The sequence below is a fragment of the Neoarius graeffei genome, chromosome 20 (genome assembly GCF_027579695.1).
Source record: "Neoarius graeffei isolate fNeoGra1 chromosome 20, fNeoGra1.pri, whole genome shotgun sequence".
Classification (NCBI taxonomy): domain Eukaryota; kingdom Metazoa; phylum Chordata; class Actinopteri; order Siluriformes; family Ariidae; genus Neoarius; species Neoarius graeffei.
This window is the reverse complement of record NC_083588.1, coordinates 46,649,783-46,721,871: the sequence shown is the minus strand read 5'-3', so window position 1 is coordinate 46,721,871 and position 72,089 is coordinate 46,649,783. Positions and strand designations below refer to the sequence as shown.

The 72,089-nt window shown below is 41.5% G+C and overlaps 1 protein-coding gene and 1 pseudogene across 1 annotated transcript; both read left to right on the top strand.

Moving 5' to 3' along the window:
- Positions 1 to 18,728: 18,728 nt before the first annotated feature.
- selenow2a (selenoprotein W, 2a) lies at positions 18,729 to 58,985 on the top strand. Its single transcript, XM_060902649.1, has 4 exons — positions 18,729 to 18,847; positions 49,407 to 49,504; positions 49,579 to 49,655; positions 58,461 to 58,985. Exons 1-4 carry the CDS (start codon positions 18,819 to 18,821, stop codon positions 58,542 to 58,544), a joined length of 288 nt encoding a protein of 95 aa, XP_060758632.1. The 5' UTR covers positions 18,729 to 18,818; the 3' UTR covers positions 58,545 to 58,985.
- A 12,918-nt stretch (positions 58,986 to 71,903) lies between these two features.
- LOC132868722 (migration and invasion enhancer 1-like) overlaps positions 71,904 to 72,089 on the top strand; it is a 6,948-nt pseudogene continuing 6,762 nt past the window's right edge.

The window sequence follows — 72,089 nt, the reverse complement described above, 5'->3', positions numbered from 1 at the left end:
GGCAAAACATTTATGCATAGAATACATGGTGTATGCAGCAGTCCAACTCCTCAACTTCAACTCAAATCAACTTCAAATCAACTTTAAATCAACACAAAACATCTTGAAACTCCAACAGCAAAAGAAATAGAACATTTTTGCCCAGAATTCAGAACCTTTAACAGGGATGACCAAAACTTGGGCAAAAATGGGGTTCTATAAATTCTATACTGCTTATCCATTGTGGGTTGCAGGTGAGCTAGAGACAATCCCAGCTGACACTGAGCAAGAGGTGGGTACATCCTGGACAGGTTGCCAGTTTATCACAGGGCTAATACAGACAGAACTGTGAGTTGGCCTAGTGGGTAGCATGTCTGCCTCTTGACTGGGAGATGGTGAGTTCTACTCATGGTTGGGTCATACCAAAGACCATCATAAAAATGGTACCTACGGCTATCTGGCAAGACACACCGCAATGCAAATGTGAGTAGGGAGTCAAACTCTTGTGTTGACCAGAGGATTAGCCCCCCATAGTAACCCTATCTGCGTAATAGGCGAGAGGCTGAGGGCTACTGAAGCAGAGACTGGTGCCACTGGATGTGCCTTGTGGCATGGAAAGGACTTTGATTTGAATGAACACAGAGAGACAGACAGACATTCACACTCACACTTATGGGCAATTTAGAGTAGCTAATCTGCATGCCTTTGGACTGTGGGAGGAAACTGGAGGGTCCAGAGGAAACCCACACAGGCATAAGGAAAACATGCAATCTCCACACAGAAAGATTTCAGATGACTAGAACCTGCTTGCTGTGAGGCAACAGCACTAACTACTGCACCACCATTCTGCCTTCATCAAAGAGATAGCAGAAAAGAAGTGAATGGGTTCTTGATTCATTCTGCTACTTTGAGATACCCGAGACACTTCCATTCACTGCAGAGCTATACAATGACTATCCAACCCAGCTGAACTGAACAAGCTGAATTAAATAACTTAATTACGGCCTTGTGAAACATGAAGCCATAGTACTCTGTGAGCATTAACACTCTTGTTAATCTTCTAGTACTTTTAAACCATCATGCCAAATATTTTCACCTCTTGAAATCTTCCAACAGAGTTCAATGCTACTGGCCCAGAACAGGTTAGCAGGATTCGAGCAAGCTTTAGCAATAATCTGCCCTTGAGACCTGCTCTGAACAGATGCCAAACCTCAAAGCTGATCTAGAAATTTCCACCCTCCACTCTATTACTGCCCATAATTGCTTCCTGACCTTTACCTTTGGGGCTCCACTCTGACCTGTCACTTCCTGGGTTGGGGGCTTAGGGGTCGTCCTGGGGTTTGAGAAAAGGGGGTGAAGTAGGACCAAAAGCAAAGCCCCCATAAGCTCAGCTGGAGTAATGTGGCTGCCTATTAGATTGGTAGGAATGGTCAGCTAGGTTGTTGTGTGGCTATGGGCTGTAGGGTGAGCAGATGTGATGATGCAAATTGGAATTACATTGGAGGCCTGGTGCTTGTGGGAAAGTGTTGAAGAGAATGCATGCAGCTGCAGGGGGTCTGTCTACGCTCCTGGTTTAGAGACATTCAGATGGAAACATGTGCACACACATGCAGACTAAATACACCCACATGCAGACTGTAAATCGGAGACGGACAGAGAGCTGAGTCTCCCATGAGGGTCGTGACACTGCAGAGTGGACAGGAAGCTAAGGATGGATTGTTCTTTTTCAGCCGGGCCCCACTAATCTTTCTCTCTCTTTCTCTCTCCCTCCTTCGGCATACCCCCTACCTTCTCTCTCACCCACACTCTCTCTCTCCACCTGGAAAAATAACAGTGGGAGAAATGTGATCCAGGGAGAGGGGGTAAGGGGAGGGGAGGTATGGGGGGGTAGAGTTGTCTGAGCTGCTATACGCTATTACACTAATGGAGATGGATGTGGGTAGGAATCATCTTGCCCACCAGAGAGAAAGAGAAAGAGAGAGTAAGAGAGGAAGAGATATATTTCTCCAATGCTTCCTGCCAAGCTGCAGACTTATTCTAATGAGCAAGGCGGCCCAAAGTATGAGGAGCAGTGAGACAGCTTGGTGCAAGATGGAGTATGATTACTCTGATAAATAAGTAAGGGGGAGGGAGGGAGGTTGCTTGAACATTCACAGAAAGATATTGTTCTACAGGGTTGTATATATAATCAAGATATGAAAACAGCACCAGCACATACTGTATATTTACCTGGCGGCACACTAATTTGTGACTTGTGGTGCAGTGGACAGTGGTGCAGTATTATTACCTGAAACCATTAACACCATTAGATGTAACTGACTCCATCAGAGATGCACAAATCTTTCTTTCCTTCATACACACACTTAAAAAAATATACACATGCTTTGTACTTGTACACTAAAATTAGTGTAAGAGAGAAAAGAAAACAGGCCAGGTCATTTGTTTTCTTTCTTTCTTTCTTTCTTTCTTTCTTTCGACACGGTGGTGTAGTGGTTAGCACTGTTGTCTAACAGCAAGAAGGTTCTGGGTTCGAGCCCAGTGACCAAATGGGGCCTTTCTGTGTGGAGTTTGCATGTTCTCCCCGTGTCTGCATGGGTTTCCTCCGGGTACTCTGGTTTCCCCCACAGTTCAAAGATGTTAACATGGGGCAACCATGGCCTGAGGTTGGGCTGAAGTGCCCTTGAACAAGGACACCTAACCCACAACTGCTCCCCGGGTGCTGTAGCATAGCTGCCCACTGCTCTGGGTATGTGTGTGTGTGCTCATTGCTCACTTGTGTGTGCATGTGTTTACTGCGTCAGATGGATTAAATGCAGAGGTTAAATTTCACTGTGTGCTTAAGTCTGTGCTTGAGTGTACATGTGACAAATAAAGGCTTCTTGGCTTTTTCTTTCTTTCTTTCTTTCTTTCTTTCTTTCTTTCTTTCTTTCTTTCTTTCTTTCGCCCATGGACAAAGTTGTGGTCTAATCAATTCAGAGATCAGACTCTGGGCAGATTGATGACTGCCCAAAAGTAGTAAGGATCTGAGTGCATATCAACCAGTCAGCAGCTTACAGAGTTTCAGAGCTGTAGTACTTATAGTGTCTACAGCTCCCTTAGGAGGTTAGAGCCTTTGTCCTAGTAACAGCATAAAGTGAAAAACATAAACTTTACTGTTACTGCACTGCAGGGTTGTCAACTTTAAAGATGCTGGATGTATGATTTGGGAATTTTGGCCTCTGCTAAAAAATTGCTGCACACTGAGGAAAACTTTGTAACAAGGGTTGTGCTGTACATTTCTCCACCACACAGATCTATTTAGGGTGGCACAGTGGTGTAGTGGTTAGCACTGTCGTCTCACAGCAAGAAGGTTCTGGGTTCGAGCCCAGTGGCCAACAAAGGGCTTTCTATGTGGAGTTTTCATGTTCTCCCCGTGTCTGCATGGGTTTCCTCTGGGTGCTCTGGTTTCCCCCACAGTCCAAAGACATGCAGGTTAGGATAATTGGTGTCTCCAAATTGACCATAGGTGTGAATGTGAGTGTGAATGGTTGTGTGTCTCTGTGTCAGCCCTGCGATGACCTGCTGACTTGTCCAGGGTGTACCCCGCCTCTCGCCCATAGTCAGCTGGGATAGGCTTGCCTGAGACCCTGCACAGGATAAGTGGTTACAGGTAATGGATGGATGGACAGATATATTTGTGAGTGTCAAGTTTATAGACATACAAGCATATTTAAGGCTTTATCCCAAACTGCATACTACACACTAAAGCCTAAGCTCATCAGAGCTGCCTGAAATGGACTCCAGAAAGCCCTAAGTGTACATAATCTTTCAGCACACTAAGAGGCAGAAAGTAAACAACAAGGTGTGATGTGTAAAATGAGTGTATTACTGAAATTGTGTGTATTTTTTACAGAACCCCACAGATTTAATAGAAAACGTGTAACAGGTAGAGTTGCTGCCTTCCAGCTCCTGGGTCCCTGGTTTGATCCTGAGCTCGAATTACTGGTTGTGTGGAGTTTTGCATGTTGTCCTCATGTCATTGTGGGTTTCCTCCACATTCTTCGGTTTCTCCTGCCTCCCAAAACTATGCCACTGGTTGGTTTGGCTACTACAACTTGCCCTTAGGTGTGAATGAGTGAGTGCTATGGATAGGGTAGGGTTTCCCATCCAGGATGTTTCCTACCTTGCCCCCAGTGTTCCCATTATAGGCTCTGGATCCACAACACCTCTGAAGATGAATGAATGAACACACTTTTATCAGATTCAATTAACACAGAACTCTTGTATGAACCTTCATCGACGTTAAACATGACCGGGAAATATAAATGTTAGTACTCGAACTCTCTAAGCACTAATTCTGTTCACACTGACCTAAAAGAGAAATGCTCCATATGACCAAGTTTTAAACAATTTTAATGACTGTGTAGCAGAGCTAAACATTACATCATGCTATTTGTTATGTTTAACATCCATCTATGCAAAAACCTCCAGATCAAGTTAAGAAAATTGATTACCTTTGTGTTAACATCTTAAAATGATCACAGTATACAAGCTACATGATTGATCAGCTCGCCTTCCACCAGTGTTGTAGTCGAATCACTAAACCTCGAGTCTGAGTCCAGTCTTGAGTCCCCAGTGTTCAAGTCCGAGTCAAGTCCAAGTCTTTAAAAAACTTTTTGAGTCAAGTCCACTATTGATCCAAGTCAAGTCCGAGAACAAGACTCCAACCGCACCATTTGACGGTGGCTGTTTTAGCGCCATTAACATTAGTTTGTTCCTGATCATGACGTATGAACAGGTGAATGTACATTCTCTTTGTCAGGGAGTGTGAAGTATTCAGTCAGAGGTGGTTGGGAGATGGATGTAAGTGTAGAAGGTCTGTTTATTAATACAAGTGAAGATGGGTAAACAATCCAAAACGGCAGGCAAAATCGTAAAACAGTGAAACAGGCAATAGGTTGAGCGAGGCACAAACAGGCTATTGTAGACTCGGCAGAATCAAAGACAAGAAACAGGAAATCAAGGATCAGGAATCCAAACAAGGAAATAAGGCTCAGTAATGTGTCAGCAACACAACTTAATACTTCGCAAAGTAAGTGCGTTTTCACGGTTTTTATATAGGCGTGCTGATTGCGCCTTAATCCTGTGCAGGTGTGAGTCATTTACGGCACGTGCAAGAGAGTCCGCTTGACACGCATGCTGTCCGGAGCGCACCTGAGAGTCTATCTGATCTGGTGATACTCTTGCACGAAATTCATACAAAAATTAATGTAGATATAAATATCTTGGGGCGGCACGGTGGTGTAGTGGTTAGCACTGTTGCCTCACAGCAAGAAGGTATGGGTTCAAGCCCCGTGGCCGATGAGGGCCTTTCTGTGCGGAGTTTGCATGTTCTCCCCGTGTCCACGTGGGTTTCCTCCGGGTGCCCCGGTTTTCCCCACAGTCCAAAGACATGCAGGTTAGGTTAACTGGTGACTCTAAATTGACCGTAGGTGTGAATGTGAGTGTGAATGGTTGTCTGTGTCTATGTGTCAGCCCTGTGATGACCTGGCGACTTGTCCAGGGTGTACCCCGCCTTTCGCCCGTAGTCAGCTGGGATAGGCTCCAGCTCACCTGCGACCCTGTAGAACAGGATAAAGCGGCTAGAGATAATGAGATGAGATGAGATGAGATGAGATATAAATATCTTATGCCAAATTATTATGGCATGTTACAAAAAATAAAGAAAAAAATCAGAGTCCTCGTCTCCAATTTATAAGTTCGAATGCAGTTAATGCACGAGTTTGAGTCCAAGTCCGAGTCATCAGTGCTCAAGTCCAAGTCAAGTCAGGAGTCCTTAAAATTAGGGCACAAGTCTGACTCGAGTCCGAGTCCTGGACTTGAGTACTACAAGCCTGCCTTCCACCTCACTTGGGGAAATGCCATGACACTTACATTCACTATGACCCTCACAGTGATAAATGCTTTTGAGGAGTCTTTAATTGTGGTTTTGAGCACTCTTTATCATATATCATTAAGCATAATCTCATCTCATTATCTCTAGCCGCTTTATCCTTCTACAGGGTCGCAGGCAAGCTGGAGCCTATCCCAGCTGACTACGGGCGAAAGGCGGGGTACACCCTGGACAAGTCGCCAGGTCATCACAGGGCTGACACATAGACACAGACAACCATTCACACTCACACCTACGGTCAATTTAGAGTCACCAGTTAACCTAACCTGCATGTCTTTGGACTGTGGGGGAAACCGGAGCACCCGGAGGAAACCCACGCGGACAACATGCAAACTCCGCACAGAAAGGCCCTCGCCGGCCCCGGGGCTCGAACCCAGGACCTTCTTGCTGTGAGGCGACAGCGCTAACCACTACACCACCGTGCCGCCCTCATTAAGCATAATATGTTTTCTAAATAATGGTGTACCAACAAATTATTTGCTATTTGCAACTCTATTCTACTTAACTGTGACTGTTACTGTTGTTTCCACACTATAACAGAAGCATCGTGTTATTGTTTGACCAACATCAGTGAATCACAGTTACTAAGTACAGTACTAAGCTAAACAAACGTGTCTTTTAACAAGCTAGCTAGCATTAGCTGATCTTTCTTGGCACATTGTATTGTGCTCTTTTCAGCAGGCTGTTCCTGTATCTGATGGTAGTAAGCTCTGGTGTGTGTATTTTTATTCCTTGGTCTTAATCCGTTGTGTATTTTGTTATCTGATGTGTTACTGGACTTCTTTATAAGGTTGCGGAATTAGAGGCGGGAAAAAAATACCAAACCACAGCTCTGACTGTGACTTTCTATGATAAGACCATCATTTCTATGAGTACACCATCTTTCTGCCTGTTTAGCAACCTGTTTAACTTTTCTTTGTCTCTGTCTTTCTGGCACTCCGCTTCAAATGTTTAACTTCCTCACATCTGCATCACATCTGCCAAGAACATGGTAGTAAGCTGTCAATCCAACAATGAGTAAGAACCCATTATTGTGTCATATGTCAAGAATTCTGTATCACTGTCATCTCTGTTTCTCCATTTAACACACTTGACCCTTAATCAAAGACAACATGGGATTGGGTAAATTATTGAGCACCAGGCAGAACACGTGAATCCAGGATTAAGTTCCATAAAACTCACTATGAGGCTAATCTAACTCCAAAAACCAAAGTGCATATAAGTGGCTTAGCCCCTTATCCTAGTGAGTCTGAAAACAAACACGCTCTAGGCTGAACATGTTGGCACACACACAGATCTTTACCTGTTCACTTCCTCTAACTGTAGTACAGATGATATGAAGGTGATGGTTAAGACAAAGGAAAAGTCCTCACATATAGCTTCTAATAAAGAGTGGCAAACTGTGCATTTCAGGCCCGGGGCATACATTTCATACCACTAATTTGAATGATTTTGAAATTGAAATCATCGTAATGTAAAAAGAAGAAGGAAAAGAAGGAGAAGTAAAATGTTGTAACTGATGAATCAACGCTTACAGTGATTCTTATCAGAAATTCCTAATTCACAATTAGCTGTTTTTTTTTTTTTGTGCTATTAACACCAAATGCGCATGTTCTCGCTCTGCCATTTCCAGTACTATGACAGAGTTTATGTAAGGAATAAAACATGATAGGGCGTGTTGTTATCGGACATGACAGGGTGGTGTTAAGCAGTCAAATTGAATTACTGTCAAGAAGCAAATTAGCTCATATTATACCAAATAACCAACTTCCTGCTTTGTTCCTTGCTTCCAGTTTTATACAAAAGATGGTTGTCACATCATGGTATTTCCTTGAAGAAATGAAGTACGGCAACTCTGTAGATCAAGGTGCGTATACACTCACCGGCCAATTTAATATGAACTTGTTCTTGTTTCTAAGTAGGCGTATCAGACGCTCGCTGGCCATGCTGTGAAAATTGTGCATGCAGACACTCATCTAAGTTTCCAAATCTGTCACTGCTTAACTCTTGCATATTTTCTATCATGAACACTATCATTAAAAAGCTTATAATCTCTGCTTTCCAAAGAAATTCATCTGGTTAAGATCTGTTCAGTACTTTGGGAGTAACAGCAGGTTGAAGTTGGTACAACAGAGTAAAAACTCTGCTCGCGTGACGTCGGGAAACTGCCGGTGCTTTTTGAGTCATGGGAAAGCGCTCAGGCTGTCTCTCTTCTGATCAGTTTCCGACTGGATTACTTGTGAATATCAATCAGATAACTTTTATAGGGATGTTCTCTCGCTCTGACTGTTTCTGGTGAAGTATTCAGCAAAAATTTCCGTCAGCTAGTTTTGATGTTATGATTCACAGGAGACTTTGAAGTGAGGTTTCATAGCTTTACCTACTTATTTTTTTTTTTCAATTCAAACTGATTCATGTGAATAAATAACTATTTTAGAATATAATTGTGGTTGAAAAATATTGAGATCTTAGTGGTCGAAATGATATTTTAAAAAATCGGAAGTCAGACATGCGAGTGTCGATTTCAATTCAGTTAATTGGAATTGTTTATTGGCTGTGGCTCACACAGTTTTTTCAAGATTCACCTTGAAAACTGTGAATATTATAATTTATATTCTTTAATATAAGCACAAGTAGGCCCTACTTTTGAGAAATACAAAGGCCTACAGAGCACAAAGAGGGTATTAGAAATAATCTTTTATTACTTTTTTATTGAGTGTACCGATTTAACATTTTGACCGCATTAGCATAATTAATACTAATTATTAGTATTAGAGAGAAGTTTCAAGCAATTTGGATTGAATTTGAATTTTCACCTGATATGCCTCTTCTAAGATTCCTGTTCTTGGCTGGCAGGAGTGAAACCCAATGTGTTCTTCTGCTGTTGCATGCTGAGATGCTTTTCGGCTCACCATGGTTGTAAAGAGTTGCTACGAGTTCCTATGTCCTTCCTGGCAGCTCGAACCAATCTAGCCATTTTCCTCTGACCTCTCTTATCAACACGGCGTTTGTTTCCATTCACAGTACTGTCGCTCACTCAATGGTTTTTGTTTTTTGCACCATTCTGTCTAAACTCTAGAGACTGTTGTGTGTGAAAACCTCAGGAGATCAGCAATTTCTGAAATATTCAAACCAGTCCATCTGGCACCAACACCCATGCCATAGTGAAATGAAAATCACAGAGATCACAATTTTTTCCCATTCTGATGTTTGAACTGAATGTTAACTGAAGATCTTGATTTGTATCTGTATTTTATGCATTATGCTGCTGTCAAGGGATTGGCTGATTAGATAACTGCATAAAACAGCAGATGTATCTAATAAAGTGGCTAGCGAGTGTATATTATGTTGTAATATGTTTTGGGAGGGTGTTTTGGCTGCCGAATGCGGTTTGGAGAGACAAATGTGTTTATACTTCTTTAACATCTGGCTAAAATTCATCAGGAAGCGTGAAGTGCTTTGAGCAAGTTATGATTTAACTTTGGTTTGCATTTACACCTTCATGGTTGAATTGACATCCAAATACAATCATGATTTTCAAGTGACACAATTCGAAGCAAGCTCTCTGTCTTTCTTGGGTCTGTGTAAATAAACATTAGTCTATAATTACAGCGCTTTTCTTATTTCTTATAAATCATCGATAAATCACAAGAGTGCTGAATATATACCTTTCTGGCAATCAAACGTTTACAAAAAAAAGCCAATGTGGACCTGTTCTTAATTATAAGACTGTTGTGTTAATATTATAGGATTGTTAATATTTGAGCCAGTTCGGCTCCATGGCATAGCAATATATGACATGCTTGATATTATTTCCAAAACAGATCAAAGAGTCAGTAATGAAGAAATAAGTTCAATCAAACTCATTATCTTAATGCAGGAAAAATACCAAGGTTTAAACTTGAAAGTACACTTGAAGGTATGACAATCTTGAAAGCTAACTAAATGCACGCCTATAGGCTAAACTGTGCTGTTCGTTTACTGTGTGGTCAGTATTCTGGTAATATTTAAAAAAAAAAACCACATTAAACTGTATCCTGCAGGCTATCAGCTAAGGCTATATAATAAGGCGCCGCGCCATGTTCTGTCTTTTCCAGAAAATATGATCTTGGGTTACATTAAGATTAAAGCTAGACCTGAATCAGTTAATTCCCATAGTCTTCATTTATCCTGCAGAACAAAACCTGCTCAGCTTTGCAGTAAATGTTTTTAATTTCACCAGCATTCCAGTGCTGATGCAGATGATTAGGCCTGATACCAGATATATTCGTGATGAAAGTTAATTTCTCTGTGCTAAAGTAAACAATGGCCTAGTTAATAAGAAGCAAAGTGATATAATTTAGTTTTGAAAGTCTTGAGAACCTTGGAGGATATATTACAGTGCTGAATCAAAGAAAAAGCTGGATTTCTTTGGTGAAATCAACCACCAGCACGAGAGACTTTAAAGCGAGACGGCCTTTCGATTTCATAAAATTGATGAAATTTAGTTCCCTCTGAAATTTGGTCATTGTGATATATACTTATTTCTGTAATGTCTCAAAAAGGGTGGCACAGTGGTGTAGTGGTTAGCGCTGTCACCTCACAGCAAGAAGGTCCGGGTTCGAGCCCCGTGGCCGGCGAGGGCCTTTCTGTGCGGAGTTTGCATGTTCTCCACGTGGGTTTCCTCCGGGTGCTCCGGTTTCCCCCACAGTCCAAAGACATGCAGGTTAGGTTAACTGGTGACTCTAAATTGAGCGTAGGTGTGAATGTGAGTGTGAATGGTTGTCTGTGTCTATGTGTCAGCCCTGTGATGACCTGGCGACTTGTCCAGGGTGTACCCCGCCTTTCGCCCGTAGTCAGCTGGGATAGGCTCCAGTTTGCCTGCGACCCTGTAGAACAGGATAAAGCGGCTAGAGATAATGAGATGTCTCAAAAAAAAAAAAAAACAGGCCATTCTGTGGCTGGGAAGTTATTTAATTAGAGGGGATTCCTGAGCAAATAATGTGCATGAAATCACTCGCTTCGCGCAGTCAAGCAGACAGAGGAAGTCCATTTGTGCATGCACATGCACAGGTTTACCTTGACTGTGCACTGACCTGACAGTTACCACATTCTGTCACTAAACGAACAGCTGATCACGCCGAGGTGCTATATTTATTAGTTTGGTTCTGCATTTCCTTTCCTTCGCAACATGTCTTTTCTTCTCGCTTTTTCTGTTACTGTAGTCGTTCTTTCACGTTTCATTCGCACCCTCACATCCTCCATTTTTCTCTCCTGTTTCAAATTTGTATCCCACAGTGCCTTGCGCAAACCGGGAAAGGCCACCACGTGATGCATGATGTAGTATCTTGAATTGAGTCATGGCGAAGCAGGAAAAAATAGCAGAGAATTTAGGGCCATGTGGCCCTAAATTCATTAATTGTTCTATTTTTTAAAAACCTAATAAAATTGGAAGTCCATGATTCGAATTCAGTAGCTTTCGGTCCACTAAACAAAAATAATTGGGTGGCAGGGAAAATTCTTTTTATGACCTACACTTGAAAACTCTGAAAGGCAGTCTAGCTTTCATGGTTGGCTGCTGCCATCATGTGGCTCACTGTTTCTGTACATGTGTGTAAATGGGTTTGAGGCCTTTTCATTAAGCAATAAGCAACATATAAAATAGGCAACCATGTAGACAAGTTCAAATAATTGACATATCCTATACTTTAAATATATAAAATGCCTTTAAATGTTGAATAATTAGTTGTTGAATTGTTAAAAAAAAGTGTGTGTGTGTTTTAGATGAAATCTAAATGATTGTATATTCTAAATATACACTACCATTCAAAAGTTTGGGGTCACTTTGAAATGTCCTTATTTTTGATACACTACCATTCAAAAGTTTGGGGTCACTTTGAAATGTCCTTATTTTTGAAAGAAAAGCACTGTTCTTTTCAATGAAGATCACTTTAAACTAATCAGAAATCCACTCTATACATTGCTAATGTGGTAAATGACTATTCTAGCTGCAAATGTCTGGTTTTTGGTGCAATATCTCCATAGGTGTATAGAGGCCCATTTCCAGCAACTCTCACTCCAGTGTTCTAATGGTACAATGTGTTTGCTCATTGCCTCAGAAGGCTAATGGATGATTAGAAAACCCTTGTACAATCATGTTAGCACAGCTGAAAACAGTTGAGCTCTTTAGAGAAGCTATAAAACTGACCTTCCTTTGAGCAGATTGAGTTTCTGGAGCATCACATTTGTGGGGTCGATTAAATGCTCAAAATAGCCAGAAAAATGTCTTGACTATATTTTCTATTCATTTTACAACTTATGGTGGTAAATAAAAGTGTGACTTTTCATGGAAAACACAAAATTGTCTGGGTGACCCCAAACTTTTGAACGGTAGTGTATTTATACATGTTTTTACTATTTTAGTTAAATAACCTATTATTATACTACAACCCCAATTCCAGAAAAGTTGGGACGCTGTGTAAACTGTAAATAAAAACAGAATGTGAAGATTTGCAAATCATGGAAACCCTATATTTCATTGAAAATAGTACGAAGACAACATATCAAATGTTGAAACTGAGAAATTTTTATTGTTTTTTTTTAAATATATGCTCATTTTGAATTTGATGTCAGCAACACATTTCAGAAAAGTTGGGACAGCTCGGGGCAACAAAAGACTGAAAAAGTTGTGTAATGATTAAAAAAAACTAATTAGGTTAATTGGCAACAGGTCAGTAACATGATTGGGTATAAAAAGAGCATCCCAGAGAGGCAGAGTCTCTCAGAAGTAAAGATGGGGAGGGGTTCACCACTCTGTGAAAGACTGTGTGGGCAAACAGTGCAACAGTTTAAGAATAACGTTCCTCAGTGTAAAATTGCAAAGAATGTGGGGATCACATCATCTATATTATTAAAAGATTCAGAGAACCTGGAGAAATCTCTGTATGCAAGAGACAAGACTGAAAATTGACACAGGATGCCTGTGATCTTCAGGCCCTTAGGTGACACTGCATTAAAAGCAGACACATGTCTGTAGCGGAAATCACTGTATGGGCTCAAACACTTCAGAAAACCATCGTCTGTGAAAACAGTTCATTACTGCATCCACAAATGGAAGTTAAAACCCTATATAAACAATATCCAGAAACACCACCACCTTCTTGGGGACTGAGGCGAAGTGGAAAATTGTCCCGAGGTCTGACGAATCAAAAATAGAAATCCATAAATTTGGGACACTGAGTAAAACATAAATAAAACACGCAATATGAGGATTAGCAAATCTTGGAACCCCTATAGTTCATTGAAAATAGCACAAAAACAACATATACTGTAAAAGGTTGAAACTGAGAAAAATATACACTCGTTTTGAATTTGATATCAGCAACACATTTCAAAAAAGTTGGTACATGGGGCATGTTTATCACTGTATTGCATCACCTCTCGTTTTAACAACACTCTGTAAACGTTTGGGAACTGAGGAGGCCAACTGCTGTAGTTTTAAAAAAGAAACATTGTCCCTCATAGACACCACGTCCTCCAGGCTAAAGAGGAGAGGGACCATCCGGCTTATCAGTGCACAGTTCAAAAGCCAGCATCTGTGAGGGTATGAGGGTGCATTAGTGCACATGACATGGGTAGCTTGTACATCTGGGAAGACATCATTAATGCTGAATTATATACAGTATACACATTTCAGAGTAATATGCTGCCATCCAGACAAAATCTTTTTCAGGGAAGGCCTTCCTTCTTTCAGCAAGACAATGCCAAACCACTTTCTGCACATATTAATACTGCATGGCTCCATAGTAAAAGAGTCTGGGTGCTAAACTGGCCTGCCTGCAGTCCAGACCTGTCTCCTATTTAAAACATTTGGTGTATTATGAAGTGCAAAATACAACAAAGTTGACCCCGAATTGTTGAGAAACTGAAATTGTATATCAGGCAAGAATGGGACAACATTTCTCTTTCAAATCTACAGCAATTGGTTTCTACAGCTCCCAAACGTTTACAGAGTGTTTGTTAAAAGTAGAGGTGATGCAAAACAGTGGTAAACATGCTCCTGTACCAACTTTCTATGCCTCCGCCACCTTAAGGTGCAGGAGGCATTATGTTTTCGGGTTGTCCATCTGTCCGTCCGTCCGTGCGTGCATCCGTGCCGAAACCTTGTGAACACAATATCTCAAAGGCTAATGAAAAAAATTTCACCAAACTTTCACCATTTGTGCACTTTGGGACAAACATGAACTGATTAGATTTTGAGGTTAAAAGGTCACAGGTCAAGATTACTGTGAGGTCAAATGTCCATCCCCAAACTTTGTGAACACCATATCTCAAAGACTAATGAAAGGAATTTCACCAAACTTTCACCATTTGTGCACTTTGGGACAAAGATGAAATGATTAGATTTTGAGATCAAAAGGTCTAAGGTCAAGGTCACTGTGAGGTCAAATGTCTGTCCGAAAACCTTGTGAACACAATATCTCCAAGGCAAATGCAAGGAATTTCACCAAACTTTCACCATTTGTGCATTTGGGGACAAACATGAACTGATTAGGTTTTGAGGTTAAAAGGTCACAGGTTAAGATTACTGTGAAGTCAAATGTCCATCCCCAAATCACAACTTAATAAGGTGTGTAGTCTACCAGGCGGAGGCATCCCCATCGACGCTGTTGGCGTTGAGTTCTATCTAGTTTGAAATGTTTTGCTGACCTCAAATTCAATATGAGCATATAGTTTTCAAAAAACAATAAAAATTTCTCAGTTTCAACATTTGATATGTTGTCTTTGTACTATTTTCAGTGAAATACAGGGTTTCCATGATTTGCAAATTACCACATTCTGTTTTATTTACAGTTCACAAAGTGTCCCAACTTTTTTGGAATTGGGGTTGGAAATAAATGTAGCATTGCCATCTCATTGTTCCAGCTTCAAGCCTAAGCTCATGTTACTGCCTGTGTGAAGTTTCACATGTTTTCTCCCCTTGGTTATGTGGGTTTCCTCCCTGCAATACACTGGGTGTTCTCGGGATAGGCTCCAAATCTTGCATATAACTGGTATCGCATGTTGTGGTCAGATGAGACCAAAGTCAGTGTTTTGGTCATGCACATCATCAGCATGTTTGCCGACTGTACATAAAATTCAGCAGCTCTTGGCAGTATTTGATTGATGTTATCTTGTATTTTGCTAAGTACCTGGATATTTCAGCCAAAAAAAATAAGTGATTGGCCCTACCAGGAGGTTGAGAGGCTTGGCTAATGATGAGCTAAATATATTTCCAAATGAACACAGAAATGCCTCAAGAAATGCAAAGTGATTTGCAATGGCAAGGGAAAAAACTGATGAATATAAAGGAGCTGAAAATGTTTTGAACGCCTCATTAGGGCCTCCAACAGCAAGAGACTCTGTGTTGCTCTTATTCTCTCCATTGTGTGAACCTGCTAATTCGTGCAATTGTGGCATGTTTTGCTGTTGTTAAACTGCAGAATGGTGCCATGTAGACATGGCCTGTAATTGCTGTTGTAAAAACGCTGGGTGTAAAACTGTGGCTTTGTGGTTCTGCGGCTCTGCAGTCAGAAACAAATGGAAGAGATGTTTTTAGCATTAAGTTCAATTGGAAGATTTATGAAACTAACCTATGGCAAAATTGCCTTAATTTATGTTATTTGGTAAATATAGCAGTTTATTATTATTATTATTATTATTATTATTATTATTATGTTTTAATTAGGAATAGGATTTAGTACTTGAATGAGCAGATTTTATGTTGGGTTTATTAGAAAAGCGCTTTAATTTTTTTATTTTGGGCATAACTGATATTCTCATCTCATCTCATTATCTCTAGCCACTTTATCCTTCTACAGGGTCGCAGGCAAGCTGGAGCCTATCCCAGCTGACTACGGGCGAAAGGCGGGGTACACCCTGGACAAGTCGCCAGGTCATCACAGGGCCGACACATAGACACAGACAACCATTCACACTCACATTCACACCTACGGTCAATTTAGAGTCACCAGTTAACCTAACCTGCATGTCTTTGGACTGTGGGGGGAAACCGGAGCACCCGGAGGAAACCCACGCGGACACGGGGAGAACATGCAAACTCCACACAGAAAGGCCCTCGCCGGCCACAGGGCTCGAACCCGGACCTTCTTGCTGTGAGGCGACAGCGCTAACCACTACACCACCGTGGCGCCATAACTGATATTCTGATCCATTTAAATGTAATAGATTTTAGATGCAATAATAAATAGAGGATATTACACAGTTGCACGTGATATGGAGTTTATCTTCAAGTGGTAAATGTATATTTTATGACTGAGCAAAATGAACAAGTGATATATATTTTTCAACACAAGAAAATAAACTTCATATATTCGCAACACCTTGTAATATCCCCCATTTTATTTCTTTATATTTAGTTCATTATATTATATGGACACATCCACAAAAAAATACGCAAGTTAATCAAAAGAATTTTAATTTTGAACCGGTTCGCCATTTTGCCACCATGCATCTAGTCAGCAGGAAAACATTCCGAGTGACGTCATTGGAGTGAAATATCGGGAATTATTATACATACAGGTCACTTTTTCGATGGAACAAAAACATGTGTTCTATTCCCTTCTAGTGGGTTTCATTCATTTGGTTTGATAGCATGCAATATTTTTAGCATAAAAATTTTAGCACTAATCCTACGTGTATTACGTCATTCTACCCAATGGAGACTGGGCGTTGAATATGGTTTAGGATACTGCATGGTTGTCAAGACAACATGATGTCACACATTGGAGCTGATGCGAATATTCACTGAGAGAGTTTTCTGCTGCATGTGCGCGGAAGCATTTCTTTGTTCACTGGCGACGCCTGCAGTAAACTGTCATAGTGAATTGAAAATGCCGTAAGATACGTATTACACATAAAACTGCTGCACTAGCAAGCGACTGTGACAATTTGTAAACAAACATGGCTGCCAGATTTTGCTTCGTTAAATATGGAAGATTTTGAGAGAATTTTGAAAGAGAAAGACGCATTGAACAGCTGAATGGAATGTGTATGTCTCATCTCATTATCTCTAGCCGCTTTATCCTGTTCTACAGGGTCGCAGGCAAGCTGGAGCCTATCCCAGCTGACTACGGGCGAGAGGCGGGGTACACCCTGGACAAGTCGCCAGGTCATCACAGGGCTGACTGCTCCCCGGGCGCTCTGGTGTGGCTGCCCACTGCTCTGAGTGTGTGCGTGTGTTCACTGCTTCAGATGGGTTAAATGCAGAGGATGAATTTCACTGTGCTTGAAGTGTGCATGTGACAAATAAAGGTTTCTTCTTCTTCTGACACATAGACACAGACAACCATTCACATTCACACCTACGGTCAATTTAGAGTCACCAGTTAACCTAACCTGCATGTCTTTGGACAGTGGGGGAAACCGGAGCACCCGGAGGAAACCCACGCGGACACGGGGAGAACATGCAAACTCCGCACAGAAAGGCCCTCATCGGCCACGGGGCTCGAACCCGGACCTTCTTGTTGTGAGGCGACAGCGCTAACCACTACACCACCGTGCCGCCCTGAATGTGTATGTAATAATAATAATAATGAATGGCTTTTTTTCATGGTATATCAGATATATTCCATTCAGCTAGCATGATATTGAACTCGTCTTTGACTCAACGCCAGCCAACATTATTTAAATATGTCACGGCTGCCATTCTCGATGTCCCGGATGTAGTTTGTATGAAAAATATGAGTGGTATATTTCCCAGTAAAACACTCGTGTCCATATAATATGAAGTTACTCCCTACTTGAGTCACCATTTTTATAAGATTCTTTTTTACTTATACCCAAATCATTATTTTGATGAGTACTTTTATTTCTCATCTCATTATCTCTAGCTGCTTTATCCTGTTCTACAGGGTCACAGGCAAGCTGGAGCCTATCCCAGCTGACTACGGGCGAAAGGCGGGGTACACCCTGGACAAGTCGCCAGGTCATCACAGGGCTGACACATAGACACAGACAACCATTCACACTCACATTCACACCTACGGTCAATTTAGAGTCACCAGTTAACCTAACCTGCATGTCTTTGGACTGTGGAGGAAACCGGAGCACCCGGAGGAAACCCACGCGGACACGGGGAGAACATGCAAACTCCGCACAGAAAGGCCCTCGCCGGCCACGGGGCTCGAACCCGGACCTTCTTGCTTTGAGGCGACAGTGCTAACCACTACACCACCGTGCCGCCCCTACTTTTATTTCTACTTGAGTAATTATTATTATTATTATTATGAAGTAACAATACTTGAGGACAGTTTTTGCTCACTCTACCCACCTCTGCCTGTAAGTACAATTTATTGGTAAAAGTTACTGAAGTACATGTCACGGAGAAAATATAACGCTTTACTACACACCTCTGCATAATATACAAGTCATCAAATAAAAATCTATAACAAAGTTTATAATAAAAAATGGGGTGACTAAGTGTTTTGCACAGTAATCTATCTATCTATCTATCTATCTATCTATCTATCTATCTATCTATCATTAAATAATCTATTACTATAGAGCCTATGACCCTGACAAGGACAAAGCAGTAACTGAAGATGAATAAATCTGTTCATAGTAAATGTTTTTTTTTTCTTCTTTTCCCTCTTTATACTGTGTGTTCATTCCTTCATATCTCTGGTTGTTTGTTGAAGATTAAATGAGACGCCTGTAAATACTGCTCCAGGTCTACAGGGGGCGCTAGATGCTCTCTGTCGCTCATGCGCGCTGTTACGTCCCAAATCGCTCACTATTACCAATTAAAGTGCACTACATAGGGCATGAAATAATGCTTTTACACCGTCAGTAGTGCATTATTATTATACTTGCACGAGCCATTTGAAATTCTGCAAAAATCGCTGCGTTAATTCGTGGAGGTGTAGTGATGGGTGTACAAATCAGAGTGGAGTATTGGTAAGATTTGGGAATGCTTTTATTTTTCCCTGGTAAATAAAATAGAATGTTGTCGTAGCGGGATATTAATGAGTTCTGTTATGGAAGGTGCTAATCGGCTAGCCTTGTGCTGTGTTAGCATAATGGTGGCTAGATCCAGGAAGCAAGCTTGCTAGCTAAAAAAAATATATCGAATGACCAACTGGCTAAAAAATATCGAATGACCAGCTGGCTAAAAAAAAAAATATCGAATGACTAGCTGGCTTAAAAAAAATCGAATGACTAGCTGGTTAAAAAAAATATCGAATGACTAGCTGGCTTAAAAAAAATCGAATGACTAGCTGGCTTAAAAAAATCGAATGACTAGCTGGCTTTAAAAAAAAATCGAGTGACTAGCTGGCTAAAAAAAAATATCGAATGACCAGCTGGCTAAAAAAAAATATCGAATGACTAGCTGGCTTAAAAAAATCGAGTGACTAGCTGGCTTAAAAAAATCGAGTGACTAGCTGGCTTTAAAAAAAAATCGAGTGACTAGCTGGCTTTAAAAAAAAAATCGAGTGACTAGCTGGCTTTAAAAAAAAAATCGAGTGACTAGCTGGCTTAAAAAAATCGAGTGACTAGCTGGCTTAAAAAAATCGAGTGACTAGCTGGCTTAAAAAAAAAATCGAGTGACTAGCTGGCTTAAAAAAAAATCGAGTGACTAGCTGGCTTTAAAAAAAAAATCGAGTGACTAGCTGGCTTTAAAAAAAAAAAAATCGAGTGACTAGCTGGCTTTAAAAAAAATCGAGTGACTAGCTGGCTTTAAAAAAAAATCGAGTGACTTGCTGGCTTTAAAAAAAAATCGAGTGACTAGCTGGCTTTAAAAAAAAATCGAGTGACTAGCTGGCTTTAAAAAAAAATCGAGTGACTTGCTGGCTTTAAAAAAAAATCGAGTGACTAGCTGGCTTTAAAAAAAATCGAGTGACTAGCTGGCTTTAAAAAAAAATCGAGTGACTAGCTGGCTTTAAAAAAAATCGAGTGACTAGCTGGCTTTAAAAAAATCGAGTGACTAGCTGGCTTAAAAAAATCGAGTGACTAGCTGGCTTAAAAAAATCGAGTGACTAGCTGGCTTAAAAAAATCGAGTGACTAGCTGGCTTAAAAAAAAATCGAGTGACTAGCTGGCTTAAAAAAAAAATCGAGTGACTAGCTGGCTTAAAAAAAAATCGAGTGACTAGCTGACTTTAAAAAAAAATCAAGTGACTAGCTGACTTTAAAAAAAAATCGAGTGACTAGCTGACTTTAAAAAAAAATCGAGTGACTAGCTGGCTTTAAAAAAAAATCGAGTGACTAGCTGGCTTTAAAAAAAAAAATCGAGTGACTAGCTGGCTTTAAAAAAAAAATCGAGTGACTAGCTGGCTTTAAAAAAATCGAATGACTAGCTGGCTTTAAAAAAAAATCGAGTGACTAGCTGGCTTTAAAAAAAAATCGAGTGACTAGCTGGCTTTAAAAAAAATCGAGTGACTAGCTGGCTTTAAAAAAAAATCGAGTGACTAGCTGGCTTTAAAAAAATCGAGTGACTAGCTGGCTTTAAAAAAAATCGAGTGACTTGCTGGCTTTAAAAAAAAAATCGAGTGACTTGCTGGCTTTAAAAAAAAAATCGAGTGACTTGCTGGCTTTAAAAAAAAAATCGAGTGACTAGCTGGCTTTAAAAAAAAAATCGAGTGACTAGCTGGCTTTAAAAAAAAAATCGAGTGACTAGCTGGTTATTCGATATTTTTATTAAAATAAAAGGTGTTGAGGATATTTTTGGGGAGAGGCGGTTACTGTAAAAATACCAAAATGAAGTAGATGTCGTCACTTGTTTTTCATTTCTTGCTGCTAGTTCAGTTTCCATGTTTGTGTTTCCGTGTTAGCTACTCAAGTGGTTTTGCCCCCAGTGGATTAACCCCATCTTCAGGGATTTAGTTATTTTTAACTAAATTTCCTAGTGGTAGTATCTCCATCCTTGACTCTTGTATGCTGCATAAATGGGAATAAAAAAAATAGATATTTTTGAGAGTTAAAATTGACAGCGAAGTTGGGATTCGAGCTGAGCCAGCCAGCCCTGAGTGCGTGACGTCACAGCAGGAACCGGTTTTAAGGCCTTTGACAGCTATAGACTAAAGTCATATAAATAAACTTATGTTGAAAGTAAGAAATACCGTTACCGACTTGCTCAACTAAGACTGATTTGACTTCATTGATTGTGGGTTGACTCTCAGGATGGGTGTTATAACTTATGCAGCATACATGTACATGCATGCATTTTCACTGATAAAACATAAAAGGCTAATTAAATAATCAGATGAACTGAGACAATCACATTCTGAAGCAAATTAAATAATCTTATACCGGTAACTTAAACACAATACAAGTTACATGTATTAATCTAAATGTAGGTAAACGAGTGTTGTTTTGTATCCAAATGAGAGTCGGAGTTTACCCGTCTGTGTTCTCGCTTCTTGTGGCCGATTGTTTTGAAACAATCTGACTTTCAGTTGTTTGTTCAGTTCTCCGTTCATTCGCTTCTTCCACATAAGGGCGAGATGGCAGTAATATCCAGTTGGGAAATCAGGCAGCTGGCCCACTCATTCTCCATTCTCTCCATATTGAGTACTCTGCCATTACTGCTCGGCTCAGGCTATTACTAAAATCTAGGACAGGACGTCACCGGTTTTAGCAATGACCGCAGGGAGGTCACTGTCCGAGCGATACATCACGTCCTGGGTTTTACCAGCAACCCTCGGCTCACACTCTGGGAGAACTGGTGCAACTGAACTTGCTTTCCTTTTTAAAAAAATAAAATCCTTTTCTTGTAGTTTTCTTTTCCTTTAATTGTTGGTACTGCACCGTCTTTCAATACGGGCTTATAGCCAATGCTCCTCAACAGATCAGAGGTCTCGTACGAGTCTTCAGTAAAATGTGCAGTGCAGAGGAGAGACCACTTCATAGGCGCCCAATGTGCCCAAGAACAACTCACAAAATGCGTCCGAATCTTTTGCAGTTTGAACATTCTTGGGCCATGAATGCAACGTAAACCCACCTTCTGTTGTGTTGTTGCACCGGCCAGCAGCACATCTATGTGGCATGGCGATAAATTAGCTCAAAATGGAGGATCGGAGTTGCAGTCAGCTCTGTGTTTTAGTATAGTGGAAATGGCAATGAGGCCGATAGCCTTCCTGATGTGACATCAAGGTCATTCACTCAGACCGCTACCTATATGAATCACTTTAATTGTAAAAATTACTATATTAGATTTATTGTTGAAGCTTAAAACTATTCCTGTGCCATTCTTGCGGTCTCAAGGCATTTATAAACGAAAGTGAGGCCATGGTTCTGCAGATATGCTTTAAGTTTGTGGTAACGGCATTTCACGTCTGTATTCATAAAGGACAGAAGGGAATTGAATAGTCATATTTTGTGGACAAACTGCGCATGCGCTATCAAATGAAGTCAGCTGAACTTTTCCATGGTTATCAAGTTAGTAAACGCTCTTGGTCCACAGACATTCACAGACTCCTTATCTGGTCATAAATCCTGCCACTCTTGCAGTTTTTAATCTTCGTTTATCACAATTCTTGTTTTTAGCACTATTAATGCACCCAGCGCTCGAAACTAACGGTGTCCCGACGTCCCGGGGACCATAAAAAATGTCATCGGGACACAAAATTATCATATCTGGGACAATCCCGGGACAATGGGAAAAAATAGATCTAGAAAAAAAGTTCTACATTAATATTATTTACAAAGCCGTAACACATACGTAGACATTCACCTAATTTGTCAATTTTAATTTTAAAACGTTAACAGCGAAAAATACATAGTAGCTACACTTTCGATGCACCTGCATCAGTAGGCTACAGAGCAGCGCATTCTGTTCTAGAATCTTCGGCCGGAGTCCGCATTATATGGACTTGGAATGGAATTGCTACCGCACACGCTGCGCCGACTCTTGCCAGAACAAAAATGCTGAAGTGGTTGAAGCGGACCGACCGCGGGGAAGAAACTGAAAGCCCAGACATAACGTCTCCGGGACCTTCAGGATCCAAAGTGTCATCGCCTGGTCTGCAGGCAACGCGAGCAACTGAATGAACTGAATGAACACTGTTAGACACGTTATAAAATACAACAGGAATGATGTGGATGATATTGACGGAAGATACCGTTCAACAGAATAAGTGAGTTTTCTTGGTGTCTTTCTAGTTCAGAAAGTTTAGTCAGTCAGCAGCACAACTAGGCTCGGACCTGCCACTATGCTGATGTTGCTAACATTTGCACCCGGCAGCGAAAGTTCATAAAATGGATAACGGAAAGTTCTTAAAAATGGATAACGGTAATGGTGAAAATGATAAGTTGGCCTTATAAGTGCCAGCAGATATTCAAGGTATAAGTAGATGAAATGAACATAAAAGGGGTCTTATTTTCAACTAAAGTGTACTGCAGATGTAGGGAGTTGAAACATTTTCTGAATGAGCTAGTTGGCCCCTTTAAATAAACGGGTATCTATTCATACAGTGAGATCGCCAAAGTTTAATAAACTGAAAATGCAATAACTGTAATTTTGAAGTAGATGATGTATAGGACATGTGTCGCTTGTGTCTTGTGATTTATTGTAAAAATGATATAAAGGGTTCAAAATCGCATAGTTACAAATATAATAGTAACTTCATATGATAATATTAACCACTGGTTATTTCAGAGAGGAAAAAAATGGGGACACTATTGCTTCCATTCGGGACAATACAACACAGAATTCGGGACCACTGGGGGACACAAAGAAAAAAAAGTTAATTTCGAGCCCTGAATGCACCTGTACTAAGCACACAGGTTTTTGTTTTTTTTATTGTTGCATGATCTGTATATTGTATAGCTGGCTTGTTCTTGGGATATTTAAATTCTATTTTATGGGGTTTTTTTCTTTTCTCGTGTGATAACTTGCTGCTGCAACAAAACATCCCAGCTTGTGATCAGTGAAGTAAATCTATCTCCTTGCTTACTTGCAGGTATAACTTTGATAGCAGGTGGCGTCAAGTTTATTTGTATAGCGCTTTTAACAATAGACATTGTCGCAAAGCAGCTTTACAGAATTTGAATGACTTTTAAATATGAGCTAATTTTATCCCTAATCTATCCCCAATGAGCAAGCCTGTGGCAATGGTGGCATGGAAAAACTCCCTCAGATGACATGAGCAAGAAACTTTGAGAGGAACCAGACTCAAAAGGGAGCCCATTCTCATTTGGGTGACAACAGACAACATGACTATAACATTAACAGTCTTAACATGAAGTCAGTTTTGTTGATGTTATAACTCTTCATTGATGGAAACTTGAGTGCAAAACTGTTCATGACAACTGCAGTCCTAAAGTCAGCGAGGCAACTGTAGTCCTCAGCCATAAAAGCATTACTGTAAGAGTCCAGAGCGTCCTCCAGGTGTGACTTTCAATCGTCCATAATGGGGCCGTCCTCTACAGGAGCGATGTGCTGAGACTCCGACCAGACGCAGGGCATCAGGATGGATCAGGCAGGTCCGAGGAGCAAAAGAGGTCAGCATTTTGATCTCAGGATTGACATGTAACTCGGGAGGGAGAGGCAGAGAGAAAACGCAGGTTGTTGGGTATGCCCAGTGTCACCTGAATAAGTAGAAACTAGGGCTGTAACGATACACCTAACTCACGATTCGATTCGTATCGCGATTTTTGACCCACGATTCGATACACCCACGATTTTTTTAAAAATGTTTTTTTAAAGTAGTAAATTTGACTTATTAACATTTACTTACTTACATTAAGTATTTAATAACAAATAATTCAGACCACTGCAGAGAATGAGTAATATGTATGCAAAAATGAACAAATGTATATCCAAAGACTGTTTTATTTCTCAAAATAATACTGTTGAGCCGGAAGCTCTGTTTTTTTCGGTTCTGAAAAAGTCATTTTTCCAAATCGTGTAAATCCGTTAAGATTTTTTTTTTTGGAGGGGGGTGGCTCTCTCACTGTCTCACTCTCATAGGGCCAATGATTTTCTGTGATCGCGGAAAACAGATGGAAATTACGGAATTTTTATGGTGAAACATTGCTCGCGTGTCAAAATGCAACTGCCGCAGAAGGCTTCCGCCCAAGCAGACATGCCTTCAGTGTTGCCAGATATTGCTAACGTTTTCCACCCCAAAATATGTTCAAAACCAGCCAAAAAGCACCTAAACCTGCCCAATCTGGCGACACTGCATGCCTTTCCGGTCAAGTGATTGTGATTGGCTTGTGGCACCTAGCCAGCCAATGAGCTGCTTGTTTACAGATTCGCTCCCCGCGTCGCAACCAGAATGGTGACCGCTTAAAAGAAATGAATGCTCTGCCAGTGGCGAGTGTGGACGTTGCGTGACTCACAGAAGATTGTCGCAGGTCGGCGAAAAAACGACTTACTAATAGATATAAAAAAAAGTAATTTAAGTAAGTTTAAAATGTAATTTAAATAAAAAGTAAAGTATTCATAAATTGAAGTTTGGAAGCGCCTCTGTTTTTGGGCTGAGAAGTTTGAAAGGGTGTACCGTGATTCTGCCTTCTTGTATCGCGACACGGATCGTGGCTCTGCGTATCGCGATTTCGATTTCGATACGCATATTGTTACAGCCCTAGTAGAAACAGTATACATTTTGCGCTGAGTGCAAGCAGGGACTCTGGCAAAGCTACCTATGACAAGCATAACTAAAAGGGGAGAGCCAGAAGCTAACACAGGCATGAGGGAGCCCCGGGGCATAAAGCAGCAGCCACTACACCGTCAACAAACTCGAGGGCTACAACGATTCACCAAGACTTCAATTCGATTCTGCAAATAAATATAAAGGACAAACACACCTCAGATTTTAAAGGGCTGATGACACGAACATGACTCTATGCAATTTCTTAAATAAACTATACAACATGGCAAACATGTTAGATTTCTGTTATAATTACGTGAAAAGAAGCTGTTGTTACGCGAATATCCAACTTTTAATTGCACAGCGCAAGAAAACTGGGTCCGTGGCTCGCGGCCATGTTGTGACGTCAGCGGAAGAACACGCTGCGGTTCACTGGCTGTTCTACTCTGGTTCTACTCAATGGAAATGGCGCATGAAAACGCCGGTGAACTCTCTAGTGCTAGCTCTTCCTCTTCTGGGAGTCTAGAATTGTGTTGATCTCTTCCGAATAGAATCTATGATAGCCTACCCTCTTTACCCTTTGCCTCTCGTTGCTAGGCGGCAGTTACATGAACGCCGCACGCTTTCACAAGCAAATACATGACTGATATCACGCCGACTTTATGATTACATTTATGATTATCATGTAGAATCTATAGCTCTACGTACCTTTATCTTATGTCGTTTCACAACACATGTTCTGACAGGAGGACTGTCTTTGGATCCGGCATAGCTCCTAGTAGACCCCCTCCGGAATACTGGCAGTGTTGCCAGATTGGGAGGTTTCCTGCCCAGTTGGGCGGTTTCAAGTGCATTTTGGTGGGTTTTGAACATATTTTGGGCTGGAAAACTTTAGCAGTATCTGGCAACAGATACTGCTGACGTTTTCCAGCCCAAAATATGTTCAAAACCCACCAAAATGCACTTGAAACCGCCCAACTGGGCAGGAAACCTCCCAATCTGGAAACACTGTGTAGGCACTGCTGATGGTAGTAACACACGTTTGTGCTGAACTGAACACCCAAGAGATTCTTTTAAGCTGGGAAGGGTGTCAAAACAATCCAAATCGAAGTGTTCAGAGCACAGGACGGATGTTGATGAGGGCTCCCACTTGTCACGAGTGCGCCTGACTTGCTTCACCCACTTTGCATGCAGCTCGGGATCTCTGGGAAACTTGAATAAACTTGCCCCATCCTTGTGGGTTTTGGAGCAAAAGCTGGCAACACAACGCGAAGGCATAATAACTAAAAAAAAATATGTGTGTGTGTGTGTGTGTGTGTGTGTGTATATATGTGTATAATAAAAATACTAATAATGATAAACTGAACACCTGTCGCATCAACAACAAACTGGTAAGTTAGGAGGAAGGATCTTTCGCTGACGTCATATAGCTCCTCCTCCTCCTCCGTCTCCTGGGTGCTGCAGCCCCGTCAAATTTGCCCAAATAGCCGCGTTTTTTATCATAACTTGTAAAATAGGCGCCTTCGTGAATTAATATATGGATCATTGGGAATTACTTTTTATGTTATAAAACATCGCCAAAGATGTCAAAAACGTGTCATCAGCACTTGAACAAAATCCCACTGAAATTTGTGTGGAAAGATGAAAGCTTTCCAAATGCTGACTAGGGAACAGGTTATGCAAGTGTAAAATGCTTAAAACAAAATAAACAAGTGTTGCCAGGCAAAACAAACCTTGCCTGGTAGCACTTATAGTGGTATGCAAAAGTTTGGGCACCCCTGGTCAAAATTGCTGTTACTATGAACAGTTAAGCAAGTTGAAGATGAAATGATCTCCAAAAGGTATAAAGTTAAAGATGACTCATTCCCTTTATATTTAAAGCAAAAACAATTTTATTTTCATCTTTTACATTTTCAAAATGACAAAGGAAAAGGGCCTGAAGCAAAAGTTTGGGCACCCTGCATGGTTAGTACCTAATAACACCCCCTTTGGCAAGTATCACAGCTTGTAAACACTTTTTGTAGCCAGCTAATAATCTTTCAGTTCTTACCTGGGGGATTTTCACACATTCGTCCTTGCAAAAGGCTTCCAGTTCTACAAGTTTCTTGGGCTGTCTTGCATGCACTGCTCTTTTGAGATCTATCCACAGATTTTCAATGATGTTTAGGTCAGGGGACTGTGAGGGCCAGGGCAAAACCTTCAGCTTGTGCCTCTTGAGGTATTCCATTGTAGATTTTGAGGTGTGTTTTGGATCATCGTCTTATTGTAGGACCCATCCTCTTTTTAACTTCAACTTTTTTACAGATGGTGTGACGTTTGCTTCCAGAATTTGCTGGTATTTATTCGAATCCATGCTTCCTTTGACCAATGAAATGTGCCCTGTGCCACTGGCTGCAACACAACCCCAAAGCATGATCGATCCACACCCATGCTTCAGAGTTGGAGAGGTGTTCTTTTCCTGGAATTTGGCACCCTTTTTTCTCCAAACATACCTTTGCACATTGTGGCCAAAAAGTTCTATTTTGATTTCATCAGTCCACAGGACTTGTTTCCAAAATGCATCAGACTTATTTAGATGTTCATTTGCAAACTTCAGACGCTGAATTTTGTGGCTAGGACACAGGAAAGGTTTTCTTCTGATGACTCTCCCATGAAGATCATATTTGTTCAGGTGTCGCTGCATAGTAGAACAGTGCACCACCACTCCAGGGTCTGCTAAATCTTTCTGAAGGTCTTTTGCAGTCAAACAGGGTTTTTTTAATTTGCCTTTCTAGCAATTCAACGAGCAGTTCTTTCAGAAAGTTTTCTTCATCTTCCAGACCTCACCTTGATCTCCACTGTTTCTGTTAACTGCCATTTCTTAATAGCATTACAGTCTAAGGAAACAGCTACCTGAAAACAATTTGCTACGTTCTTGTAGCCTTCTCCTGCTTTGTGAGCATCAATTATTTTATTATTCAGAATAGGGATGTTAACTGATGACCGTTTGACCGATGGTTGACCGAATCAACGTCAACCGGTTAATTTTTTTTTGGTTGTCGGTGAAAAAAAAAAACAATCGTTTTGAAGCTGCCGATTTTGGAGCGGAGAACCTGGAATTCTGTGTTGTAAACGCTTGGGGCATGCCATGCGGTGTAAGGACGACAGCTGACAAATCAGAAACACCTATTCAGTCATGTCCCGCCCCAGTTGAAGACAGCTGCCACTCGGCGAAAGAAAAAAAGTGTAGACACAGGCTTTTTAGCTTACAAATTACTTTTTTTTTTTTTTAATTATTATGAGAAGGCACATCGAGTTTAGTCCTGCCTTGGCCAGTGCATTCTGAAAGTATGCTTCGGTCTGTAGCCAACAGTGCATGTTATTGCAGATTATATCTCTCCACACAAACTAAAGCCGCAGATGCCGACTTTTTCACGGCTTTTTCATGGACTGTAACGGCATTTGCTTATGTAGTAATTTTAATACAGAATTTACTCTGATGAAATTATTCAGACACTCCAACGCCCCCCCCCCCCCCCCCCCCCCCCCCAAAAAAAAATCGGATCTGCACGAGACGTGAAAAAGGCGCGCCGTTTGCATCCCTGTTTAAACTCATAGGTTAACCGGCTAATGAGGCTCGGTGGTCGGTCAAGATTTTTAGTTTTCGCCATCCCTAATTCAGAATGTGATGGAGTTGCTTAGAGGAGCCCATGGCTGTTGATTTTAGGGACAAGTTTGAGGAGTCAGAGAATTTATACAGCTTTGAAATCTGCATCATCTGACCTTTCCTAACGAAGAATTTGAACAAGCCACAGCTCAATAAGCTAATTAAGGTCTGGAACCTTGGTAAAAGTTACCTGAGAACTCAAATGTATTGGGGTGCCCAAACTTTCGCATGGTGTTCCTTTTCTTTTTTTTTTTTTACTCTCCAATTGTGCAAAACAAAAATAATACACAAATCTAGCAGAAAATGCTGAAAAGAAATATCATCTTTACCTTCATGCCTTTTGGTGATCAGTTCATCTTCTGCTCACTTAACTATTCACAGTAACAGACATTTTCAGTAAGGGTGCCCAAACTTTTGCTTGCCACTGTATGATGAATATGACGGAAGATATCGCGAAAAAATGATTTTGACCTTGTGTGTGAACAATAAACATGGTTCTGAGTCTCTGCTGCTCTCAGCCAATCAGAACACACTGTACGGTTTACTGCTCTCAGCCAATCGGAACACACCGTACCGCGCTGTCACTGTACTCTGCGATTGTTACATTTTTATAGCATGATAATGACATAGTGGCTACCGCCTCTATATGAAGCAGTAGCCACAAAAACCTTGACCGGATGACCCCCAAAATGTTGCAGGTTCTATTTGAAACCAATGCCCATCTATCCTGAAAGTTTCATGAAGATTGGTTCAGCCATTTTCCCGTAATATCATTAACAAACAAAGAAACCCCACCGAAAACAATACCTCGCCCCTTGGTGGACTCCATCCCGGGTGAGGCAGTAAGTTAAAATAAGGATATTTTGGCAGCTTGAAATGATGAATTCCTGAGCACAGAGCAGTGAGTATCATTCACAACATCTTCCTCTTCAAAGAGAGTTATTTAATATTATTCAGTTGGTACCGTCACTACACTAGTACAAGTAACAGTAGGAACTCAGCAACCTGTAAAACTGTTTTTGTAACTTTGGCTCTAAACTCGAACTGATGACCAGTAATCACGTTAGTCAGTTTTAACTGTCCTCGCGTACCTGGTTTTACTACTTTAGTAACACTTTCGGTTTTCAATTCAGCGGCACTTGATTTACATCCACGTTGTGTTTCTGCTTTAAATGATTTGCGAGGTTTGTAGTTGGGCCCTCCTTTATACTTCACATCAACATAACATGTGCGGCACGTTGCAATGTCCTTCGTGTCTTCCAGGGTTCGTACGGCCTGGAAAAACCTGGTTCTTCAAAATATGCCCTAAAGGCCTGGAAAAGTGCTTGAAATTCATATTGCAGGGTTTTTTCTAGAAAAATTTAGTATGAGGGCGCTCACCATGGCGAGGGAGCGAAGCGGGGGGGGGAGATGGTGCCGGTTGCCCCCCCCCCCCCCCCCCCCCCCCCCCGTGCAAAACCTTTGAAAAATGCTCCAATGGGACATTCTGAGGCTATCTGAGAGGGAAATTGTAACAAATTGTCTGTCAACATTGAAAAAGAAAGAAGTAATCTTCTTCTGCCCTGGACAGTCTTTGGCTTTCTTCCGTTTCGTGCCGCGGGATGACATCTTTAAATGCCCAAGTGTCAACAAAAACAACTCGCGAACTACTTCTGTCAAAAACTCCTGCGCCGGTGGGTGAAAGGTCATTCAGTCTCGAGAAATCTCGCTCTACAAGTCAGCTGACCTTGTATGTAACCCATGTCGCTGCTGCTCTCGCGAGATTTGACAAGTAAACAACTAAACAACATGGCGCCTCAGTCTGGAAAACGCCAATTCGGATTGTTTTTGCACCGTCTGGCGGTGTATCTACTATAATTGGAATATTTTTGGAGCAATTATAACGTATTTGATGATCAGACACATTGTCATGTGGTGTTGCTGGGATGTTTTCACGGAGTCGGTAAGGGGGCGCACGCCGAGAGTAAGAGGGCGCAGCACCCCGTTCCCCCGTTTAGACGAAAGCCTGATATCCTTGAAAATCCTGGAAAATTGGTCTTAAACAAATAAAATGATAAAATGCCCTTATTGTAGTTTATATCTAAAGTTTCTGTACACGCGCGTGTGTACGCGTTTTCATAGAAAAATCATAGCGACGATCAACCATCGGTATTCAATGTTTATAGCGATGCGAACGCCATCTGTTGGTAAAATAATAAGGTGCAATGCTGTGATTTGACGCATGCGTTATAGGTCTGTACAAAATGGCGCCACCCGCAAACATCATGCGTTAGCTCATAAGCGATCAGCTTTCGGTAGTTTTTTTTAGTTATATATATTTTTATTAATTGTGATGCCTGGAAATTGTTCGTTTATTGATCGATGGCTAAAAAAGCCAGAATACGGGAAGTGGCTGCAGCGAGTGCCGGGAGACAGACACAAGGCACAGTGCACATTATGCGTGAAGACGTTTGACATATCTAACATGGGCGAGGCTGCTATCACGAGCCACCAAAAGGGAAAGAAACACTAAGAACAGGTGGCCATGATAGCGAACTGCATGCAAATCATGGATATATGCCCGTCGGTAAACACAACCTCATCAGCGTCGGTCGTCATGACTAAGCCACCTGATGCAGTGCCGCAGCCAAGTACGTCTGCCACGAGTACCGACAGTGACAACAGAACATGCAAAGGTAGATTAGACCGTTATTTTCGCGAAACGACACATTAAAAGCGGAGATAATTTGGTGTCTGCATATCGTCACAACTCATTCATCATATAAGTCATCTGAAGGCACAAATAAGCTTTTTTGTGATATGTTTCCTGATGGTGCCATAGCAAAGTCGTTTGGGTGTGGTGAATCAAAATATGCTCATCTTGCTAAATGGGGGATCGCTCCTCATTTCAAGTCTCTCTTGATTAAAAGCAGTGAATAGTCAGGGAAATTTTGTGCTTATGTTTGATGAGAGTTTGAACTTTGAAAACCAGAAGAAACAGCTTGATGTTTATGTACGTTTTTGGGATCATGATTCGGTACACTCCCGCTATTTTGGATCGGGTTTCCTGGGTCACGGCGATGCTGATACGCTTGTGAAGAGTTTTTGCGATTGTGTCGCTGATCTCCACCTAGGGAAACTGTTGCAGATTTCCATGGATGGCCCAGCCGTCAATTGGAAATTTCACCGAGAAATGGTTGCCAAACTGGAGATGGATTATGACACAACTTTAATAGACATTGGTTCCTGTGGTCTTCACATTCTGCATGATAATTATTGTTGATACACATGATTGTTGTTGATAAAGAAAATAGAAACATTTCTGTGTACATGTTTTTCTTGGCTGAGGTCCTGGAAAAATAAGATTGTAACCTGGAAAAGTCATGGAATTTCATTCCCTCTCAGGGGGAAGAACCCTGGTCTTCTTGAAACCCAAAATGTAGCCAAACTTTCGATTTTAGATGAGACAAAGGATCTTTAAACTTGGCTTCCGCCATTTTGGGTCCCAGCAATGGTGTTGCTATGTAAAGTGTTGGCTAGTCCAATTGGATAAGAGCAAGGACCCAAACCAATCAAATTGCACGTTCTATTTAGAAGCAAAGCTGTGCTCTATTTCAGCCGATCACTTTCTCCAGGGTTTTTTCTAGAAAAATTTAGTATGAGGGCGCTCACCATGGCGAGGGAGCGAAGCGGGGGGGGGAGATGGTGCCGGTTGTCCCCCCCCGCCGTGCAAAGCCTTTGAAAAATGCTCCAATGGGACATTCTGAGGCTATCTGAGAGGGAAATTGTAACAAATTGTCTGTCAACATTGAAAAAGAAAGAAGTAAGGCCAAAAAAAAAAAAGTGTGTTTCCGGTAACATGAAATACTAAAATAAGGTCGGTATTAACACAAGTAAACATCTTACAAAATAGTATTTTGGCACAGAATCCTTTATACCACACATCATAATAAAATAAGTGTTTTAAATCTTTAAACGAATAAAAAAAATCGCGAGAGTTCGAGTTATGATCTACGGAAGCGATATTTCATGATATTTTCATGTAATAACATGAAAACACCTTATCAAGAAATAACATGAAAATAACGTCCTAGGCTACTTCCATTAAAAGCAGACGGCCTCGCCTACTGTAGAACTTGGGTCGAGCAAAAACATGGCTGAATCCTGAATGACTCCTATTTGTATAAATAGGGGACTACATAGGCGGCAAAATGTAGTGTTTTTCCCTGCCATGGAAGTGCACTTGTATACTGAAAAGGAAGCAATTTGCATTACAGCCTTGAATGAGGATTCAAAATGGCGGCTCGGCTCAGTTTATGGAGGAGGGCTGATAGAAGCGGCGAAACATTTTACTTTTTATCGTTTCTTTCACAATTTGAATGCGTTGAAACAAAAAATTATGACAAACTAACGCCGCTTACACTAAAATATCGAGGGAAATTTGTAATAAAAACTTTACGGTTGGCAATTTCGACGCGGAAATTCTCGATCAGTCGGGTTACCGGAAACACACACTTTTTTTTTTTTTTTAATATATTTGGCCTAATCTTCTTCTGCCCTGGACAGTCTTTGGCTTTCTTCCGCTTCGTGCCGCGGGATGACATCTTTAAATGCCCAAGTGTCAACAAAAACAACTCGCGAACTACTTCTGTCAAAAGCTCCCGCGCCGGTGGGTGAAAGGTCATTCAGTCTCGAGAAATCTCGCTCTACAAGTCAGCTGACCTTGTATGTAACCCATGTCAAATCTCGCGAGAGCAGCCGCGACAAGTAAACAACTAAACAACATGGCGCCTCAGTCTGGAAAACGCCAATTCGGATTGTTTTTGCGCCGTCTGGCGGTGTATCTACTATAATTGGAATATTTTTGGAGCAATTATAACGTATTTGATGATCAGACACATTGTCACGTAGTGTTGCTGGGATGTTTTCACGGAGTCGGTAAGGGGGTGCACGCCGAGAGTAAGAGGGCGCAGCGCCCCTGTTTCCCCGTTTAGACGAAAGCCTGTTCTCGCATCGATTTTAACAATGTAAGTGTAATGGTTATGCGGTAAAAGTGTGTTTTATAGATCAGTGAAAATTGAAATAAAAAAAATGTCGCCGAATCAAACTGAAAATACGGCTACATGGATTGATCAGTACTGGAGGTATGAGCTCGATTTTCGGTGCACCGTGGTGAATCGTTGCAGCCCTAGTGGTGTAGTTGTCCCATTTAGCTGGATTTAACCTGGACCCTTTCATCCATGTTGCATGTCGATTTCATGTCGAAGTTGATTAATACCGTCCGCAACAGAATCCGGACGTGAAACGCTTCAGTTCGGCTTTGAAACTGTTCTGTTGAGCTGCAGAGGGTTAAACATGCAAACCCTCGATTTGATTCAGCTAGCTAGTCACAGTTTCCTCAAAGTACTTTAAGTTAGTTTACTACTTGAAGTTTTTGACTGGATTACTTAGCCCATGTTTACATTAGACCGTATCAGCGGATCATCAGATTAACGTTTTTAAAACGATTAGTGTGCACACAGCAACACCAATACACGATTCGCGTGCACACAGCAACACCAATACACGGATACGCTCGGCTCCGCAGGCATCCTGCGTTCCAAATCACTCCGCCCTGAACAGCGAGTGCCCTCTGGAGGGTGCGCACTCCGGCCCTGCGCAGCTCACAGAGCGCGCGAGTGAAGTGAACAAGCAGTGATTCGGGACTGAGCTGCTGTGTGTGTGATCCCAGCGCATATCACTTACTACTTGCAAGTGAAAGGATGGCAAGCCTAAAGACAATCATAACTACACAATGGGCAGTATTTGCATCAGTATTTTCATACTTTTATACTCTTTAATGAAAGGTGATACAAGGCGGAAGTCCGCGCCGTTTTTCAGCAGTCGCGTCACATGACCAACGCCAGCGAATCTGGAAGGTGGATGTCACAGTGACGTTGTCCAATGAGACGCCAGCTAGAGCTCAGCACAGCGTATCCGCGTATTCTGAATGTTTACACAGCACCGGAGCTGACACGATCTGGATTGAATACGTGGACGCTGGCGGATTCCCGTTTCCCGGCGTTTCCAGACGGTTTAATGTAAACGGACAGTGCATCCGCGAAGAAAACGAGACAGATACGGTCTAATGTAAATGTAGCCTTAAAGTTCAAAATTTTCTTTAAAAAAAAAAAAACTGTTTTCTTTAAATCTAGAATGATCAATCAGAGATGTTTGTTTGTTTGTTTGTTTGTTTGTTTGTTTGTTTGTTTGTTTGTTTGTTCGTTCGTTCAACTTTATTCACATTTAAACATGGGGCCAAAACACTAGGGACTAAACCACCGGAGACGACTCAGGTTTGTTTTCGTATTGCATTAACATGTCTCCTGGTTACATGAGTCTGTTTATAGAGAATTGTTTTTGTTCTTGAAACTGGTAGAGGCGGTCCTGATTGCTCTTCACGCGCACATTCTACTCTCTGCTTAATGAAGGCTACAGTCCCTGACAAAAGTCTTGTCGCTTATCCATTTTGTAGAAACAACAGCTTATAACCTGACTTTTAATTAATCCATTGGTTTTAGAAATGGCTCATATGAAAGCTAAAACCCTGCCAAATTATGTTTAATATACTAAAATTTGCTTCACTGAAGAAAGATTGATCATTTAACGAACACAGAAAGGTCAGATTTTGGCAAGACATAAGTTTTGTCGCTTACAGAGAGTAATGTGAAAATTGAACAAATAATTTACTTCAAATACAAAAATATGTTGCATAACATCAGTGAATTAAGTAGTGGTGCTGTGAGATCCATATTTAATATCTTGTATGTCTTCCATGAGGGGCGGCACGGTGGTGTAGTGGTTAGCCCTGTCGCCTCACAGCAAGAAGGTCCTGGGTTCGAGCCCCGGGGCCGGCGAGGGCCTTTCTGTGTGGAGTTTGCATGTTCTCCCCGTGTCCGCGTGGGTTTCCTCCGGGTGCTCCGGTTTCCCCCACAGTCCCAAGACATGCAGGTTAGGTTAACTGGTGACTAAATTGACCGTAGGTGTGAATGTGAATGGTTGTCTGTGTCAGCCCTGTGATGACCTGGCGACTTGTCCAGGGTGTACCCCGCCTTTCGCCCGTAGTCAGCTGGGATGGGCTCCAGCTTGCCTGCGACCCTGTAGAAGGATAAAGCGGCTAGAGATAATGAGATGAGAATGAGATGAGACTTCCATGAGCTTGAAGGACTGCATCCATGCGGTTCGACAATGATTCATACAAGTTATTGATGAAGTCATCAGGAATAGCAAAGAAAGCAGTCTTACATGCCTCCCAGAGTTCATCAAGATTCTTTGGTTTCATCTTCCATGCTTCCTCTTTCATTCTACCCCAGACATGCTCAATGATGTTCATGTCTGGTGACTGGGCTGGCCAGTCCTGGAGCACCTTGATCTTCTTCGCCTTGAGGAACTTTGATGTAGAGATGGAAGTATGCGATGGAGCACCATCCTGCTGCAAAATTTGACCCCTTTTATGGTTGGGAATGTAAGAGGTAGCTGATACTTCTTGAGATTTTAGGCTATTGATATTGCCTTCCACCCTGCAAATCTTTTGCACACCCCCATACTGGATGTAACCCCAGACCATGATTTTTCCGCCACCAAACTTAACTGTTTTCTGGGTGAATCTCGGATCCATGCGGGCTCCAGTAGGTCTCCTGCAATATTTGCGGCTGCTGTGATGTACAGTCCCTGACAAAAGTCTTGTCGCTTGGGTACAAGTTGACCTTAAGTGCCCCTCAAATATATGTCTAATCAATTTTTTTTTTTTAACAAGAAATGGCTAATTTAAATCCCAACAGCTTTTGAAATAATGTTTTGGTGCCAAACGAAACTGCTGAAAAGATCAAGGTGCTCCAGGACTGGCCAGCCCAGTCACCAGACATGAACATCATTGAGCATGTCTGGGGTAGAATGAAAGAGGAAGCATGGAAGACAAAACCAAAGAATCTTGATGAACTCTGGGAGCAGGGCTTTGAACCGGTTCAAGGAACGAAAACGAAAACCGGGAACTTTTTCTGTTTCACATGGAACAGAAACGAAACCAGAAACTTTATTATTTTTTATGTTCCGGAACAGAAACGCTTATTAAAAATAATGGTAACCGGTTAATACCGGTTTTTATTTCGTTCCTCAAAGTTTCCATAGCCTACAAATAAAAAAAAGCCATTCTCCTCCTGCGCAAGTTTCTATGACCCGCTGGGGTTCACTTCCTGTGTGACGTTCGCTGACTGAATGGAGAGAGCGGGAAGGTGGACTACTATCATGTCTCCACGTGATAATAAGTGAGTAAGTGCATTACTGAGTGTCTGAGCAAAGAAGAGCCTGAACGTTGCAACCTCCCTATTGGCTGTTTCTAAAAATTTATCAGTTGCTGCCCTTCCCACGGGAATCATCGCGGGCTCGAGAGACGAGACCTGACGAGTTAGTTCGTTGGTAGCAGAACAAAATGTCTGGACACAAATCGGGTTTTCAGAAAAGGAAAGAAAATAAACGGAGGGTTGAAAATACAAAAAAGGAGGCAGAAAATGCAAAACAAGTTTTAAGGTAGGACAAATGGTTACTTTTCTGAGGCAGCCCGCCGTGGCTGCCTGCAGGCTTATTTATTATAGCCCATTTAGTTAAAATAGTTGATATAAAATGTTTATAGTTATAGTTATGTGATGGTTGTCCTGATTTAGACTGGCGGTTTTTTTTTTTGTTTGTTTGTTTGTTTGTTTGTTTGTTTTGGGGGGGGGGAGGGGGGTTTGCGCGATGTTGCACCCGGGTCCAGATTAGGGCAGAACCAGCCCTGGCTACATTTCAGGTGTAGTTTGTTTTATGAATGTATGTACTTGAATAGATGTGTACTTGGTCTTCCAATATGGCGCCTAACAAAATCTCACGGCGCGGTGACGTCATGCGGTAGCCCTCTATAGGGCCTGACTAGCCTTTGGTAACACACTAAACGAATTATCTTTCATTTTTGGCACTTTTTCTGTTTGTGTAGATGGGAAGACGTACTGAGAATCCAAATCGCCAACATTTGAAATAATAATTGTTTTGAATTATTTCTTGTCTTATTTAATGAAGGTTGTAATAGAATTAGCCTACATTTGGCTTAAGCTGGATGAGACAGAGACATAATTTTATAGCCATTTGTTAAACAGCTGACAGGGAACGTAATTAACCGTTCCGGGAACGAAATTTTTTTGTTCTAACCGGTTCGGGAACGTCTATTTAATGGTGGAACCCAAAACCAGAAACGTTAAAATTCCGTTTCTGTTCGGAACGAACCAATAGGAAAAAAATTCTGGTTCAAAGCCCTGTCTGGGAGGCATGTAAGACTGCTTTCTTTGCTATTCCTGATGACTTCATCAATAAATTGTATGAATCATTGTCGAGCCGCATGGATGCAGTCCTTCAAGCTCATGGAAGTCATACAAGATATTAAATATGGATCTCACAGCACCACTACTTAATTCACTGATGTTATGCAACATATTTTTGTATTTGAAGTAAATTATTTGTTCAATTTTCACATTACTCTCTGTAAGCGACAAAACTTTTGTCTTGCCAAAACCTGACCTTTCTGTGTTCATTAAATGATCAATCTTTCTTCAGTGAAGCAAATTTATTTTAGTATATTAAACATAATTTGGGAGGGTTTTAGCTTTCATATGAGCCATTTCTAAAACCAATGGATTAATTAAAAGTCAGGTTATAAGCTGTTGTTTCTACAAAATGGATAAGCGACAAGACTTTTGTCAGGGACTGTATGTTGATCAGTAATTTCTTTCTTTTTGTAAGACTGAGCCTGACGGGTGATGTAATGTCTCTCTTTCAAGCCGGTGATGTCATGCCATATCACTCGTTTACCTTATACATGGATGACTTGGCTTCATCATCATCCTCCAATCACATATCTATAACACACTCTTGAATGTGAATACACACGCACTCGCTCATGTTTGTCCTCCAATAAACTGAGAAACGTCCGTCTCAGTGACCATTTGCTCTCGGATCGATCCGTGAGGCAGGATCTCTTAGGCGGCCGAGGTCTACATTCCTAGATCATACTTTGTCAATTTATCCTCCTTCGGTACAGACAGATCAAAACCTAGCATCTGCTTATTTTATTAGGTTGTGGAATTCATGCGTCGTATCTGCTTTGGTTTAATAACAAGGCTTGGAAAGATGCAGTGACTTAAAATGTCAATAACTGTACAGTGTGGTTTGCAAATTGTGTGAAAAGGTTTGAGGAACAGGGAGATGATGTGTAAAGCGCGTGTTTTGTATCTTAACTGATGTGATCAACTCGAATGAGCAAGTATTTTCTACAGCAGGATAAAATAATTCGACTCTACAGTTGATCATGCGCTTGTGAAAGTGAAGTCTGTTTTCCTGTTTGACCTCTTCTGTTTGTAAACCCTAGAATATTTCTGCATGAATAACACCTCAGCACAGCAGTAGCGCGAGCTATGTTTACATGGACCCTAGTAATCTGTGAATCAGATTCAAGCTTGATCGGATTGAAATACACCCCATTTATCAAGGCTGTGAAAAATCCGTGGAATTCCGCGAATTTGGCTGCCAAAAATATCATTTTAGTAAATCATCTAATTTTGCAAAAAAAATTGGGGGGGGGGGTTCTTTTGCGACAATGACGGACCGGTTTACGGCATTTCCGCCATGCTTACAAACCATGGCACGAATCTTGTGCTCTTTAAACACGCTTTTGATATCAACGGTTTTGAAAAGGAGAATTTCGCGGTATGTCCGTGTCACGGAGGGACATCGTTCAGAGGGAGGACGGTGAGACCGACGATGTCAAAAACATTTGCCAAGGAAAACGGCATCAAAAATCCATGGAATTGGCGATGGCTGGAGTTTAAAGTCAGTAGTGAATGAGCACATACGGAAGATAAAAGAACCGGGGAAAGCTTACTGCATCTTGTGCCATCAGGATGTGAAGTACGGTTCTGGTGGAAGAACGCGTTTGGTTGACCATGTTAAAGGAAAAAAAAACATGTGGAATTGGTGAAATTGAAGCTGTCGAACTATAGATTACCAGGTAAACCATCTTGTTCACATTTTATATATTCAATTTATAATAATAACAATAATAATAAACAGTTCAAATTAAATGGCATGGTTGAGAAAATATTTGCTTTCAGGAGATGCTTCAAATCTATCAATATGCACAAAATCTGTTCAGCTTCTGGGGCCCTGCGGGCCCCTGGCTCCTGGGGGGCTGCTCCTCCTAGACCCACTGCTAAAATTGTTTCCTCGGATTTTGTCATTTCTATTACACAGCCCTGATTTATTGATAACTGGATTGAAGGAGGTGGTACTACAGTATCTACATTAATGAGCCGTAGGGGGTACATTATTGGACCTCAAGGTAACTATAGGGCCAAAAAGTACTTTATTTTCTGAGTATTTTGGCATGGAAAGCTCAATCCCTCACGGAGCTAAGAAGAAGAAAGAGGTGGTGTAGACCTCTGATAATCCGTTTGATAAGAACATTATCCGTGTAAAAGGTTGATCAGATTTCTTTCTGCTCGTGTTAGTACGCTTTTGCTCAGTGATGTGGTGACGGTTTATGGACAGAAGAAACACGGCAGCATCCGGTAATAAAAACTGGTCTTTTGGTGGAGATGCATACTCGTTTAAACGTACTTAAAGAATTAAAAATAGCTGGACGGGCGCAGCATGTGCAGCAACAACCTGTTTAACCAATTGTGGGAAGAGCTTAATAAAGCGGGGATAACCTGGTCTGTTAACCAAATCGTGCTCGCCTTCTCCTGCTCATCATGTCTATGAGGACATGGTTTCTTTCCAGTTATTGCTTAAATAAAATGGACAAAAGAACCAAGATCAGATTGGTTAAAAATACTCGCCATGTCCTCCTCTACAGAGCAGAGTCAGCCAGCTGTGTGTGAGATCATGCATGTGAGAAATTTTATTCCGATTGTACGCTTGGGACATAAAAGGCACATCTATCCGATCACTTTCCTGTAAATGGTACTTTCGGAAATGCCGATTGGTAGCAGTTTGTTCTGGATGTAAAAAAAAAGGTGTGACTATAAATGTACCTACTGACAGGGTAATGGCTATTATGCTGTCCGTCCCATCTGGATTGCCATGTTGGAAAAGATTCCATTATATATTTTGGGAAAATTGGGGTGGAGTATAAAGAGAACATCAAGAGAGGTCCAAGAGAGTAAAATTGTCTGTGGGAGGGGGCTGTCTGATGGAAAGCAATCACAACACATGCAGAAGGAAGGGGGTGGATAGTGCGGTTATGTAGCCGCATGCATGCCTGTTACGACAGCGCAGCAGTTCAGAAAGACAGGCGGTTCGGGCAGCACCAGGGAGCTAGCAAATGCATTACATGTCCACATCTGTATATACTCACAAAGTACACTTTTTATGATGGGTCTACGTGATAGTCTTAATAATAAATACAGTTTAACCTTCTTTACCGATGGTGTAGTCAAGTGTAGGTGTTGTGCACAGACATAAACATTAAATCAACAATAAATGTATTGGATTATGGTTTATACGGCCAAAATAATTGAAGGAGAATGCAATATGGCGATCTGCTGGGTTTTTGAAAAGAAGGAAGTTGTAGCCATTTAGCAGTAGGTTTAATAAGGAAAGGGTTACTAAGGAAAGATATGCCCGGTGTCCAAAATCACTCATTCGCTCACTACTCTCTATATAGGGAATTACTGTATAGAGGACTATATAGTGAGCTCATTGGTAAAATGAATAAAAATACTTCCGGACAGTACTCCATCGTGCCGTTATTTATATGGATAGATACTTTATTAATCCCAGAGGGAAATTCAAGGTATCAGTAACATTTCCACATTGCACAAGATCAATACTAAATCGCATTATACGTATAAAAATAATACAAAAAATACCAAAAGAAATAAAACATTACCAATAAGAGCAAGTAATAAAATATATACAGCTCTGTGTGGGAGGTAGTGAGGTAGTGCAGTTGGCAGTAACCAGTCACAGTGCAAATAAGCGTGTAATGAGCAGTGCAAATACTTTGTGGACAGTTACATACATGTGCAGTGTGTTTAGTGGTATATGGTAGATAAAAAGCATAGTATATTACATGATGGGCATAGTTAAAGTATATCAGTACTAGGGATCGACCAATATGTTTTTTTTTTTTCCAGGGCCGATACCGATTTATTATGGAATTGGGATGCTGATAACCGATATGTGCAACCGATAAATGTAAACATTATAATTCACATGAAATTAAACATAGCACACACTGACACAGACCTTCATATCCATGAAATGTATGTTTAATTGTAAAACTGAACATGAAATTGTGTGCAGGGAGATGCCAGCAGCATTTGTACAATAAAGTCAAACATTAGTTAGAATAAAATGAGATAAAATAATAAAATAAATATTCACCAATAAAAAAAATAAATCACTCCCTACTATATTACAGCTCACCATTTTCAGTGGAAAATAAATGAAAATACACTCTGGATTCTTCTACACCAAGAACTAAGTAAGACTTACCAACTTCAAGTAGTTTTTAAATAACAAATCAAGTGTAGGGAGCTGCCTGCAGCATTTTTTAAAAAGTAAAATCAAACATAAAGTAGGCTGTCACTCCCTATTATGTAACAACTTAACAAGTAACCATCTACGGCTCTGCTCCTTTAAGAGTATATCGCTTTCCGAATCAGAAGCGCTAGCGAGGAGAATCACTTGCGCAAGAATTATAAATACTACATTACAGCTCAATGTGAAGTAGCATAAGAACATTTAAGTCAAGAGTTTAATTGATGTATTTCATTCATTAGCGTTTATCCAAGCAAGTGTGCATCCACGACACTATTAATTACTGAGCCCACAACAAGCGTCCTGACAAACTCCCTACAGTATTACATAGCCTGCTAGCACCATATCACACCTGGCTTGTTTAAATGTTCAAATAGCGCTTTATAAAGTTACCTAACATATACAAGTGCAATGCGCTTTTTGAGCACGAGTCACGTCATGAAGTTTACTCATCACCATAACAAATAGCCAGTAGGCTTGCGCTAGCCTACACAACACAAACACTACGTTTTATTTAGTCTTCCCTTGACCACCTCTCTGTATGGCTGTCATTCTACTGTTCAAGTAGAACTACTGACACATTCACAACGTTTCCAGACGGGGATTTAAAAATGACTGCAGCCTACGTTATGCTGGGGACTGCTTACTATGGACAACATTACATGTAGTTTCAGCGAGACTAGTTGGTTGTAAACTAATTCAAGTGCTTCCTTCCGTAAGCTAAGTTTGCCTGGCTACACAGATGCAAATGGACAATTTTAACGGGTAGTAGATGAAGAATGTAAACGTATAATGATGTTGTGCTTTTGCAACTTGTGTGTTTGTGACTTATTGCGGCAAAAGCAGCGCGTCCTTACCTTGAAGTGGGATCTGCTTCTGCCCGAGTGCCCATACGGCCGCCTTGAAACAGTTCACAGCGTTTAGCTACGCGTGTTGATTGGCTGTATCCCTTGTGCCGCTTCTGCCCGAGTGCCCGTACGGCCGCCTTGAAACAGTTCACAACAAATCAGATGTTGTGGTGGGCGGGACCATGTTCTTGAACTCAGAGAGGCGAGTGCAGGAAAGGACGTGCAGTGACAGTCGCGTTAGGAACGAAATGGCTGCAAAAAGGCATGTTATCAGCATATCTGTGGAAATTATGGCTGATACTGATAACCCTAAAAATGCAGAATATCGGCCCGATATATCGGCCAGGCCAATTATCGGTCAACCCCTAATCAGTACATATAGTATATGATATTAGGTTGGTATATAAATATTAAGGCCAAACAAAATATGTGTTTCCTGGGTTTTCAAAATAGGGTAAGTAGGGGAAAAAAAAAATTTGTTTATCCCAAAAGTTTACGACAAATTTTCTAGGGTAGGTAGGAAAAAGTGAGGAGTTTCCTTTGAAAACTTTTTTTGCAAAATACTCGTTAAACGTTTGCAACTGATCCCAGAATGTCAGAACTGTGTGATTTGTTGTAGGAAACAATGTTGTAGTTACTCTGTAGTTCTTCATTTGGAAATGTTTTGAATTGTTGTGAATATCTTTTGCATTGCAATAGGCTGATTTGACAAGCAAACATTTCTGTCCACTGTGTCGCTTTTTGTTCTGAGGCGAACCTCCATTTTATAGGCACCCGGAAGAATCGATGAAATATACTGCGCATGTGCAAGCAGTCATTTACAGCCGACCCTTCGAGGCATGAACACAAGGGTGGCCAGTTTTTCTACTCAAAAATCTAAGATAATCATCATTGTAACACTAGCAAGAATGTGCAGCATTGTTCAGCTATGTATTCGATTGCATCTGTGACCCCGTCTAGAAATGCCTACGAAATTTGGCTTTGCTGCGACCTTCGGTGTCCGAGTTATAAACGTTTAAAGGTGGGCTGGAGCCATGGATCAAATCAAAACTTAAGTCACTGAGCAGTGCTTGCACGGTGGCGAATGACTGGCCGAGGCACCGTCCTACCAGGCCGTGCCCGTGCTGGTTTGAAAGGGCTGGGGTAGAGGGAGGTGCGTGTTGGTTGTCCATTTACTCCTGATGGGCCTCGTGTCTTTCGGCAAATACCGAGTGGTTTATATGACACGCCCTAGCGGTTCTCGTTTGACTCGCCAGGTGGCTGCCAAGCAGGTAGGGTCGGGCGTGAGAAATAGTTTGTTTATCGTGGTCATAAACAGTTGAAGGGTCGCAGTGTTTTTATAGGGTCGGTCAGGTAACCGGAAACACACATTATTTTGTTTTTTATATATATATATATATATATATATATATATATATATATATATATATATATATATATATATCAGTATGTATAATATACAAGTAGGTACATTTTATAATGGTATATAATAAGGTAAAGTACAGCATACCAGCTTATCTACAAATATCTGTATGTACCCATCTATGCAGATAATGTACATCTATGTAAGCAGCAGAGAAGTGCAATGGACATGAAAAGAAGAGTGTAACTAGTCCTGAGTACAGCAGAGTCACAGAGTCTTATTTTTGCTGAGCTGGGAGGAGTTGAACAGTCTAATGGCCTGAGGGACAAAAGACTTCCTGAATCTGTCCGTGGTGCAGGGCAGGGACAACAGTCTGCCACTGAACGAGCTCCTCTGCCTGATGATGGCACCGTGCAGAGGGTGGTGAACGTTGTCCATGATTTAAGAGCAGTTTGCTCAGGGCCCTTTGCTCTGCCACTGATGTAAGGGACTCCAGCACAGAGCCAGCTTTCCTCACCAGCCTGTCGAGCCGTCTAGCATCTCTCTTTGAATGCTGCCTCCCCAACACACTACAGCACAGAAGAGGACACTGGCTACCACAGACTGGTAGAACATCAGCAGCAGTTTTCGGTAGATCCTGAAGGACCCGAGCCTCCTCAGGAAGTAGAGTCTGCTCTGACCCTTCCTGTAGAGGGTGGCAGTGTTCACTGTCTAGTCCAGCTTGTTGTCCAGATGTACACCCAGGTATTTGTAGGTCCTGACCATCTCCACATCAACCCCCTCAATAGAGATTGGCTGCAGAGTCGGCCTGGACCTTCTGAGGTCCACAAGCATTTCTTTTGTTTTGCCAGTGTTCAGCTGCAGGTGGTTGGATTTACACCACAACACAAAATCCTGTATCAGGCTCCTGTACTCCTCCTCCTGTCCATCATGAACACATCCCACAATCGCAGTATCGTCCGAGAACTTCTGCATGTGGCAAGACTCAGAGTTGTATTTGAAGTCTGATGTGTAGAGAGTGAACAGAACTGGAGAGAGCACAGTCCCCTGTGGTGCTCCCATGCTGTTTATCAACGTGTCAGAAATGCCGTCCCTGATCCTGACATGTTGTGGTCCCCTGGTGAGGTAGTCTATGATCCAGGAGACCAGATGTGTGTCCACCCCCATCTCCTGCAGCTTCTCTCTCAGTAGAAGGGGCTGGATGGTGTTAAAGGTGCTGGAGAAGTAAAAAAAAACCATGATCCTCACTGCGCTGCTCCCCTTGTCCAGATGAGAGTGAGTCCTGTGCAGAAGATAGAGGATGGCATCATCCACTCTCACCTCCTCCCGGTATGTGAACTGCAGTGGGTCCTTAGCGTGGTGGGCCTGGGGTCTGAGGAAGTTCAGCAGCAGTTGCTCCATGGTCTTCATCATGTGTGATGTCAAGGCGACTGGCCTGTAGTCATTTCGTTCCTTTGGATGTGTTTTCTTAGGAACTGGAACACGACGTCTTCCACATGACAGGAACTCTCCCGAGGCGAAGGCTCAGGTTAAAGACGTGTTGGAGGGGCTCCCCCAGTTGGGCAGCGCAGGCCTTCAGCATCCTGCGACATACCTTGTCCAGGCCTGCTGCCTTCCTGAGGTGGAGTCTCCTCAGCTCTCTCCTGATTTGGTCTGCAGTGAAGATGGGGGGGACTGGGGGAGTGGATGTGTATTCCATCTGCAGGAGGTGTTGATGGCTCTAATGCTGATGGTGGGGGTGAGGGCTGATGTGACTGACGAGGTGACAACTGCTGCAGGAGGAGGGGGCAGCAGGAGTAGGACAAACAAATGCCGCTTTTCCACTACCAACGCGGCTGAGTTGGGCCGTGCCGTGCTGAGTCGAGCTGAGTGGGGCTGTTGGAGTTGCATTTCAACTACAACCGCGCTGAACCGTGCTGGCTGGAAGTGGGTGGACACATTGGGTGGAGTTAGCGAAAGTGGGTGGATGTCACGTGATGTCGTTAGGCGGCGCAAACGGTGACATCAGTGACCTTTTAAGCGGTAGTCTCACGACCCGGATAGTAAACAATAAACATGGAGGACATGGAGTCGTTAGTGTTGCTGGTCTTGGTGCTGTGGCTTGTTGTCACCGACAACGCCAACAGATACTGGCAAGAGCGTATAGATGAGGCGAGGCGCATAAGGCTTCAGAAATTCTCGTAATTCTTCTTCTTCCGGGTTTACGGTGTTTACAGATCCCAGCGTGCTCTCGGGGCGTGTGTGGGCATGTGAGGACACTCCTCCTCACCAATCAGTGCACGGGGGAGTGTCTCCTCACGCCCCTAGCCCCACTCGGCTCGGTTTGGCTCGCTTCAGCCCTACTCCAAAACCGTGCGAGTTTTGGGTGCTGAGTAGGGCTGAAGCGAGCTGAGTCGTGCTGCTCTGAGGTAGTCGAAACGCGAGCCGTGTCGGGCTGAAGTGAGCTGAAAAAGGGTAGTGGAAAAGGGCCAAAAGTGATTAAACTGGTTTGCCCTGTCCATGCCCCCATCTGCTGAGCTGCCGCTGTTCTTCTTGTAGCCTGTGATGGGTTTCATCCCAGACCTCCTTCATGATGTTTTCTTGCACCTTGTTTTCTTGTTTTCTTCCACCTTTTTCCTGTATGACTCCTTGACCTCTTTTAGCCGGACTTTGAGTTCCCCCTGTTCACGCTTCAGCTCTGACCCGTCTTCGTCTTTGAGCGCCCTCTTTTTGGTTGAGGAGGCCCTTAACTTCACTGGTAATCCAGGGCTTGTTTGGAAAGCAGCGTACAGTTTTTGTGGGAACAACAACGTCCCTGCAAAAGTTCAAGTAGTCCGTTATGCAGTGAGTCACCTCCTCAATGTCCTCCCCATGCGGGTCTAACAGTACATTCCAGTCGGTCGTCTCGAAGCAGTCCTTAAGAGTTTCCTCTGCCTCGGGAGACCAGGCCCTGAATGAACGCATGATGATGGGCTGCCTCAGAACCATTGGTTTGTACTGAGGCTGTAGGAGAACCAGATTATGGTCAGATCTCCCCAGTGACAGTAGTGGGATTGCCCTGTATGCGTCCCTTACAATGGCATACAATAGGTCTATGGTCCTGTTTTTTCCTAGTGGGACAGTCCACAAACTAATGAAAGGCAGGGAGAGTGGAGTCCAGAGTGACATGGTTAAAATCCCCAGAGATCGCAAAGAAAGCCTCAGTGTGTTGTGTCTGCGGCGCTGCTATGGTGGAGTGAATGACGTCACACGCTGCCTGCGTGTCTGCACGTGGAGGAATGTAAACACAGGTGAAAATGGCGTGTGTAAACTCCCAAGGCATGTAATACGGTCGGAGACTCACCGCTAACAGTTCAATATCCCAGCAGCAGATGATCGCCTTAACATTTACATGTTCCGGGTTGCACTGTCTGGTGTTAATAAACAGTGCGAGTCCCCCACCTTTGCACTTGCTGCTCGGCTTCATGTCCCTGTCCGCTCTCACGGTAGTGAATCCAGGTAGCTCCACATTAAAGTCCGGTGTGTCACTGTTAAGCCACGTCTCTGTGAAACACAACAAACTACACTCCCTGTAGAGCCTCTGGGTTTTCACCAGTCCTGCCAGCTCATCAGTTTTATTGGTTAGCAAGTTCACATTCCCCATAAGCACCATCAGAACCGAGGGTTTGTACCTCCACCGCCCCTCCATCTTCTTATCCTTGCGCTTGGCCCTGGCTCTGCAGCTCCGGTACCACCTCCTCAGTTCCACAGGTGAAGAATGGACAATGCCCTCGTGTCCCCTCGGTCGTAGGGCGAGCAGTTGTTCCTGAGTATAACCACGAAAATCTCCGCTGCACCGCATGTTGACACTAGAAATATCCATAGAATACAGTATAAATACACACCAGAAAGACTAAAAGAAAAACGCTTAAACAAAACTTCAGGATGCTGGTCATGCTATATACTATTTTAAAGCTTAATAAATAAGCTGAACAACTGCACTGTTTGGTAGTATTTATTTATTAACAATACCTTGGTCCAAATCGAACTCTTCTCCGATTGAAAGACCGTCAGTTTCTCACACTATATGCTACTTTCGTCACCACTGCCATCATTCATAAGAATTTCTGCCACTTGTTCTGCTGTAAATTCTGCATGTGATCGCTTATTCGAAGATGCCATTTTGAATCTGATTGAGGTAGTTGCGTTACTTACAAAAACAAAACAGTAAAAGGCAACCAATCAAAAGAAAGGATTCATTCTCACCAGAATCTGAATGGCTATGGTACAGTAAGTATTGTAAGACATTTTTCCAAGGTATTTTTATTTCATCATAGCAACCATTATATCATAGTTCTTGGAGGAATTATATTCAAAGGGTTAATCTGCCTTTATTATGATGGATAAACTGGCCAAGAGATCCAACAGACCATTCCCTTATTAGTCTCCTTTCTTTGTAGATGTACAGTATTATGTGGCTGCTCACACAGGATTCTCATTTTCTCCTCCTTTCTCTTTCCCCAGTGGCGGATGAGGCTACGAGCCCCGCTATCAGGAGCTCAAGCAAGTCGTTGTTGCAGAGTTTCCTGAAGCGGAAGTGTCTGGCTTTGTCGGCAGACAAGGTGCGTTAATGAACATGCAGAATGTTAGAATGTTTTGCAGACCTTTTGGCTAAGAACTTTTTTCAACTTCTCAGGGAGCTTTGAGATTGAGATCAATGGACAGCTGGTTTTCTCAAAGCTAGAAACCAGCGGTTTTCCCTATGAAGATGACGTGAGTATCTGACAGTTTTTGAAATGCATCACACACCAACACAACTGAGACGGTAATTATGGTTGAATTGTTTATTCATAAGGATCGACGTTAGTCAGCAAAACTAATTACGACACTGTGAGCTTATTCAGTATGGATTTTTACAGTCGACACACTGGTTACTAAACCAATAGCAACTGACTGTTTAATTGCAGCTACAGGCTGCTTACATAGGTGGTGTTTACATTAGACCGTATCCGTCTCGTTTTTGTCGCGGATGCACTGTCCGTGCACATTAAAACGCCGGGAAACGACTCCACAGGCGGAACAACTTGAATCCGCCAGGGCCCACGTATTCAACCCAGTTCGTATCTGATCCGGTGCTGTGTAAACATTAAGATACGAGGAAACGCAGTGCTGAGCTCTAGCTGACGTCGTCATTGGACAACGTCACTGTGACATCCACCTTCCTGATTCGCTGGCGTTGTTCATGCCACGTTGGTCATGTGACGCGACTGCTGAAAAACGGCGCGGACTTCACTTCCTGCTATTGTTTCCGCCTTGTATCACCTTTTTGTTTTTCATTAAAGAGTATAAAAGTAGCCCTGTGATGACCTGGCGACTTGTCCAGGGTGTACCCCGCCTTTCGCCCGTAGTCAGCTGGGATAGGCTCCAGCTTGCCTGCGACCCTGTAGAACAGGATAAAGCAGCTAGAGATAATGAGATGAGATGAGTATAAAAGTATGAATATAATGCTTTGCTTTGTCATTCTTAATGTTGTTCATGGTAAGATGCAAATACTGCCCATTGTGTAGTTATGATTGTCTTTAGGCTTGCCATCCTTCCACTTGCAAGAGGTGAGTGACTTGCGCATGCCCGATATGCACTGGGATCACACACACAGCGGCTCAGTCCCGAATGCTCGTGTGCTTCACTCGCGCGCTCTGTGAGCTGCGCAGGGCCGGAGTGCGCACCCTCCAGAGGGCACTCGCTGTTCAGGGCGGAGTGATTTTGGAGCGCAGCCGCTGAGGAGGAAGTGCTGAGCCGCACTGACACATTTCAACTTGCATGCCATCTAATTAGTCATGTGATTAGCGTATCCGTGTATTGGCGTTGCTGTGTGCACGCGAATCGTTTTAAAAACGTTAATCTGATGATCCGCTGATACGGTCTAATGTAAACACCACCACTGTCAAACTGGAGTTGATTGTTTTCCAATCACAGCACACCTTGAAGTATTTTATTCCTCTTGCACCACAACAGTTTGGATTTTTTTTTTTTTTTAGTTAAATTAAAGAATGTCTCACACTTTTTATAGTTGTTTTAATGCCGTTCCTGCACAATTTAAAAAAAAAATCAGTTTCTTTTATTTATTAAAAAAAAAAAGGCGACTTGTTACCAAGAAACCATGAAGCCCGTCTCCTGAAGACTACCATTTTGGATAATGTACAGCTTTATCTCTTGCTAGCAGTGTTTCTATTCACCTTCTTATTGTGCAATTTGAAATGGCAAACTAAAAAGTAATGAAAACATTTGCACTCTCAAATATCGCAAAATACTCACACGGGGTAGTTTTCCAGATGTTTTGATAAAGCAATATTTCACAAAATTGAAATGGAAACATTGTTCATATTTAAGTCACATGCTTGACACGAAGAGCAAATTGAAATGCTGCCTTTCTGAAAAAAATGACCTTGTAAAAGCTATTGCGAGAGGCAAAAACCCAGCTTTAATCACGTGACATCACTTAACGCTAGACTGCCTTTCAGATTTTTCAAGTGTAGGTCATAAAAAGAATTTTCCCTGACACTCAGTTATTTTTGTTTAGTGGACCGAAAGCTACTGAATTCGAATCTCACACTTACACACTCCCCCCGATAGAACAATTAATGTGGCCCCAAATTCTCTTTTTTTTTTTTTTTTTTTTTCCCTGCTTCACCATGACCCAATTCAAGATACTATGTCATGCATCACGTGGTGGGCTTTCCTCGTTCACGCAAGGCATTGCGGGATGCAAATTTGAAACAGGAAAGAAAAATGGAGATGTGAGCGTACGAATGAAACGTGAAAGACCAACTACAGTAACGGAAAGCGAGATGATATGTTGGGAAGGAAAGGAAACGCAGGACCGAACTAATAAATATCGGCGCTCAGCGAACACCTCTGTGTGATCAGCTGTTCGTTTAGTGACAGAATGATGGAACTGTCAGTGCATGGTCAAAGGTAAACCTGTAAATGGCAGTAATGTAACACTGTGGATGCCAGCTGCTGTAAAACCCAAAAGAAGAAAGTAAACCTGCGCACACCGGACTTCCTTTGTCTGTTTGACTGCGTGAAGCGAGCGACTTCATGCACATTATTTGCTGGGAATCCCCTCAAATTAAATAACTTCCCAGCCACAGAATGGCCCGTGTTTGTTTTTTGGGGTTTGTTTGTTTGTTTTGTTGAGCTATTACAGAAATAAACATCACAATGAGCAAATTTCAGAGGGAACTAAATTTCACTGATTTTATGAAATCAAAAGGCTGTTTGTTTAGCTTTAAAGGAGAACTGAAGTCATTTTTAAACTTGCTTTATTTCTTAACGTGTTCCATTACGTTTTCGGTTTTAGGGTCCCTGCATTGAGTGTAGTTTTGAAAACAAGCTGGGACCCAGTATGCCTATGCCATTCTCTATTCCTGTGTTGATAAGAATTAGAAAACATGGAGTATATTTAACCCAGGGGGTAAACCAGTCTAGTCTCCTTCCTGTTTCAAAACAACATCAGAGTGCCCAAGCGGATATTACTTCTAGACTTTCTGTAAAGCTAGCTCTTCTGAACGTTAGATCACTTTCAAACAAGTCATTTTTTTAATTAATGATCTTATCTGCAAACACAATCTTGATTTTTTTTGCTTCTAACTGAAACATGGCTGGATCAAGCAAATAGTGCTACCACCCTTATTGAAGCGGCTCCCCCAAATTTTAATTTCATGAGTGCTACCCGACATGGGAAAGGTGGAGGGATCGCAAATATATTCAAAGCCTCTTTTCAATGTAAACAGTCCTCACTTGGTGATTTTACATCCTTTGAACACTTGTGTGCACTTGTTACATGCTCTCCTAATATATTGTTATTAACTATTTACAGGCCTCCGAGACATTCAGCCAAAGTTTTTCTGGAAGAGTTTGATGAACTGTTGTCAGTCATTTGCTTAGAGTTTGACTGTCTTATTATATCTGGGGATTTTAACTTGCATGTAGATAATCCTGAAAACATTTATGCCAGAGAACTACTTGCACTTATTGACAACTTCAGCCTAGTACAACATGTACAGGGGCCGACCCACTGTCGTGGTCATACCCTTGACCTCGTTATCGCAAAGGGTCTTACTGTTTCTACTACTGTTGTTGACCTGGCCTTATCTGATCATTTCTGTGTTTTCTCTGATGTTTCTATGTCCCCTCACATTCAGAACAGCTCAACGACTATGGTTAGGAGAGTCATAAACGACAGCACGTGTTCTCTTTGAGCAAGCTCTCTCTCGGATCTCAACCAAAATGTCAGACTCTGTAGATGATTTACTGGAAATTTTTTATTTAAATATGACCCAAATTATGGATATTATTCCATTCAAAATCAAGAGTCAATGACCAGCAGAAAGCACCATGGAAGCAATACCCAGCTGTTAAATTGCTAAAGAGAGAATGTAGGAAGACTGAAAGAAAATGGCGCAAATCTAAACTTCACATCCATTATCAAATCCATAAAGAGATGCTTTGTAAATATAATTATGAAATTGGTAAAGCAAGACAGTCTTTCTTCTCCAACATCATCAACAGGAATATGAACAATGCCCATGTGCTATTTTCAACAGTAGAGAAGCTAACTAATCCCCCACCACAATTAGCACCTGAACTTCTCTGTTAATAAATGCAATGAGTTTGCATCCTTCTTCAAAGGTAAAATTGATAAAATACGGCAGAATATTGCTCATAATATATCTCAGTTGCAAATAACTGAAAAGCTGCAATCACCAGTGACACAGACAGACAATTTCAACACAATGTCAGAATTTTGTTTAATTGATTACGAGACTCTTGAAAAAACTGTACAAAATCTCAGTTCCTCAACATCTGAATTGGACATTCTGCCCACCAACTTTTTTAAGTCTGTTCTTCACCTTATAATTACAGATGTGCTTCAGATCATAAATACCGTACATCTCTAGAGACTGGCGTTGTTCCTGTGTCCCTGAAAAAAGCCGTTGTAATGCCCCTACTTAAAAAGAATAATCTGGATGCTTCAGTATTGAACAACTACAGGCCAATATCAAATCTACCATTCATCGGGAAAATCCTTGAAGACAATTTTTTCAATCAATTAACTGCCTTCTTGATATCAAACAGCTGTTTTGATAACTTTCAGTCAGGATTTCATGCCAATCACAGCACTGAAACAGCGCTGATTAAAGTTATAAATGACATGGGTCTTAATACTGATGCAGGCAAAACATCGGTCCTGGTGTTACTGGACCTCAGTGCAGCTTTTGATACTGTTGATCACAACATACTGCTGTATCGACTTGAACACTGGGTTGGGTTGACTGGTAAAGTTATCAATTGGTTAAAATCATACTTAAAAGATAGAAGCTTCTTTGTTACCATGGGAAATTGTACCTCAACATCAATGTCCTTGACCTGTGGTGTCCCCCAGGGGTCGATCCTTGGACCATTACTCAGGGTGTCCACTGAGTCTAAAAAAGTCTAAAATTACACATTTTCAATTTTAGGCCTAAAAAAGTCTAAAATACAGAGATATTTTGCACAGTTGGTCTAAAATCTCATTTGGGTAATTTAAGACCTAGGTTACGTGCAGAATTATTCTGCACGTAGAAAATCTTCCCGGAAGTTCCTTTCAGCACCTAGATGTCACCCGGGATTGGTTAGCATCTAGGTGCTGAAAGGAACTTCTGGGAAGATTTTCTAGTTTCGGTTGTATTGCCAGATTGGGTGGTTTTAAGTGCGTTTTGGTGGGTTTTGAACATATTTTGGGCTGGAAAACGTCAGCAGTATCTGGCAACACTGCCGGCGGGAAGATTTCCTGGTTCCGGTTTACAGCGCTGACTCAGTTCGTGCAATTGCTGGTGTTGCATAGGCTACCGTGTAAGCTCTGTCAATTTCAGCGACAAATTAAAAATGGAAGCGGACGAATTGGTTCCTAAAAGAACTAGTAAGGGGTCAGTCATCTGGCATTTTTTGGATATCGCGAGGAGGACGTGGAACAGCAAATGCCAGTTTGTAAAGTGTGCAAAAAAACCTGTCATCACGAAAGGCAGCAGCACGACAAATATGTTCCATCACCTGAAAACTCACCCGGTACAGTATGAAGAGTCTCTTAAACTCCGAACTACTTGCCCACGAGCTAAAACCCCCCACGAGCTAAACAAACGACCATAGCGGCCTCGTTCTCCAAAGCCACCCCATATGAGAAAACGAGTCAGAGATGGAGAGCTATAACGGATGCAATCACTAACATCATTGCCGAAGACATGATCCCAGTTAGTATAGTGGAAAAAACAGGCTTCCAAAAATTACTAAACACACTCGATCCCAAATATGAGTTGCCTGGTCGCAGACATTTTACAGAGAAGGCAATACCGGAATTATACACATCTGAGAGGCAGAGCCAGAAAACATTCAGTTCAAAAGTGTGCAAAGAGAAAAATTATGTTTTGCAGATCTCTCTCTTCTCTCCCTCAATCTCTCTCTCTCTATTGTGAATGTTCCAGTGGTTCTCAGTAGTCAGGTTAATAGCTTGGAGATCTATTTTTTTAAATAATTTAATGAAAGAGCACTTTTCTTATTTAGGCCGAATGTCTTTCTCAGTGTTGAGCTTGCACTTTACTGATTTGAGCTCTGAGCAGCTCTGTATTGTATTCCCCCTTTGTTGCAATTTTCAAGATTGTTTTTGCAGTTTGTGCCACATCTTTGTTGAATAAAAATAGTCTTATTTTAATTCAATTGTGATTAATCACCAACATGAAAATTTAAAATGTGTTGTTGAAAACCACCTGTAAAGTTAACCAAGCATGTTATTTAATCTGCAGGGATTGTAGTGAAAACAGTAAAGAGTAAAAGTTAGATTTCATGGGGTCCTTTAGAGGAGATTTAAATATATCGAGATATACATCGTATATCGTGAAATGGAGAAAATGTATCGGGATATTCTTTTTTTTCCCATATCGCACAGCCCTATTGTCACGGTTTGTCATTGTGCAAAAGAACACTCAAACTCGGCACCCTGGGTGTAAAGGCACCGGAATCGCACGTGAAAGCGGAGAAGCACCAGGCTGCCCATAAAAGTCTGCAACATTCGCATGCCATCACTCAATTTTGTTCACCGTTGTCAGGTCCAAGCACATCTCGAGGCGGTGTATCGGCTAACTCCGTGCAAACTGTAACGTTACAAAACACACACCGTACGGAATCGAATGCCTCATCCTCAAGTGATTTGCGGGATGTCTTTGGCTCCACTGCAACTTAGTTCCTCATTAATGCAAGAGCGCACCCTAGGGATGTAATGAGTTCATTGGTGAATGATAATAAATTTTGTTATTTTGAAAGTAATTCAGGCTCTCCCAATTTTCTTTATTTTTTTTTTTGTGCGGCAGAAGTCTTAAATTTAACCTGTTATGGTCTTAAAAAGGTCTTAAAAAGTCTTAAATTGAACTTGTTCAAGCCTGCAGAAACCCTGATTACTGTTCAACCTTTATATGCTCCCACTTGGACAAATTATCAAGAACAATTCAATTTTGTATCACTGCTATGCAGATGACACCCAAATTTATTTTGCTCTATCACCTAATGATTATGCCCCCCTTGAATGTCTGTACCAGTGTGTCGATCAAATCACCAACTGGATGTCACAATTTTCTTCAGCTGAACACAGATAAAACAGAAGTAATTCTATTTGGGGGAAAAAAGATGAAAGACTCAGGATTACCACTATTCTTAACACGAAGGGGATTAAAACAAAAGATATGGTTAAAAATCTTGGTGTTTTCATTGACCGCGAGCTAAACTTTGATAGTCACATGAAAGCAATCACTAAATCGGCATTTTATCACCTAAAAAACATTTCCAAACTAAGAGGACTTATGTCAAAAAATGATCTGGAAAAACTTATACATGCCTTTATCTCTAGTAGGGTTGACTACTGCAATGGCCTTTTCACAGGCCTGCCAAAAAAGACCATCAAACGACTTCAGGTGATTCAAAATGCAGCGGCGAGGGTTCTCACACGAACAAAAAGAACAGAGCACATTACTCCAATTCTAAGGTCCCTTCACTGGCTTCCAGTAAGCTACAGAATTGACTTTAAAGCATTGTTGCTGGTGTACAAATCTCTAAATGGTACAGGGCCCAATTACCTCTCTCATATGTTGCAGCAGCGTAACCCAATCAGATCTACCAGATCGCAGCAGCAAAATTTACTGGTAAAACCTGTTGTTAAAACAAAGTGTGGTGAAGCAGCTTTTAGCTACTATGCAGTACAGCTATGGAACCAACTGCCAGAGGACATCAAAAATGCTCCTGCTGTTGGCAGCTTCACATCTAGACTAAAGACCAAGCTGTTCTCAGATGCTTTCTGCAAACTGATAAATATCATCATCTTTACATGTTTTAAACTTTACTTAACTTTTATTCTGTTTTATTCTGCTGTTTTTTACTGAACTTTTACTTCATTTTATTATTTTATTTCTACTATTGTTTAATTCTTATTTTTTTCTCTCTTCTTCCCCCTTTTATTTTATGTAATTTTATTTTCTATTGTTTACTGTTTTGCTTTTACTTCTGTAAAGCACATTGAACTGCCACTGTGTATGAAATGCGCTATATAAATAAACTTGCCTTGCCTTTAATAACCTTATATCGTGACTCATATTGGCAACTAATTGCAATTAAATATTATACTTTTCGGTTTTTAGCCATGTTGAATTTAGTTCGTTTGGTCCACGGCGGGCGTCGCTTATCCGTGCGATCTTCACGAGACTTGTGTGAGACTTCGAAATGTGAAGTGTCAGCCAGGTGTCAGTGCCGCCATTTTGAAAACTGTTTTCCAAATGAAATATTGCACAAAAACGAGTTTAAATGACCATTACTGCCTACTTTTTTCAAACTTTCCTGATTGCTATCAAAACAAACACAACTTCCGGCTTGATTACATCAGCATTCGAAAGAGGGCGCGCGCGTCTTTTGACAACGTTGGCAGATGTTGGTCACTTTGATTTACTTCCGTCCTACGATGTCTCGCACAGGTCTCAACGCATCTCGTTTACGGCCATTGCTTTGACATATGGACTGATATATTACATAGCATATTTCAAACACTCATAACTTGCTATAGCAGTGACAAAATAGCGATCAAAAATGCATTCCTGTATTTAATAAAATGAGAGAATTTAGATGATTTTTAAAAAAAGTTTGCCTTCAGTTTTCCTTTAATAGCAACACAGACCATTTGCAGTTGTTTTGTCAACTTAATTTTTAAAAATTGTGTGTAAAACTGCAATGGAAACCTGGCTACTGTTACAAGTTCTGGCTAGAAATTCGTTCTAAAAAATACTAAATACATTTACTTCACAAAAATCAAACAAAACAATTACAACTGCCTGTGTGAGCTTTTACTACAGAAAACAGTATTAGAACAAGTATGTTCATATAAACCTGTGCTTTTCTATTATTTTAACTTAATCATTACTTGACCAATCTAGAATTTTATTTTTCATGGTTGATCTCGCATCATTTTCTTTCTTTTCTTTTTCTTTCTCTTCCCCTCTGTAGGTCATGGAGGCTATCCAGAAAGCCCACGATGGCAAACCAGTGGAGAAGATCACCAAGAGCCGCCCGCCTTGCGTCATACTCTAACTCCAAGCTTTTAATTACCTCACAAACAGCAAAGCTACAGTATAAGTGAAAATATTGTGACTGTGTGTAACCGATCATCCGATGTCTCCTTTTGCCTCTGCTTCTGTCAAGGTGGTTTTTTTGGACATAAATGATTAGTGTAGCTAAAAGCTAAAGGTTACACTATGAAGCACTTGGTCCAGTCACCGTCAAACCTGGAGCTGAGGCGAAGGAGAGACATCCAGGTGTGCATTAAAGTTGTTCAGTCATCTGTATGTTAAAGGGGGGGGAGGAAAAAGGCTTTCTAGAAGTATTTGTAATATTTAATACTTGAGTCAGTTTTTTAATTTATCTGACGAGTTATGAAGCGGTATGTAATGTTGTAAAATCAGACTTGAAACATTACTTTCTTGATGCTACCTTGATTTTTCAATTACTAATATAAAATCATGACGACAATAAGACTGCTGGAGTAATTACAGTTGCGCTCAGAAATACAAGCAAGCACTTAATTTTGTTAAAGGAACAGTCCACCGTACTTCCATAATGAAATATGCTCTTATCTGAATTGAGACGAGCTGCTCCGTACCTCTCCGAGCTTTGCGCGACCTCCCAGTCAGTCAGATGCGCTGTCACTCCTGTTAGCAATGTAGCTAGGCTCAGCATGGCCAACGGTATTTTTTGGGGCTGTAGTTCGATGCGACCAAACTCTTCCGCGTTTTTCCTGTTTACATAGGTTTATATGACCAGTGATATGAAACAAGTTCAGTTACACAAATTGAAACGTAGCGATTTTCTATGCTATGGAAAGTCCGCACTATAATGACAGGCGTACTAACACCTTCTGCGCGCTTCGGCAGCGCATTGATATCTGAGCTCCGTATCAATGCGCTGCCGAAGCGCGCAGAAGGTGTTAGTACGCCTGTATAGCATAGAAAATCGCTACGTTTCAATTTGTGTAACTGAACTTGTTTCATGTCACTGGTCATATAAACCTATGTAAACAGGAAAAACGCGGAAGAGTTTGGTCGCATCTAACTACAGCCCCAAAAAATACCGTTGGCCATACTGAGCCTAGCTACATTGCTAACAGGAGTGACGGCGCGTCTGACTGACTGGGAGGTCGCACAAAGCTCGGAGAGGTACGGAGCAGCTCGTCTCAATTCAGATAAGAGCATATTTCCTTATGGAAGTACGGTGGACTGTTCCTTTAATGCTTAACAAATCACACAAAGTAACCTTTTTTAATAATAAAATCCATTTCCTTTGCAGAAACTGGTGAAGACTGAAATGGCTTTTTCATAATGTTTCCTTTTGATTATTTTGTGCGATTTACTTCCTGATCAAACAAAACCACTTTGTTGCGTATGTGGATTTTTTTTTCCCTCTAATCTGCCTTATAGCTTTTGAATACAATTAAAATAATTTAGTTAGCACCTTGTCAGGGACAGAGAACTTGTAGTTCTGGTCAGACTTGTTTTGCCTGTGCATGCTGTGTAACCTGATAACAGCTTTGTCAAACAAAATCATAAATGAATTCTGCTGTTTAACACTGGGCGATTACTGTCTCATTTCTACAGCATCAGAGAGCAAATACTGATCATGTCTAACTTGGCAGTTTAAGTTTAAATACAGGTTGTCTTCTCTTACTACCTTAGATTCTAATCCCGACTGCCCTTTATCTTTTCAGCTCGTCGTATTTTCCATGTGCGCAAGTCACTATGACTCAGCAAATTGACAGTCTCTACACACCCTGTTTCTCAGTTAATATTGTTTATGCCAAAGTTCCAACTGGGTCACAACCTGCTAAATGCTTGAATTTAAAAAAAAAAAAATTCCTTTCATAGCTGGTCATTGCTACTGTGTGCATGTGTAAGGGGGGCAATAAGTTATAATAATCCCTGACAATAAGTTATCTAGTGATTTGAGTTGGGAACTTTGGAGCTGCATCTTCTTCCTATTATTATTTTTTTATACTTCCATTTCTGTCTTTTACTGATTAACTTTTCAATCATTCTTGGTGCCCTTTAGTTGTGAACCTGGTCCGTACTTGCAAAGCCTGATTTAAGCCGGTATCTCACTGGGCTGCGGCAAATTGCGAACGTCATTTGCGAGAGAGTTTCAAAAGTGTTTTGAAACATTCACGTGGCTTCTCAATTTCCTCGCATGAGTCGCAAAGTGTCGCTCCTTTATCGCTGAAATTTTGAACATGTTCAAAAAATTTGTGCGACAAAATCTCTCTCAAAATAGCCGCAAATGCGTCACTGGTGTCACAAAGCCATCCCGAACCCTTCTCAAGTCAGTTTCCGTGAGACAGGAAGTGCGAGTGTATCTCATTGGGCTGTGGCAGCCTGCGACTAGTTGGAGACACACAACAATTGCGATAAAATATGCGAATATCAATTCAGTGTGATTCCAAGTGAAAATTGTCGCTAATTCGCATATTTTATCGCAATTATTGTCTCTCCAATTAGTCGCAGGCTGTCACAGCCCAGTGAGATACTACCCTTACAGGCTAGAAAACACTGAAGTAAAAAGGTTAGCGAAGTAAAGATTGTCTGTTCGTGACATTTCTACAGCTATCATTTACTAGCTAAAGAAGTGAATTTAAATTGAGGGGGGTTTTGTTTGGGTTTTTTTTTTTTTTTAGAAACATTGTAACCAAGCCTTTTTTTTTTTTTTTTTAAAGACCTCTTTTTGATGGCGCTTCTTACGGCCATATCGTCTTGAAAATGTCAGGTCTTGTCTGATCTCAGAAGCCAAGTCAAGTTGGGCCTGCTTAGTACTCAAATGAGAGACCATCTAGAAATACCTGGTACTTATTAGCCTTTCAGTCTGACCATTGGGGGGTCTTTCTTTCCTCTTTACATGTTGTTTGGGGAGAAAATTTTGCTTCAATTTTGAAACCGACTAACTACACACATGCGTACGTGAATATGGCGGTGCAGTGGATAGCACTCGTCTCACAGCGAGCAGGTTCTGAGGTTGAACCTGCTGGTTGACTGGGGCCTTTTCATGTGGTTTGCATGTTCTCATGTTTGTGTGGGTTTCCTCTGGGCGCTCTCGTTTCCTCCCACAGTCAAGACGTGCAGATTAGGTCAACTAACCACTCTAAATTGCCCATAGGTGTGAGTGTGAATGGCTGTCTGTCTCTGGCCAAGTTTACATTAGACCGTATCTGTCTCGTTTTCTTTGCGGATGCACTGTCCGTTTACATTAAAACGCCGGGAAACGGGAATCCGCCAGGGTCCACGTATTCAATCCAGATCGTGTCTGGTCCGGTGCTGTGTAAACATTGAGAATACGCGGATACGCTGTGCTGAGCTCTAGCTGGCGTTGTCATTGGACAACGTCACTGTGACATCCACCTTCCTGATTCGCTGGCGTTGGTCATGTGACGCAACTGCTGAAAAACGGCGCGGACTTCCGCCTTGTATCACCTTTCATTAAAGAGTATAAAAGTATGAAAATACTGCAAATACTGATGCAAATACTGCCCATTGTGTAGTTATGATTGTCTTTAGGCTTGCCATCCTTCCACTTGCAAGTGGTAAGTGACGCGCATGCCCGATATGCACTGGGATCTCACACACAGCGGCTCAGTCCCGAATCACTGCTCGTGCGCTTCACTCGCGCACTCTGTGAGCTGCGCAGGGCCGGAGTGCGCACCCTCCAGAGGGCACTCGCTGTTCAGGGTGGAGTGATTTGGAGCGCAGGATGCCTGCGGAGCCGAGCGTATCCGTGTATTGGCGTTGCTGTGTGCACGCTAATCGTTTTAAAAACGTTAATCTGATGATCTGCTGATACAGTCTAATGTAAACCCCACCTCTGTATGACAGCTGACACTGGGTGAGATTCAAGCTCACTCACGACCTGCAATGGATAAGTGGTATAGAAAATAAATTAATGAATAAATTATTTGCTGAAAAATGAGAGATTTCAAGCTACAGCATTTCATTGTTAACTACATTAGCTTTGTAAAACAAAGGGTTTTTTTAATAGCTAGTATTATTTTAGGGGAAATGCATGAATGTTTGATTGCTTGCGTCCCTTTTCTTTCAGATTCCGTTTTGTTTTTTTTAAAAATGCACTATACTGCTGTGGATGATTACAGCAATGTATTTTTTTTTCATAAGTACTCAAGTTTTCTGTTCTCTGTAAGGCAAACTACACTTGCAATGAAAACATGTTGCAAGCCTTCCTCTTTAACAACCTGAAGAATCCTGAGATGAAGAAAGCAGTGTTATCAGAACAAATGTAATTGAGGGGAATTCACTTTTCTGTGTGGAGGCAATACTGCTGTTGACATAAATGAATACAGGAAGTGAAACTACTGAGAAACAACCAGTACATCATGATACTTCCAAACACCCATGCGCTGATTCCAGTGGTGGCTGCTGGTTTTTAAAACAGGGGAAGCCCATTTTACGCATTCATCGTAAAACCTGTAGGCCGGATATCAAAGCATAGAAAAGTGTGCCCCATTAGCACAGTGAACTAGACAACCCTACCTAGTGGCAGAAAGTATTTTTGCTTGTACATTTCATGTTATAGTCTGGCTTGCCAGGCTAGTGCCTCATATTCTTAATCAAAAATATCAAACATCCAAAAATCACTGGCTATTCAACGAAGAGCCTTGAACATCATACCCTGATATGCAACACAGAGTCTTTAACACAACACCCAGCTGTGCAACACATCCTTGAACATCATCTGCAACACAGTCTGGAAATTCATAACCAGGTAGGCTATGCAACACACAGAACCTTGAACATTATACCCAGGTATAACCTATAACACAGAGCCCACCATTCTCTTAACATTACTGAACAATATACACACTTCAGATTCATCAACATGAACACTATTTATACACAAATTCTGCCCTCCGCTCCTTTTCCAGAAAATGGTCTGTGACCCTGTCATACCAGCTGGTTGTGCTTTCCAGAGACTTCACCAATTTCTGTTAGCAGCTAGCACTACAGATCCCAATAAGGCTCAAGCTAGCCTACAACCAGATTGAACTACAAATGAAATAAACGAGTGAATTCACGAATGATCAAACTGATAGAATGGATGAAAGTTAACAGAGCACAACGAGTAATATTTACATTTATTTACAGAGTAATGTACAGAGACATCAATGAGAAGAACCGTTTATATGAAAAGAAATTCGGACAGCACTTTGGCACACGACTACACTTTCTCGACGTCCGCTAGGGACTGACTGATCATACTTCCGTGTTCCTCGCCGAAGTACCGCCCTCCTCATGTCTTTCAAACACTACCTCCAATAATCCTTTATCAGCCCGGCTTCTTGTCCCTCCCACTGTCTCGTTAGTCCCAGAGAAGCCCGACTTCCCTGGAAGTGACGATTTTGTTGATTTTAACCAATAACAACTAGCCGAAATTGGCTGTTCAGAGCCATCTCGTAGACAGCAACGGATACCGGGCTGCCAGTCAGTGTTGCCAGATACTGCTGACGTTTTCCATCCCAAAATATATTCAAAACCTGCCAAAATACACTTAAAACCGCCCAATCTGGCAACACTGCTGCTAGTCCATAGAGCCCATTGAAATGAGAAAGGTTACAGCCTGGCAGAAAAGGTGATTCTCGTAGCGAACTGCAAGTTCGTCAGACATCACTCAAATAAGTTACAGGATAGTTATGAACATAAATACAATCTTGGACATATGTTATGCAAGTTATTGTTTTAATGAGAATTCAACATCGTAGACGCCGCAGTTTGGGGAGAGAATTTTAGGGGAAGCTCGGCTTCCCTTGTTGTCTCTGAGAAATCGCCCCTGGCTGATTCGCTTTCACATGACATAGCTGTATATCAACTCTCCTTGTTCTAGGGGGTCAATACAAGAAAGCATCAAAAGAATATGTGGGTGGCACCTAATTTCACCAACAGTACATCTCACACAAATACATCTTTATATCACGTCACTGCTACATTGTAAATCACGTATTTTTGTTACAGGAACTGTAATTATCATGATGATGATGATGATGATGATAATACTACTGTGCTGTTGAATTCTGATTGGTCAGAAGGTGTTGATTAATTGTCTATAACAGCAGCTCAGACAGTCGTGCATTACAGGGACTCCGGGGGGCTACAACCCTGCCAGCCCCCCACTTCACACACAAATTGTTGATATGGTAAATGAGATGATTATAACCCTAACCCTAACTGCAACTAAACATTTCCGGTAACTGTTGATCAGTCCTGTACACTGGCTTGGAGGAATTTTAGCCCATTCCTCCATACAGAACAGCTTCTACTCTGGGATGTTGGTGGGTTTCCTCACATGAACTGCTCGCTTCAGGTCCTTCCACAATATTTCGATTGGATTAAGATCAGGACTTTGACTTGGCCATTCCAAAACATTAACTTTATTCTTCTTTAACCTTTCTTTGGTAGAATGACTTGTGTGCTTAGGGTCGTTGTCTTGCTGCATGACCCACCTTCTCTTGAGATTCAGTTCATGGACAGATGTCCTGACATTTTCCTTTAGAATTCACTGGTATAATTCAGAATTCATTGTTCCATCAATGATGGCAAGCCGTCCTGGCCCAGATGCAGCAAAACAGGCCCAAACCATGATACTACCACCACCATGTTTCACAGATGGCATAAGGTTCTTATGCTGGAATGCAGTGTTTTCCTTTCTCCAAACATAACGCTTCTCATTTAAACCAAAAAGTTCTATTTTGGTCTGATCCGTCCACAAAACATCTTTCCAGTAGCCTTCTGGCTTGTCCATGTGTTCTTTAGCAAACTGCAGATGGGCAGCAATGTTCTTTTTGGAGAGCAGTGGCTTTCTCCTTGCAATCCTGCTGTGCACACCATTGTTGTTCAGTGTTCTCCTGATGTTGGACTCATGAACCTTAACATTAGCTAATGTGAGAGAGGCCTTCAGTTGCTTAGAAGTTACCCTGGAGTCCTTTGTGACCTCACTGACTGTTACGCACCTTGCTCTTGGAGTGATCTTTGTTGGTCGACCACTCTTGGGGAGGGTAACAATGGTCTTGAATTTCCTCCATTTGTACACAATCTGTCTGACTGTGGATTGGTGGAGTCCAAACTCTTTAGAGATGGTTTTGTAACCTTTTCCAGCCTGATGAGCATCAACAACACTTTTTCTGAGATCCTCAGAAATCTCCTTTTGTTCGTGCCATGATACACTTCCACGAACATGTTATGAAGATCAGACTTTGATAGATCCCTGTTCTTTAAATAAAACAGGTTGCCCACTCACACCTGATTATCCCATTGATTGAAAACACCTGACTCTAATTTCACCTTCAAATTAACTGCCAATCCTAGAGGTTCACATACTTTTGCCACTCCCAGATATGTAATATTGGATAATTTTCCTCAATAAATAAATGACCAAGTATAATATTTTTGTCTCATTTGTTTAACTGGGTTCTCTTTATCTACTTTTAGGACTTGTGTGAAAATCTGATGATGTTTTAGGTCATATTTATGCAGAAATATAGAAAATTCTAAAGGGTTCACAAACTTTCAAGCACCACTGTACATGTGTACGTGAATATGGCGGTGCAGTGGATAGCACTCGCCTCACAGCGACCAGGTTCTGAGGTTGAACTTGCTGGTTGACTGGGGCCTTTTCATGTGGTTTGCATGTTCTCATGTTTGTGTGGGTTTCCTCTGGGTGCTCTCGTTTCCTCCCACAGTCAAAAGACATGCAGATTAGGTCAACTGACCACTCTAAGGCCCTGTCCACATGGCAACGGATTCAGGTGAATCCAATACAATTGTTTATCGTTTCGGCCTGGCGTCCACACGGCACCGGCGTTTTGGGTGCCCCAAAATGCAGTCTTTTGAGAACGGGTTCCAGAGTGGAAAGATCTGGCAACGTTGCCGTTGCGAAGTCGTCTGGATGAGTAGAACGGATTTGTTTATGATGACGTCACAACCACATGACTGTGAGTGCTTCATGCCGGGTAGAAGTGTAACGAACTCGATGCGAGTTGTCAACAAATCCTATAACTTGGTTCATGAAATGCGCTTACAAAATATTTTCACTGTGAATATTTATTGTGTAATGGTGCAAAGTGAGAGAGAGAGAGAGAGAGAGAGAGAGAGAGAAAATAGCCCTTAGGGCAGAGTCAATCCCGCCAGCAAAAATAGGGAAAAAAAGGAGCGATCTCACCTCTTCAGATGTTGGTTTAAGTCCTACAATACATTCCTCAAAAAGGGCGTAGAAGAGCAAATTAATCCATCAACGTGTAGCATTCAATTTATTCCGGACCATTAAAGACGCCGCCTTCCGCGTAGAATCATACGTCATCCTTGCCGCCATATTGGATAGGTCAAAGCGGAGAATAAAGATGCCTGATTCATGTACTGCGTTTAACTGTACCAACAGGTTTGCCGTCCAAACGAGATCACATGGGATTACCTTTCACAGGTGAGACTGGAAAAATACTTTTCATTGTATTTGGTCATTATAATGTAATTTTACGAACAGATTTTTCTGACTTTGTGGCTAATATGAAGTCTCGCGCGTAATAGTTTATGCGCATGCGTCCTTACTTCTTCTATTGTTCTGGTGTCTCTGAAGGGACCATCTTACAGCGCCCCTAGAGGTGTGGCATGTGTATTGCATCGTTTTCAGCAAGCGTTGCGTTGCCATATGGACCTGATATTTTACTGATCGTTGCCCATTTGGACGCGATATTTTTTTAAATAACATCTCTTTGCTGTTGTCGTGTGGATGTAGCCTAAATTGCCCATAGGTGTGAGTGTGAATGGCTGTCTGTCTCTGTATGACAGCTGACACTGGGTGAGATTCAAGCCCACTCACGACCTGCAATGGATAAGTGGTATAGAAAATAAATTAATGAATAAATTCTTTGCTGAAAAATGAGAGATTTCAAGCTACAGCATTTAATTGTTAACTACATTAGCTTTGTAAAACAAAGGGTTTTTTAATAGCTAGTATTATTTTAGGGGAAATGCATGAATGTTTGATTGCTTGAGTCCCTTTTCTTTCAGATTCCGTTTTGTTTTTTTAAAAAAATGCACTATACTGCTGTAGATGATTACAGCAATGTATTTTTTTCATAAGTACTCAAGTTTTCTGCTCGCTGTAAGGCAAACCACACTTGCAATGAAAACATGTTGCAACCCTTCCTCTTTAACAACCTGAAGAATCCTGAGATGAAGAAAGCAGTGTTATCAGAACAAATGTAATCGAGGGGAATTCACTTTTCTGTGTGGAGGCAATACTGCTGTTGACATAAATGAATACAGGAAGTGAAACTACTGAGAAACAACCAGTATATCATGATACTTCCAAACACGCATGCGCTGATTCGCTTTCACATGACGTAGCTGTATATCAACTCTTCTTGTTCTAGGGGGCCAATACAAGAAAGCATCAAAAGAATGTGTGGGTGGCACCTAATTTCACCAACAGTACATCTTGCACAAATATATCTTTATATCACGTCACTGCTACATTGTAAATCACGTATTTTTGTTACAGGAACTGTAATTATCATGATGATGATGATACTATTGTGCTGTTTAATTCTTCATTCTGATTGGTCAGAAGGTGTTGATTCATTGTCTATAACAGCAGCTCAGACAGTCGTGCATTACAGGGACTCCGGGGGGCTACAACCCTGCCAGCCCCCCACTTCACACAAATTGTTGATATGGTAAATGAGATGATTATATCAAATTTATGGGAGGAGTCCAGTGCTTTGTGAGGTAGATCAGGATTAGCCTGATCCATCCTGATGCCCTACGTCTGGCTGGAGTCTCATCCTATTGCTCCTGTGGAGGACGGTCCCATATGGACAGTAGAAAGTCGCACTTGGAAGACGGCTCTGGACACTTACAGTAATGCTTTTATGGCTGAGAACTGCAGTTGTCATGAACAGTTCTGCACTCAAGTTTCCATCGATGAACAGTTTATAACTTCAACAAAACAGACTTCATGTTAAAACTATAATGAATCTCCTGGTTTCACTTTGTGACTCTATAGGACACTCTTATAGAAGCGATTTATTTATAATCACTATCTGTCATCACCCAGATGAGGATGGGTTCCCTTTTGAGTCTGGTTCCTCTCGAGGTTTCTTCCTCATGTCATCTGAGGGAGTTTTTCCTTGCCACCGTTGCCACAGGCTCGCTCATTGGGGATAAATTAGGGACAAAATTAGTTCATGTTTAAAGTCATTAAATTTCTGTAAAGCTGCTTTGCAACAATGTCTATTGTTAAAAGTGAAAAATGACTTGACTTGAAGTAGGAGTAAGTTTTCTGCCATACAAGGCTTTCTGGTGGGCGGCACGGTGGTGTAGTGGTTAGCGCTGTCGCCTCACAGCAAGAAGGTCCGGGTTCAAGCCCCGTGGCCAGCGAGGGCCTTTCTGTGTGGAGTTTGCATGTTCTCCCCGTGGGTTTCCTCCGGGTGCTCCGGTTTCCCCCACAGTCCAAAGACATGCAGGTTAGGTTAACTGGTGACTAAATTGACCGTAGGTGTCACACGGAACTCTTTCAGTACCGGCGCCAGGTGCCAATGCACCACACTACACAAACACCTGATACCATACATATTTATGTTGAGCTACTGCTAATTACCAGCTAACTAACTCTGTGGGTGCACACACAAGTTGTTTGTAGCAATAGTTTCATAACAAAAGTACCTCATAGTTAAATGATCACACACACATGGGTTTCAGTACAATCTTTAATAACTTATTTTAGCGTGGTGAGTGGGAGCCACGTTTGTTTGCTTCTGTTCTCTCCTGCAGCACTTCCGAGTAACCAAAGGACCCGAACTGTGGAAGCCGGCTGTCTTTGTAGTGCCAGTCTCGTTACAAGCTAATGATTTCATCCAATTAAGATAATTAAGAGTAAATTAAGAATTGTAGTGAAGCCAGGGTTTTGTAATGTAAACAGTTGTTTTGTATGAGAGAAATGTAAGACTTTTGCTATTTATAAATCTTGCCATTGTTATGTAAATGGAGGATAAATGGGGTTTTGGTTGTCTACAGCTGTTTGTGTTAATTGTAGGGGGAGGGGCTAGTGACTATTTAAGCCATAGACATCCTAATACATAGACGGAGCATCCAATGTAAATTCTAAAAGTGCTGATGAGACGCAGGGCCGCCATCTTGGAGTGGTGATCCGCTGCACTCAGTGTAATACTAAATACATTAGATATAAACAGCTTAACGTTTTTCTATCGGCTACAACCACCAATCTGTTGCAAATAAAATGCGGTTTTAACAATCTAAATCCATTATAATGATTCAAATGTGTGTATGTTTTCTTTAAATAGATTGTTAAGAACATATCAAAGGGGAAATTAATCTAGTCAGTGAATTTATAAGAGCCTTTTACATCCTTCAACACAATCTGCCCCCCCTTCAGCAAAGCTGATGTATTCAGGTTGAGTGGGGCACTTTGTTTGGTATGTAGGACAATGTGTGATGACCATATATTGACCACAAACATTTTTTGTCTTGTTTTAAAGCATATCAAAACATTTATTTATAACAAATTAATGTCAAACATAAAAAATAACAATGTAGTAAATAAATAAACTAGTAAATAAATAAAAAAAGGTAGTATATGAATAAACATTTAATAACAATATATATAATACTAGCATACAACATTAAAACATCACTCGTGAAACCACTACCTGATGACGATTTAATTCTCTTAGCTCTTTCTCAGCTCTGGTAATCTCATCTCATCTCATCTCATCTCATTATCTCTAGCCGCTTTATCCTTCTACAGGGTCGCAGGCAAGCTGGAGCCTATCCCAGCTGACTACGGGCGAAAGGCAGGGTACACCCTGGACAAGTCGCCAGGTCATCACAGGGCTGACACATAGACACAGACAACCATTCACACTCACATTCACACCTACGGTCAATTTAGAGTCACCAGTTAACCTAACCTGCATGTCTTTGGACTGTGGGGGAAATCGGAGCACCCGGAGGAAACCCACGCAGACACGGGGAGAACATGCAAACTCCGCACAGAAAGGCCCTCGTCGGCCCCGGGGCTCGAACCCAGGACCTTCTTGTTGTGAGGCGACAGCGCTAACCACTGCACCACCGTGCCGCCCAGCTCTGGTAATATACTATTTAAAAAAAACAACAAATAGTACGGTAATGTTAAATCTTACTTGTGAAAAGTAATCCCCCTGCTTCTGTTTGAAACGGTTCACTCGTTTGAGCAGGAGTACGCTGAGCACCAGCCTGGCAGCTTGTCTCTTGTCTTCTTCTTCAGTCGTGCAGTATTAGACGGTACTTTTTTTTTTATTATTATTATTATTTCCCAAAACATTCAAAATACAAATAGAGCACCATATATATACAGATCCAAAACATCAAAATAGTAAAACACACACACAGCAATAAAGTAAAAAATATGAACAAGAAAGGGGTTACTTAACTATCTTTACATATGTTAATCGAGTAAATCAAAGTCATCCAAAAAAGATATAAAATAACCAACATCCTTATTTTCAACTAACTTTAAAGATTTGGCAAAAAGCTTGTCATTCTTCCAGTGTGTAACATAAGGTTTAGTTTTAAATAAAACGACATTTGTGAATAAAATGTTTACCTAAAAGTAGTAAATTATTAATACCATATTCAATTTTATTATTTAAAAACACTCCAAATTTAATTTCTTTAATGGATAAAGGGGCAAACTGAATCCCCCTAGACTAATAGACGGTACCTTGATATCTCGCGCTTTCTCACCACTCCAAGATGGCGACCGTATTTCTCGCGTCAGAACAGCCAACTCTCCGTCTATGTATTAGGATGTCTATGATTTAAGCCCTCTGAAGGAGGTAGTTCACTGTCTGGCCATTTTTATTGCAGTCTGGTTTGTAGTCCTGAGCTGTGCAGTGTCTTGCTCTTCAGACTGGAAACTTTCTTTCTACTTTAGTCTTGTTACATTTTTGTCTTTTTTTTTTTGTTAAATTCATAGGCCTACATTACTTTAACATTTTGAAATTCCAACTTGATATTTTTATTTTTGCTCACTTTTGGGAAAATCTGGACTGTAAATAAACCACCATCCTTGCACCGAAGTTGCAATTCTTGGCTGCATCATTTTGTCACAGAACCCATGTGACCGTAGGTGTGAATGTGAGTGTGAATGGTTGTCTGTGTCTATGTGTCAGCCCTGTGATGACCTGGCGACTTGTCCAGGGTGTACCCCGCCTTTCGCCCGTAGTCAGCTGGGATAGGCTCCAGCTTGCCTGCGACCCTGTAGAACAGGATAAAGCGGCTAGAGATAATGAGATGAGATTTGCATTTCCCCCGGTGTGTGGGTGTGTGCTGTGAGTCACCTGAGTGACACAGCAGTTACCTGAACAGAAACAAAAAGGGAAGAGAGCAGCTCTGCCATTAGAGAGGAAGGAACTGAGTCAACATAAAGAGGAACAAAATGGTGGTGACAGTAAGAGTCGAATACTGGTAAGATTAAGCCGCTTAATCTGTTTTATTTCTTTTTCCTATTCGGTTGTTTTTGTTTGGAAAAGCTAGATAG